The sequence below is a fragment of the Nuphar pumila genome, chromosome 4 (assembly GCF_984573655.1).
Source record: "Nuphar pumila chromosome 4, dmNupPumi1.hap1.1, whole genome shotgun sequence".
Lineage (NCBI taxonomy): Eukaryota > Viridiplantae > Streptophyta > Magnoliopsida > Nymphaeales > Nymphaeaceae > Nuphar > Nuphar pumila.
The window spans coordinates 15,387,735-15,442,827 of NC_143252.1; the positions used below are offsets into that span (position 1 = coordinate 15,387,735).

Here is a 55,093-nt window from a genome sequence, read left to right on the forward strand (position 1 = left end):
ATATGTGGCCATCATTGATGTGATCAGGTGTTTGTCCTTTGCCGCAAGATTGAAGCTGGGTGTACTACCCGATGGGTAAGGGGACTTCAAGGGTTTACCAACCAGAGGCCTGCCAAAAGTGAGGACAGTGATTTGGGGGTTGGTTTCCCTTATCCTAGCGAAAAAAAAATAGTGGACATCTTTATCTAGACATGAATACTAGTAACTAATCAAAGTGACAATAAGAGCTTTTTCTGTCCTCTTATTAATGATTTATGTAATAAACTCCTTTTGCCCCACACTTGGAACTAGTGATTGGTTCATTCTTCAGAGATTTTGGATTTGTCCAAAATGAGAAAATTAAATCCAGTCTCGTTTCTGCTTTTTTGGTCATTCTATATGCAATTTTAAAAGGGAAATTATAAGGTGGTTTTGTACCATGATATCATACAGTAAGAGAGCAGATCAGGTGATATGCCAAATCACTTTTAGGCAGCTATGGTACCCAGACACTCCATTTTGCCCTCCTTACCCGTGTCGACCTGTGTATCTTCGCGACTGTATTTAATTTATAATTTATAATTATATTTTCAGTTTATAACTTTATATTTTTAGTATATAATATATATTTTAGATATAGCATATATATTTAAATTATGTTCAATTTATTTTGTATTTATGTGATATATTTATGTTATATATATATATATATATATATATATATATATATATATATATAGCCGTGTTCCCATATGCATATTTTTTGGAATTGTCATGTCATACCTCCATACCCGTACCCGCTCCGCACCTGTACTCAGGTGACCGCTGTTTGAAAAGTGATTTGGCATTGTCATCATCTACAATATGCACAAAGACCATGAGGTCCATGTGAGATGAATCAATTGATGATGAAGATGTCAAATCACTTTCTCCTTAAAGTGATTTGAAAGATCACCTAATTTGCTTTCATAAGGTAGTACATACTGTTGTTTGTATGGATGTAGCCACCAAATGATACATCTAACCATATAGATGTGTTTTAACATGGTTTATTTACTATGTTAGAAAGTTTTATCATGACTGATACATCATAAGATCATATTTTTAAGACCGTGAAAATCAACGGCTCACAGTTCATGAAAATAAGGGTGGTCTAGAAATGATAGAAAACATCATATTTTAGTCAACTTTAACCTATGAAAATAGTAAATAGAACATCTTAAACATGATCCAAATGCTAGATTTTGCATTTGGAGCTTAGATCTATGTAAATCAAATGTGTACCTTACCACCATAGAAGCACCCATTTTAAAAACATTTTATTGTTTAAACTGTAATTGCAGTGATTTATATTTAGCTGCTCCTAAAACATTGAGCCAGTGCCACCAAGGAAGTGAAAAGGATCCCATCCTTCTGTCCAGCTATGTATTTGGATGGCTAGGATCAGTCTACACCCAGGTGAGAATGTGGACTAATCCTAGCTGTTGGTTGATGGGGAGGATCTAATGTAGGATGGAACCCATCCAATCTCAAATGACGGGATCCCTACTCTAAAGGAACTGAGGGTGACTGCTGCTTATTTTTCTGATTGTTATTTATGGAATGACCATATTTTTGGAAGCATTAAATCATAAACTTGTCCTCCAAACTTTGGCTCTGGTAGCTGGGTTTAGAGTTGATGCATTTAGCAAAAACTTGGTCTGACTACCTTAGTGATGGATGTTTGGAAACTAGTAGCTGGGATGGGTGTTTATGCATTTAAGATGTGAAGTTAGGTCTTCTTCCCTTTGCATTTGTACTAATGAATGTATTTTCCAATGCATAAACTGCATCCGACTACCAGTTTCCAAACATTTGCTTAGGAGGTCCATTATTGTTTCTTAAAACTGACAAGCATCCATATAGTTGTACCTTGCATATATATAAATAAAATCACTCCTTGTATGAAAACTGCCTCTTGTGGATGAAAAAGTATATTCCATAAAATGGCAAGCTTTAGGCTCTATTAGAAGAGGTGAATATGGCTCCTTTAGCGAAGATGGGTTTTTATGTGGCAGCTAAGATGACTAATCCATGGGCTGATCTTGTGAGCCATAAATACCTTGCTCCCAACTCGATTTGGTATGAATGGAGAAAGCAACTTTGGGTCTTGGGGTGAAAGTCGTTTAAAGCAAGTTTTTTCATCATTGAAGAGGGCTTTAGGTGGAAGGTAGGGGATGACAGTCTAGTGGAGTTCTGGTTTGACCCATGGACAGGTTATTCTCCTCTTATCAGTTTTCTTGAAGGTCAGGTGGATAAGTGTATGTATTTGGCTCTAAGAGGAATTCCATTTAAAGATGTTATTGGGGCCCATGATAATGCTCTGCAATATCTCTCTTGTTTCATTGGCCAGGTTCCTGAGTCTCTTATAGATGTAAACGCAGGTAGGATGGGGGGGCTGGGAAGGACCAGCTATTGTGGTTTCAAGCAGAGAGAGGGTTGACACCAAGGTAGCCTGGGAGAAATCAAGAAAGAAAGGAAGGGCAAGTCCCACTTACAATGCAATTTTGGACTAAAAGTCACATCTCAAGAGCAGCAATCACTCTTCGGTGGGCGGTGAAAGACAAATTGCTGACCCAAAACCAATTACAAATGGTGGGTTTCTACCTAGCCTATTGCTGCCCTGTGTGTATGAAGGACCTTGAGTCGGTGGACCATCTTTTTTGTGAAATGTAGTTTGGCCAGAAAAAAATATAAGGTATAACTCGTTGGAGCAAGCACTCACTAGGTGGAATTCCTACAGTTATAGTGACAATGTTATCAAGAGGGGGCTGGTTAGTGGTGTTTGAGCTGTTGGTGAGAAAGATTTGGGATGTCCAGAACCGCATCATATTTGACCAAGAAAGTAAGTCTGTTGAAAGAATGATAGCGGACATTTTGAATAGCATACACGAGCACTTACTACCCATTTTAAGCAAGACTGACCATCCCATTAAATCAAATTGGATTTTTGCCAATCGATGTAGGCAGCCTCAGGATGGACTACACTGCCCATTTACAGTGTGGTCAATGTCAAGTGGTGTATCGGTTTTGCTGTCTGGGATAACATGGGCAGGTTTCATCGGATGGGCTGGATTGTGAGACGCCATTCAGCAGGAGAAAGAGAATGGCTGTGGTGGAAAATTTTGCTTGGCGACGAGGTGGAAGCGCAATAGCTGATCATTGAGTCCTCACTGCAGGATGTAGTGACTGTTTTCAATCAGGCAATTGAAGGGAATTGACATGTTGATCGTTCAACTTTTTTGCCTAAAGACAAAGATGTCGATGCATTTGGATTTCAAAGGAGTATAATACGGTTCCTAGGAACCTCGCCATCTATGGAGTCGTTGGTTATGGTAGAATTTGGAAGGACAAACCACCAGACTGTTTTCCTTCCTGTAATGATGTTTGAACAGTTTTGATCAATTGTAACTGGTAGGGGTCTGCCTAACCCCAGCTTGTCAATCCAAAATAAAATGCTTTAGGCTCTATTTCCAAACAGCCTCTTGGGATGAAAAAGTGGATCCCATACTAGTCATGGATTTAGCAAATTCTTGTTTAGAATTTATTAAGGTCTCTCCACTTCCATGGGCGCGATGTTTAAAATGCAGTTTACCCTCCTAAATAAACTGACAAGGTCACCGGTGTGACCATCCGAAGTGTGTCACTGGTATAACATTTGGTAATTACCACCTTATCCTGGTGGTAGCTGAAATGAGAAATTGGAGCTGGCAAAGGTCGTGCCAGTTACTACTTTTCCATCTTTCTTTTTTTGGCTTTCAAACAGTTTTGGAAGTGGGGATTTTGCACTTACCACTCCAGTGACTTTCGATGGTCGCTTTCCAAACAGAGCCTTAGTGAAAAAAGAGTAGTTTGATAGCAATTAATTCCAAATTACTGCATGGTAATGAAAGCCTATTCACATCCTTAATTCAATTCCATATTCATGTTGCGGTGTTAGGCATGTGTTGCTTCCTTTCTGTCATTGACCAAATATAGTGATCAAACCATTCAAAACAACCTTTATACATAAGAAGCTCATAAGTAACAAAAGTTTAGGAAAACAAAAAAAATGTAGAAATGAAAGCAAATTGCCCATTTGGATGGAACATGTTCTCACAGTGTTGTGAGAGGCGTACGCCTCAGTACTTGAAGCGTACACCTCACAGGCAAGGCGCACGCTCAAGGTACTGAGGCGCACACTCAGTACCTGAAGCTCTGCCTCCTCAACGGGGATTTTGAGATTTTCTTTTTTTAACATTCATGGTCAGGTAAAAAATGATGAAGATATCAAAGCATTAAATTCAATCCATTAACATCCCTACAAAAATGCCACATATTTTTACGATATTTTAGATATACCAAGGATACTTGAGAGTCTCACGTTGTGAGAGGCGTACGCCTCAGTACCTGAGGCATATGCCTCAGAGGCGAAGCGCAGGCTCAATGCCTCGCTTCGCCTCATCACATTTAACAACCTTGTGTTCTCATGTTGATCATATGCTCTCTCTCTCTCTCTCGTTAGGCTCCTTCAAAAATCATAGTTTTTAATATTTTTTTCTTACATCTAACACCATAGATGTGATCTATAGGTTTTGTTTAGTGAAAACCCACTTTTGAATCGTTGGAATCTCACATGTATGTATACAGGTTTTTTCTGGTGATCCAAAAATCAATGGCTATAAGGGCATCAAATTTTCTCGGCTCATAAAAATACATTTTTTTAAAAAAACATGATCCAAGAGTCAATTCCTACTAAATCCAGCATGATAGTTCAGATCTATCATAAAGCACTTCAAACTACGGGGCCTAACGAAAAAAGGGAGGCCTAATATGTTCAGTTCTTTCGATATATATATATATATATATATATATATATATATATATATATATATATATATATAGAGAGAGAGAGAGAGAGAGAGAGAGAGAGAGAGAGAGATGCTCAGACGTTGGGTGCTCAATGGGTTTTTCGGCTTCTCCAATGCTTTTTATGTGGTTCCGGCCCTATAAATGTGTTGGGCATGATTGATTTACTAAGAATTCACGCCTGGATCATGTGTTTTCGATGAAAAAAATGATGTTTGGAGCCTCAAAAATTTATAAAGATTTTTTACTGTTGATTTTTCGAACCTTATAAAAACCCGATCGGAGATCCAGACCAGGATTCAAAATATATTATTCCTAGTATTTTGGTCCTAGCTAAGGCTGTCAACAGATGGGGTATACAACCCATCATAGTGTACCCAAACCCTCCCAAATAGCTAGTTGGCGGATCTGTATTCAAGTTAGATTTTGCCGAGTCAAGAAACTGAAATCTCAAACCTGGATCCATATAACTTAAGGAGATTATTTTACCAAAGATACTTGCAAAATACTCAGGTCAGGCCGGGTCAGGTCGGATATCTGACAAAAAATCATAACCCTTGCATACTACTCTGTCTGGGTTGGGTCGCCATCTTTTATGCCGGGTTCTGTTTAGGTCGGTTAACCAGTACAAACCCAACCAATTGACAGCTTGGTCCAGGTAAAAATGCATCGTTTCCTAAGGAAATTGGTGTCTCACAAGGTCCCATATTTGCCACTACCAGTTTTTCAGTACAAAACATGGGGCAATGGCGAGACAGTGGGGCAATGGATTCATTGTTGCTTTGGAGGATAGCAGCTGCTCAACCTAAGTCAAATACACATAGATAAATAATTTCACATCAAAGGCCAAATTAGCTACGAGGAATGAGATCATATATAGACTTCAAATCAGTGAAATACATTATTATTGCACAAATATAAAGATTCTGAGCAGGTTTCTATACTTATGAAAGGGTAGATCTCCAAACACCAAAGCATTTCCTCCAAAATCCTTTAAAATGTGTTGATTAACAAGCAAGAACTCATCTAAAAAGTACATTTAAGTCTTTACACTTTAATATCATTTGGTTAGTTGAGTGTTGTTGCATATGAGAGAGAGAGAGAGAGAGAGAGAGAGAGAGAGAGAGAGAGAGAGAGAGAGAGAGATGTGGGTGGTTGAGGGGTTAACCAGTCCAGACAGCAAGGCAGAATCACCATAATGTCTTTAATGAAAAAGGAGTGGAGCCAACCTATTCATAACCCCAAACTGTCCTTCTTTTCTTGTCAATTGTAGCACACATGGTCCTCTTTTACTGGACATCGTTTGTCAAACTCAACCTCCCCAATCAATGCAGCTATTATCAACAAATGTGACAAATAGCGTGCAATTTGTGAAAAAATCGTGAAAATATCATGAAAAATTACTTGAAAGTTTAAATGATAACTTCTAGGGATATTTTTGAATATCACAATTTTTTAATAAAAACATAAATATCATATTTTAAACATGATATTTATGTTTTTAATGGTTATTTATCATGAAAAACATGTATTTTTATTTTTAAATAAATTTATATTTTTTTCATATATATGTATATAGGATTAATCTAATATTAAACTAGTTATATTTAACATTAAATGAATTTAATCTTATTAAAATGATTATAATACTCTCAAAAGAATGACATTTTTTAAAATATATGACCTTGTTTTAAAATAAAGAAAAAACAATGGTCAGTAAATAAATAGAGTACCCTTCTGACCTTGTTTTCGTTAGGCCAACCACTCACATCCCATTTAACCCCAACCTCTGGCCCATTTCTATGTAAGTATATCGCCATGCTGTTGCAAACGCCCAACCCCCCACTTCATAAGTGCTGCACATGATTACCCCACAACCCATCGAAGGCCGTTTATCCCATGTCAGGAAGAGGGAGTAAATGTGCCACCCTACTCTCTCTCTCTCTCAAAAAAAAAAAAAAACTATAGAAAAAAGTGTGACACCCTTCTCTCTCAATGCAAAACTCTCTAAAAACGGTGTGCCACCTTCCAGGATAAGAGTCTTTTCTTTTCTTTTCTTTTTTTAACAAGGGGACAAGTAGGGCGAAAGAAGCCTAGCCACTTGTGGCTAGGCTTATAAAAAGCTCGACAATATGTACTCGGCTCGGCTCAATTCACATAAGCTTGTCAGGTATTAAAAAATATATTTTAGATATATTTTACATGTATTTATTTATTTTTGATAGTCAAGCTGGGGTTAGGCAGACCCCTGCCAGATATCTCTTAAACTCCATGTCGCAGAGAGATTCGAACTTGGGCCTTCAGCTTGGCACAGGACTCCGCTTACCCCCATGGGATACCACCTCGGTAGTGTTAATGTATTTTTTTGTAATCTTATTGCTTTCAACTCTAAACTAATGTATTTTTTTTATAAACAAGTCAGCTCAAACTTGGCTCCTTTAATTAACTCGGGCTTATTATGAGCTCGAACTTGGCTTGGTTCACCACAAGAATAGGCCAAGCTCGAACCGAAGTTGTCAGTATCAGCCTGTATGGACCGATACATATCATATCGGCAGAAAATTGATACAATATTAATACTATTTTTAATACATATAAATAAATGCTTAAAATTATTTTTAAATATTATTTTAATGGTTTTAACACGTGTCAAGTTCTGATTGATACAAAATATTTTTTAATTATTTTTTAGCTGATTCAGAACGATTCACTTGAGAATTAGTATGGGCCGATTCACCTGAATCATTGGCCAAACGAATCAAGGCCGATACCAATACTCAAAACATTGTCTTGAACACTTCAAGCGCTACTTCAACTCTTTTACCCGCCCTAGGGACAAGAGGCTAGCTTTTTATAGTAAGGAATAGGTTAAGAGCAATGTTTTCAGTATTGATGCTTATCGGCATTGTATCAGCGGCCGATACACATCGTATCAGCAGAAAATTCATATGCTGCAAGCTTGAATCGGTTATTTTTAGTAAATACAAAAAATACCAAAAATTATTTTAATAGTTTGAACATGTGTCACACTATAATTGACATCTAATAATTTATTATTATTTTTGAGCCGATATAGAACAATTCACTTTAGTATCGGTATAGATATAGAACAATTCACTTTATTTTTATATTTTTTCACTAGGGGTTTCTTTCTCACGAGGGTAGCAAACATCGCCCCATATATATATATATATATATATATATATATATATATATATATATATATATATATATATATATATATATATATATATATATATATATATATATATATATATATATATATATATATATATATATATATATATATATATTCAATCATTTGTATTTACAAATACTTTTTTTCTATTTTTTTAAAATTTTGTAGTTCCTTACAGAACTAACCTTACATATTTGTCAAAAAAAAATCATATTTGTCATGAAAAAACAGTATTCAAAAGTCAATCCATACCATTTTGAATATGCTGAATCCATCTATAAGACGTGATTAGTTAAAAACAAATTTCCCCATGGCTATCTAAAGGCATTTGTACATACAAACAGTTATGGCAAACATTTTAAATAAATAAATAAATATATATATTATATTATATTATATTTGGTCTGTCGTCCTCCCTAACTAGAGTATAAACTACTTCAAAACGTCATAACTGCAGGTTTTTGCATTAATTTGAGATAGTAGTTGTGCTTAACATCACTTCTTTATTAAAAAATATGCTTTGGATTGAATTAAAATTTTCAATAAAAAAACTGATTGTTCTCATTACAAAACTTTTAAAATTTGTCTTAACGTTAGAAATTTCCCATCTGATAAATGTCCTCTACTAAATAAACTTTAGAGAAGTTTGGTTTACACAACATGCAATAAAACATCAAATGACTATGGTCCACACAGAATTCTTACCCAAATTGGTGAGGACAGACTCTCTCTCTCTCTCTCTCTCTCTCTCTCTCGTGTGTGTGTATATAGTAAATCTGTTAATATAGACGGCCTTGTTGCCTACCTCGTTTATAAAATTCATGCATGGTGCCCCAATTCCTTGTCACGTCCATATTAATAACCAATTTAATGTGAGAGACATCGATGAAGATAGATGGAGAGAATCCCTGGTGCGGCCCAGGTGGGCAACGTCGTTATTTCTTGCACAAAGTATGTGCTATTACCCAACAAACCAACTATATATGGATGTGCATCTCTTTGGGAAATGAAGTCAGCCTGTAGCCCAATAGAACAGAACCAAACCTCTTAACAGAAGAGAAAAATGTCATCCCTGGTGGTGGATGGGAACCTCAAGGCCAAGGCCGAGATCTACTACGGGGACGAGACGTGCAGGCAGAAGTCCTTAGAGCTGCTCAAGGAGATGGAACTTCCCAACGGTCTGCTTCCTTTAGAAGACATGATAGAGGTGGGCATGGTGAGGGAGACGGGGTTCGTGTGGCTGAAGCAGAAGAAGAAGAAGGAGCACTGCTTCAAGAAGATCGGAAGGTTGGTGTCCTACGCCCCGGAGGTCACGGCCTACGTCGAGAAGGGCAGGTTCAAGAAGATGACGGGGATTAAGACCAAGGAGCTCTTCATGTGGGTCAACCTCACTGAGCTGTCTGTGGATGACCCACCTACCGGTAAGATCACCTTCATTGGTCCTGGAGGCATAAGCAGGAGCTTCCCTGTGTCTGCTTTCCTGCTTGAGGAGTAGGTGACAGTTTCTGTCATGTGTAGGTGTGCGGTGGGGATTGTGTGATGAGGAAGCTCTACTATGCTTTTTCTAAGTACTTTTATTTGGGATGCCCCAAAAGAAATGCAATAAATGATCAACAACCCCTTTGTTTTGTTTCTTTCTCTATCTAAGTCTGATCAGTGATCATCATTTCCCATATGCTGAAATGTTATTGTTGTCTGTTTGCTTTTGCTCCTTTCCTTTTCGAGCAAGTGACACTAGCTGGAAGTCTAAGCTTATTGGAATCTTGGAGATAGCCCTTGGTGGGGGTTGAACTCAGTATCCATGAGATTCTACGCCTTGGAATTGGGCCGAATTGCAGGAGAGTCGATCAGGTTCAAGATTCCTTGAAACAAAAAACAATCTATGGAACCTTGGAGACCATCCACCCTCAAGATGAGCTGCACCCAAAACCATATACGTATGAATACTGCTTCCATTGACAGCCCCAACGTCTTTTTATGCCATTCACACATTTGATTAGGGATGTAACTAGATCGGGTATACCTGACCTGGCCCAATGTCCTGAACCGATTATCTCTGACCCAAACCGAACCCATATTGGTTTTTGAGATGGATCCAAATAAGTTGTAGGAGACGTGGAATCCCTGCCTGCAAGTCAAGTGTTTTTCCTTCTCCATTGAGAAGTGATCTACCTTGTCAGGAACTTTGGCTCTCCTCGAATCAAGATTTAGCATGCAACATCATGTACCGTTCATTTGTTAATCTTAAAAAAAAATATGAGCTTGATGGTGTAAGAACGCCACCAAGGCTCGAAAAAGATCCAAAGACGAACAATATATGAACCACTAAACAAATTCACACTTAATTCAATGAAATAGAAGAAGAAAAGGTGTAGGAATTGAGTCTCACATCGAGCATAGGTAGTCTTTTCTACAATGACAAGGATGAGCATGATGACAGGCGAAGCCTCGACTAGGCAGAGGCTCTAGGATGGGTGAGACAAGGATCCAGATCTAGACTAGGAGGGTTCAGGCTCTGGCAGTGTATGGGTATGTATGCTCTAGGCTAGAGTGAGCCTGACAGAGTCTAGGTATGAAGGCTGAAAGATCGTAGATGTTAGACTAGGGGATACATTTCACTCATTTATAGGTGAGATTGGGTCCTAGACCTAGATGTAGTGGATTCTATGCCACAGAAACCAAATCTAGGTGTTATGCAAGTGCGTCAATCTGCTTGGCTCAAGTTATTGGATTTGATCTAGATTGAGTCACAACTCATCTTATATAGGTTTCAACTCATATTGGATTTGATCCAGATCCAAATAGTAAGAACAAAACTTGGCTTGGATCTGATCCAGATCCAAATCATAAGGGCATCATGAACTGGATATGATCCAGAGCCATTCAGTTCAAACAAGTAGAGTCAAAATCCAAACTTGAAATGACAAGTAGGGTCCAGATCCAAAATAGTTAGAACAACAAGTGGGTTTGGACAACAATGTATGTACCACAAATGGGTTTGGGTGATAAGCTAGAATCAGTCTAGATCAAATCCAGTTAAATTGATGTCTTGCTATTTGGATTTGGATCAGATTCAAGCTCACTTGTCATTCATGTTAACATAAGACCGTACATGACTTGCTTAGGTGACCAACTTTGTGAGCTTAAAATCCTGCCAAAGTCACCTTTCGCTTGACCTTGCTTCTCATTTTCATTGGTTAGTCCCAGGTAAACTATAGTCAATAGCTTTAGCTGGACTTTATCAATAGCTAAGCCAAAATGAGAGATGAACAGAGCAAAAAAAAAAAAGGCAACGGGTAAAATGCGAATAAAGCCCTGTCATACTCCTACAGTTGGTAGTTGCTATAGAGAATATCACAAGGTCTTAGGTTCAGGTGGCAATGGTTTGAGAAGTTTGGCATATCATTGCATAGTGTGAAGGAGTAGGGTTTTGACCTTACCCTTTTTCAGCTTTCATTCCCTTCTCTTCCTCTCAGTGTCTCCCTCAAGTGTTTAACCTCTCATGGCATGGTTGCATCATATAGTTCTCGGAGAATGGGAGTAGCTTATGTCTTTTAGTGATCCTTCAAAACATTTTCGGTAGAACATGAATCAAATTCATATCTACTTAAAAGAGGTCTCGTAGTCCGAAATCGACTCACTCTAAGCCAAAAGAAATTGGTTTCTCTTCAGCATCTCTTATATGAGCCTTGATGCACGTAACTGCCAAATAATGATTTTTCAAAAGGCTTGTATTGGTAAGTCTATCTCTTGTAGAATCCACGACACTGTCTTTTCGGCCAGAAGAAGGCTTTCACTGGTTGTCTCAGTTCTTGCTCTGGATCGAGATTCATCCTGATCATGTGCTCTCAACACCATCCCAACATTTCCAAATAGGCAACATAGGGATTTATGGGTTCAGAAAGTTGCTCTTTAGTCCATGAATTCTCAAAATTAGGAGCATGGAGATGGATTTCCCTGTTTTCCTCATTCATCTAATACAGTTCTCTTTGGATGTGTTCTTGAGCTTCGGTTTCTGTGGCGAATTGTGGCTTTTGTTCTTTAATAAATTCTTAATATTTTATCTGGATTTTGGCAGTTGTATATATGTAGCAGGTCAATTCATAGGACTGGCATTTGTAAATTCCCTAGATAATTGCCTCATTGGAATGCGAGTTGTGCTTGAACGGGAGCTCTTCAAAATTTTCATGTTCAAATTCTTCTGGATCTTTATCTCTTTTTTAAATTCCAATACCCCAAGGGTAGGGTTCTTCTGTGAAGAGATATGGATAATTGTCAGATTGGTAGGATTGGATCTACCTTTTCTGGCTATACAGATCTTAACAGAACAATTCAAGTGATCGATACCATTGTTGTTCAAAACGAATCCCATTGAGAGCTTGGTCTAAGAACCTTTTTCAATTGTTATTCATTCTACCTTAGGCCCAACATGCTCTTTGTTGGTCTTCTCATTCCTGATAGTCCTGATTGACTATCTTTTTCTATTCAGGGTCATCTTCCTAGTGAGTGTAGCTGAGATAATTGGCGAAGGCTCTGACACTTGGCCTAATCTCCTCTGATTTGTCGAAGTTCATTGGTAGAAGTGGCTCTGATTCAAACCATCTAATATCTATAGTTTGGTCTTCTGGATAGGTTATATCTTTTTCAGGATTTTCAGACAGATTTGGCACATCATGCTTCTCAAACTCTAGACCTCTGTGTGCACAGTCCAGGTAAGACTCTCATTCTAGGAACATGAGGTCTCTATTGAACTAGGCTTAGATTTCTTTCTCCCACTGATCATAGTCTTCCTTCACCAAGGCCCGACGTCATGGGTGATTGGTCCAGTAAAGATATCCTAATGCATCTGTGAACCTTTTGATTTTAGATATTTCTTTTTTTTTTAGGAGTCATCTGTGGATCTTCCTCTAGGACCAATTGGTCGAGGCACTGATAGAAGTATTCTTACCATGTTATCTATGGAGGTTCAGACTAGAAGTCTTCCATGACCTGGTTGGTCCATCTGTGGAACTACATTTTTACTTCGCTTTCCAAGTGGGGTTATCTAATACACAGATGGTATCTAAGGGCATTTTCGAAGAAGATCTTCTCTTGAGTTGATGGGGTGAAAAATCTTGGTCCATCACATTGACTCAATTCCTCATCTGATTCTTGACTTTCTTTTGGACTAGATGGTTCTGGCATTGGTAATAGCAAGGCCAAGACATATTCCACTGGACATGGTTCATCGTCTATTGTATCATTCTCCTCTAAGTTACATGGTTTCAGCATTGGCTTGATCAAGGCTACAACATGTTCTATAGGGAGATAGTGATCTTGTAACGAGATTTTTCACTTCAACTCCCAATTGGTAGAGTGCTTCTCATAGAAAGAATTCTCAACAACTATCAGTAGGTTTGGACCAATATTTTTATTTTAGATCCTCTTCTTGACACCAATTCCATCTCTTGTTTCAAGTCAGGATCATCCTATCACTTGTGACATCCTCTCCAAAAGGCATAGATCTGGATGGCTGCTTTGAGATATTATCGCTCGATGTATGGTGGTGATACCTTTCCATGGAACTCAACCAAGATGAATAGTTATAGTCTTTGTTGGTAGTAATGGTCCCAAGATTGTTGGGATTTGTTTTCCTCAAAATTCTCTCTGACAGAGGCGCACCATGTCAGATATGCAAACTCAAACTTTTTATCGGCCACTGGATTTTGGTCCCATTTTTCTAGTTTAGCTCTTTTTGTAAATAGAGGCATCTAAAAATGTGTCGGGTTGGGCTTAACTTCTCTGGATCTGGAACCTTTTGCATTGGATCCTTTTCTGATTTCAGGTGACCCAAGGTGGTCACAATAACGTCGTGCAAACTGGTGTTTTGAAATAATGATGCCAGGCGTTCAAGGTCTGACTCCTCTTTTGACCTTTTTTAGACTACTCTGGGATTCAATATCTCTCCTAAGATAAAATGAGGCAGTTCCAACCATTTTCTAGTCATCAAGTTTTTTAAATTTTTATCGTACCTTAAGTCTTGTCCAGAGTTGGTGTTTGAGACTAGGATAGGAGTTTGAATTTCTTTCTCATCCTTCCTCAAACCTTTGAAAGGCATACATCCTATTCTTAGCATCATAGGTCATCCTTTAGTGAATTGGGTGAATCGAGGGTCTTCTTCATATTTTTTAAATTCTGAGTCATCTATTCTTCCAGCCAACTTTAGAAATTTAGGCCTTTTTTAGCAATCTATTGTTACTACCATGGATGCTTTTCTTGTGGCCAACTCAATAGCTAACAATAAAGTTTCTCTCTTTTTTAGATAGAGAAAATATCTATTAATATATCTAGTCAAGGGATCATGGGTTGTGCCACTCTAATGGTTGGATCATTGATAGATATTGCAATGATCTGATCTTTCCATTGTATCTTGACACACTAGTGATAAGTAGATGAGACTGCCTTAACTAATGGATCCAAGGTCGCCCCAAAAGCAGGTTATAGGAAGCAGAGATATCCACCAAATAAAACAGAGTCTAGTAGGATATTGGTCTAATTTTGATATCCAATATTATTGTTCCCAGTGATATTGTGGTGTTCTCATCATAACCATTGAATTGGATGTAGTGATCCCTGAATTCAGATCTGGTAATGTTCAACTTTCTGGTGATTATGTAAAGACAAATGTTGAGGCCTCCACCACCATCCATCAGGCAATTAGGGATTAAGAAACCCTTGATCTAGACAGTATTATGCAATGCTTTGTTATGTGGGAATACAACTCTTGGCAAATCATCTTCCAAAAATGTGATTGGCACTTGGGTCATGACTTGAGATACCAATATTGCTAGACTTTCTGGTTTTGTGATTGGAGAGATTCTGACTTTATTTAGGATGCCTTCTAGTGCTAGCAGATGGTCTTCTAACACTCTGTTATGGTCTAAATTCAAAGAAAATGACTAATTCATTGCTTTAGGATCTAATTTCCACATCATTCAGTCAAAAGGGTTTTTTCAAATCAAAGTGGGGCCCAAGGGATGATGTGGCTTCTGGCATGGCTCATCTCCTAAAGAAAAAGTCAATGGACACATGTCCATATCAAAATGAAGGAGAAAGAGGTGAGTGAGGCCCATAGGAAAGCCAACTTGGAAGAGAAAAGGTAAACAAGTGGGGGCCCATGGAGGGGCACCAATTTGGAAAAAGGAAACAAGGAAAAGAAAAGTAGGGGTGCCCCTATTTTCCAAAAACAAGGGGAGACATCTCCTCCTCTTTCCCTGTTTTTCAAATACAAGAGTGGGACACCCAACCCACTCTTATCATATTTCCTATTTTGAAGTCAAGGGTCCAACCTAGGTAGGTTTTATATTTTTCGATTATGCTTTTTAGTGAGTTTTAGATCTACTTAAGATCTGGTTAGGGAGGAACTCTAGTCAATCCAACTGACCCCTTCTAGTTAGGTCTTATTTCGACAGTTAGAGGGTGTATGGGTTTTATGGTTTGGATTTTATATTTTGGATTAGAGTTTGACCCATACCCAGGCCAACTTATTTTGGTTTATGCTATGCAACTAACGAATAAAACTTATGACTCTCCCTCTTCTCTTTCCCTCTCTCTAGATGTTTCTCTTTGTGTGTATGTCTCTCTCTCCTTTTCCCTCTGACATTACCACCCACTAACATTTTCTTTTCTTCTCCTCTTTCTCCTAGGCTCTTCCCTATGCAATGCATGAGGTCCAAGCTCAAGCTGGTCTAGGTCATCCCTCAACTAGGCTCTCCTTGGTGCCGCCTAGTCCTCTATGAAAGTCCACTGTAGTGTTAATCCTCCCGCATGATTCTGTTGGTCTATCCTCTCATGGTGCTTCTAGAGAACCCTGATTCTAGCCTTAGACTAGCTTTTGCTAATTTTTTAGAACTAGAACCCGAAACCCAAAATTATGTCCTGTCGAGAACCCATCATACCTGATTTGACATAACCAACATATCTGGACTCTCCACAACTTTTCCCACATACCAGCCATTTTCTAGACCTTTACTCACATCCTATACTCTATCAGCTAACCCCGAGAAGCTCCCCCGGTGACATCCCTTAGAACCAATCTCCAAAAAATGGGCTTACTAATTAGGAAACCTCGTGCAATTTTTTACTGTTTGGCTTCTTCAGCCCTCTCCAAAACCTAATATGATATCCCAAACTTCTAAAATGTGTATCAGACCCTTGTACATGTCTCAAGGCAGATCTAGGTACCGTAGGCCATACCCTACCTGTTCATAATCTAAACTTTTTCCCTAACCACTCACTGAGCCCAATCTGCCCTTACCCGGCTACCCAATTTGTCCTAAACTCACAAGTACCGATTTTCTCATAATGTCCAGAATCCCTCAGCCTCCTACCCACCGTACCTAATAGGGTGCATACACATATCAAATTGTTAGATTATGTACATAACCATAACAAAATCATTTGTATGGTCAGATCAATTGAACAAAGCTAGCATCGCGATATCTGATAAGAAGTTATGACTCATAACAAAAACGAAGTTGATCACTACCTCATTGCACCCGGGCTCAACCTTGGTGGGGCAACTGTTGCTTTTAAGAAAGCGCCTCTGTTGCATGCCTCCAAGCGTCAGTCCCATCAATTACAGCAGAAAAAGTTCTGAATTACCAATAGTGGCTACATGGGCCAAAGTGGTGGATATGATCAATGTCTCTTGTGTGAATGTATACTAATGAATTTTCCCTTCTAGACACTTTATATGCAAATTTCAACCAAGTCAAGAATCTGGTGAAATGCCCAACCTAGAAATGGTGGATTTCATGATCAACTACAAGCACTTTTCTTGGGAATTTCACGTACGATCATAACAGCTTGAGAAACTTAGTGGAAAGGTTAGTTCTCTCTCCATAGGATCTGGCTTTCTAAGCATATGCATAGAGAAGCCCTCACACTGAGATTTCCTATTGGAAATCACCTTCTTACACAAGGTTTGCTACATCAAAGAGGCATTAATTTGGTTGACTAATGCTTCTTTTGCACAAACTGAATCAGCCTTGCATTTGTTCACTCAATGCCAAGTGTCACTTCTACGATTTGAGAAAAAAATCATTTAGTACTTTGGCCATTAAAAACTTCTTCAATGGAGCCTCCCTAACTTTAAGTTGGTTGGGCCGGCATGGATTTAAAGAAAATCAGATTGTGCCTGGGTTGTCCCATTACAAAACTATTGGTAAGAAATTGAGGGAATTTAGAAATATGATTATTTTTTAGAATGCTGAGCTTAATGGATCACAGATCTACAATGTTAATAAAATCAGACATGTAATGTGTATACGCGAGAGTTGGGAACACCAAATCGATAGTACATGGTTGTATTCCGGCAGATGGTTACCACATCAGTAGAATGGCTCAAAATCAATGTCTCTAGAATATTTTATGGAAAATAGCTTGTAGGTTTTACCATCCGAGACCTAAAGGCAAAAACCTGGTTGTAGGATGGCTACTGCACAACAAAGATGAGCAAGAAAGGAAATGGATTGTATGGAAGGAAATTCTTGATCAGATTCCCAAGAACAATAAGATTATCTTAGATTTCATGTAGAAAAGATGTTATTGCTGCCACCAAACAACTTCATAAAGGATGATGTGTCCCAACTAGGGCTGTCAACAGGCTGGGTTTGTACCGGCTACTTGACACGACCGAACCCGAATTCCCGGGTATGGGCATGAAAAGTGTTGACCCAGATAATTTTCATGTCGAATCGAACTCGACCCAAGCAATATGCAAGCTGGGTTTGAGTTATAATTTTTGTCGGGTACCCGACTCGACTAAGGTTTTTTGCCAGATACCCAAACCGACCTGACTATTTTATATGTATTTTCAGTAAAAATAAGTTACCAAAATTATGCGGGTCCAGTTTGTTATTTGGGCGGGTTTGGATATATGTACCCTGATGGGTCACGTTGACACAGCCCTAGGCCCAACAAAAATGAACTATGAAATAGCCCATGTCTTCTTTGAGTTTTACTTCCTTGCAAGACTCAATTAACAAAAATTGAAACTATATTGCTTATAGTCTTATTCGCATAGCTTTTCCTCATGAGGACAGAGAATGGAGAGAAAAAACCTTCATGTTAGTTTCACAAACCAATTAATATGTATTCTATGGTAATCGGTAGGGGTTTGCCTAATTAACCCCAGCCTGCTTTTTTTGACAGAACAAATATAGAAGAAGAAGAAAGAAAGATTTAGAAAAAGGCAACTAGATTATATGGTTTCGAGGTCTGATATGATTCATGAACAACAAAAAAGGAGCATATATTCGAGAAATGAAAATTTACCAGAGCTGGATAATTACCTTCCAATTAATTGTCCAGAAAATTTCAGAGGTGAAAAATAAATTGACAAATAACCAGAAGATCAAGTGGGTTAAGCTGATTATTAATGTTCTTAATCACACAAGTGAACAAATACTCTTAGAATTCTACAGGGATCTAATCACTTTATTAAGCTGAATTGGTTACATGGGCTGCTATATCAAACAAATGACACATGATTTACGATTAGGAATCATAGAAAAATTAATACAAATTTGTCAAATTACAAAAGAAAAAGCTTTGCAAGAGGAGTGAGATTGATGGAACTATTTTTTAGAAGACATTATTAGACCAGCAACTCATCTTGGAGTTTCCTTGGTGAGATCTGTCAAGATTGGTTAATATGGGTTTAGAGGGTAAAGGTGGAATTGTTGGACAATTGAATAGTTTTAATCATTTCAAGTGCAAGAGAATGTGCATGTAAAAGAAGTAGCATTGCTATGAACCCTTGTTAGACTAGACACGTATCGGCCAAAGATCGCATTTGAAGGTAAAGTATCAACACATTAGTCTATTAAAAAAAAAGATCAGGGTCTGCCTGACCCCAGCTTCATTATGAAAAAACAAGGTTTTTATATTTAAGCCCATGTACTTCAAACCTGGGCTCAAGATCAAAGCTTGGTCTGCTTACTGCCTCATTCCTGCTACTACTTTAGTCAGTTTGTGCAGAGAAAGACTGAAGAAGCTTACTCTTCTTTTTGAGGTACGCATTTCTGTTTTCTCTTTGGGACTTTCTGCATTTTCGGTTCTTCTTTTGACTGCTTCTGACTCTATCTTTTCCGGCACTCTCATTTGTCGGTATATATATATATATATATATATATATATATATGTGGATCCCTGTTAGCAGGGTGGTTGTTTCGCCTGCTTCTGATCGCCCTATATTGGCTTGGTGGTCAGCTAGGCCCAACATTTTGATGATCAGCTCCAGAAGTATGCTATGTGGGAGTTAATTTGAGAATCTGAGGGAGTTCGTGACTTTAGAAAAGCACCAACCAATCTTGGAAGCTGGTACGCCACCATTGTAGGTTTACTAAATTCAAACATCAATCTCAGCTCAATGATGATGTAAAACGAATGTTGTCAGAATTGACTTTTGAGACCAAATTTGTTTCCAAAAAGATTCAAAAAATAAGCCTGAAATGAGTTGAATCTTTTAAATTGGTTTAATTTATTTTTTAAAATTCGAACATCACAAAAATAAAAACTTCTATCTGAAATAGAAAATGAATTAAATCAAGAGTTACAAGGTTCAATCTAATTAAAAAATATGCATTCAATGCACAAAAAAGATAGTAATGATCAAATATCACAATTATCACAAGAAAAAAGCATTAACAAAGAAAAAAACTATTCAGATCGAAACAGTGGATTCAAATGAAAATCGGGCAACACTAAGCTTCCCTTAAGTCACCCCTTTATGGAACCGATGAGTTTAGGCTCGATTCAAAGCAAATTAATTCAAATAACATTGGGGGTATGAGGGGACTTGGATTTACAAGGCTCGGAAAATCTTACCAGTCCCTAATGATATCTGATTCTTCCATTGGTAATGTTTTGATTGGGGTTTTGTTATATATTGAGATTATGAAAATTTTCAAATGCACACCCAACTTTTGGGTCTAATTCATATATTCCACAAAACTTTTATAGGTTTTCAATTATGCACCAAAGGATTCTTATTGTTAATCAAATTCCCCCGTTCATACACTGTCATTAGCTTGTCTTTGAGTCGGCATCAACCATTGTTTTAAAGTTACAATTTTGCCCTTGCAACAATCAAACTGCACGTTTGGGCTTTTCTTCATGCTTGATAAAAATACTTTTTTTTTGCCTTTATTCATCTATGTTTTTTATTACGACAAGATTATAGTTTTATCTTATAATATTCCATATTTGAGTCTTCAATTCATTATTTTGCAATTATCAAGAAAACATTTTTCTTTAAAAATATTAGTATGTCAATGTGTATATCTTTGCCATCAAACTTCACCAAAATTGGGTATTCGACATTGTCAATACAAAAAGTGAGATGGCATCGATGACACACTCGGCGCTAGGAGTGAATAATAGCAGCTTGTAGTGGAAAACAATGTCCTTTAATCAGGCCCATTGATACACCCCAAATGATGAAGGATGTGCGTGGATTCTATCTTTGAAGACTTGCTACCTGCAAGTGTATCTGCTGACGCCACAGAGTGTGCGCGCAAGTGTTCGGCATTCTCCTCATCCGGTCGACGCCCACGATGAGCCCAGGCCTTAGGTCGACGGTGAGCAGGATCCTATACCACGTAAACCTGAATGTGGAATTTGGGTAGGCTATTGCCATAAATCTCTCATCATCTTCGTAGCAGCCAAACCCCTTATATAATGGAGAAAGAGGCAGTTACGTACGTAACTTCCACCTACTATCTTCCCATTATGTGGTCCACAAATGTGGCCCACTAATGGTGTCAAACCGGGTCACCCAAATGGGTTAGACTCAGATCCGTTATGTCCAACATTCTCCTACTTGACCCATTGACACCAAAAGTGTACTAAATCGAGGTTTATATCGTTATCTCGATTTAATTCTTCACGTGGGTTCACATGCTACCCTTTATCACAAGGTTGAATCATATGAGTCATAGAGATGAACACTCCTTTATGAAATGTCATATTCTCATGTACTACACTATAATTCACCTTCAGTGCTTAAGCATATTGAAATTACCTTTATGAATAGATTGGTTTCTTACCTATCTTATTGGTCCTTTAATATTGCTATTATGTTATTCTCTCTAACTCATATGAGAGATCCCTTATGCAAAATCAACAATTTATAAAGTGATAGAGAATCAAAAGTAATCATATAATGTATTGTCATACGTAAAAAGGAATAAAAAAGACTCATCCCCTTTACATGTTGGAAATATAATCCCGGTGCTAGCTCTTTAGTAAGAGGATCTAGAGTCTTTTCTTTCATCCCAATTGTATCAATACATACCAGATGATTCTCAGTCCTTTCTTTAACAATAAATATTTTAACTCTATGTGTCGACACAATGTTGAGCTCTTGTTGTTCTTTGAAAAGAACACAGCTACTTCATTATCATAAAAGATCTTTAGTGGTCTCTCAAAAAAATTCACAATCTCAAGATCTATAATGAAGCTTCTTATCCAAATGGTCTGAGATAAAACCTCGTATAAAATCAATAATTTCTATCTTAATGGATTTTAAAAATTTTTTCACTGTCCTACAATGAGAGATGATACCTCAAATATTCTGAGCTACTCACGATTACAAAAAGCAATATGATAAGAATATTTGAATACCCCCACTTCTCATGGACATCATTTTCTGCACTCTCACTTCACATAGACAACCTTCAAAATGGTTGTTCTATTCTCTGTATGAGTGGGAGGTAAATCGTTCTATATAAGGTTCATATTGAAAAAGGCAAATGTGAGACCCCTTATTATTCATCTTTTATGAGACAAGCATAGTTGAACCATTATTGTTCCACTTTGGTGAAAACAATAATACTGCTAGTTGTTTCGTCTCTTCAATTCTCAAGGAATTGATTTCAGTTGGTGAAACTAGCCGATCATGTAACCAGAGGCAATTCAGCACTATACCTTTGGGTTTAAACATGTTTCATGGACTGAAAAACATATCTACTATAACACCCTGTGTGAATTTGGCACACAATGACCTACCTTTGGGTAGAATCGATGTTTCATAAACTCACATACAATTATAATAACGAATCTTAATACAGTCCAAAAAATCTTTAATTAATACGACTCATATCACTTTGGTGATAACATGAATCGGTCAATCAAGATCTTTTACTGAAAACATAATTGTATTATGAAGCATGCCCATGCACACAATAAAATGCTTGTATATTCAAGACAATATACACTTTATATCAAAAAATACAAGTTTATGCTTTCACTTATATGTATAAACTAATTTTGATGAAAAAATATCATGAATTTAGTCATAATTCATGCTTAATACTTAAAACCATCATGCATGACTTAACCAACATGAAACACATAAATTAATATGTATAACACTTTATAAAGCATGAAAAATAACAAAGACAAGTTTATGTGGATAAAACTCAAAATCCTCAAGCAAAAACAGGTCTTATAAGACCCTGAACCAGTCTGAAAACACCATGAAGCAGTCTGAAAACACCATGAACCGAACCAAACCCGAATGTATTACTATCTTCACTTACATCCCACCATAAGAAATCTCTAAGTTTCTTTTTTATTTCTTTTTCGATCTTCCTGAGCATGAGAAACACTAACATAAAATAAAACGGGATGGTCACGAGGACATGAAGCATCTTAATAACATGTCCTGGTCAGTGGTAGAAAATGACCCCACCAAGCTTGCAACGAGTAATCCTATCAACAATCGGGTTCCACAAGCTTGAACCCACACGGTGTGTATTCAGCGACAAGCCCAAGTACGAAAATGGCAACCTCCCAATTGAACAACCAAAGATAAACAAGGCTGCATTCATTGTGATACAATCAGAGTTAAAGTTTGATACCGAGCATTTGGCTTTATTAATACCCAGTTCTGAGATCTTCGCAAAACATTGGTTAATGAAGGTTACCTGTGGTATAGTGTCCTGGCCAAATACGGGAAGATCATTTGCGTATTAAAGAAGAGAGGTCTGCAGTCTGTGAAGGGTAACCAAGTTATTGAAACCAACTGTATCAGAGCGCTGAAACAGGGCAGCCAACCCCTCAACCACAAGGTTAAATAAGAGAGGTGAGAGAGGACAACCCTGCTTAACCCCGCATCAGATGGGAAAAAATTCACCAATGTGTCCCTCCATTTACACAATGATAAGTTCCTTAATCCAAGCCATCCATGGTTTGCCCCCATGGACTCAAGAGTACAGGACAAGAACTCATGAGACATCCAAATCAAAGGTTTTCGAAAAATCGACCTTGAGCATGAAAAACTTCCTCCCTGCTAGTATAGAGCACTCTTTGGATCCTCCTCCCGAACAGGAATGCCCTCTGCGGTCATCAATAAATTTGGGCATTACTGTTTTCAAGGCTAAAATCCTACACTGATCCCATGAGAGATATTGATCAAAAGTCAGCCAAATCCGCAACACACAATTTCTTGAGGATAAGAACAAAAATTGATTTGTTTGGTGCAGCTAATAGTCTACAATTTCTATCAAATTAGAGTTTTAGACTACTCTTCAAATACCAGAAAAACCCTTGTTGAATAAGAAAACTTTCATAGGAATCCAACCCATTAACAGATAAATTTGCCGTCCGTGCAAGGAAATCTGTGTAATAAGCAAAACGATCTTGGGCGTTGAATACTAAACAAAATCAACTAAAATGACTAAAATATCCATACAATGGTAGTAGGATATACAAAAAAATTCTGTAGAATTTTACTGTCATTGTCATTTTAAAGTTGCCCTTCACGAACCGAACAGAAGAAGGTGAAGAACCCCTCGGTGGACCTTTGGGACTGTCGTGCTCCATGAATTTACGAAAAAGCCCCTTATCTTTCCATAAATGTCGGACTAAATTAATCAAACACTTACTCTCGTTTGATTGGCTTCCATTTTGCTTGGAGAGAGATAGAGAGAGAGAGAGAGACAATGGGGGAGGTGAGCTTCAGCGTGGGGGAAGTTGTGGAGATCAGCAGCGACGATGAGGGGTTCAGGGGCGCTCTCTACACTGCAAAGATTGTGAAGGTGATGATCCGGAAGAAGTTCTTGGTGGAATACGAGACGTTGGTGTCTGATGAAGTTGAGAAAAAGCCATTGCAGGAGAAGATCGATCACTGCCATGTGAGGCCATGCCCGCCGGAGATCCCGAGGTACGGTGGGTTCGACCTCCACGAGGAGGTCGATGCATTCCACAATGATGGGTGGTGGGTAGGTGTGGTCTCGAAGGTGGTCGGAGGAGGGAAACACAAGGTGTATTTTAGGGACTCCGAGGAGGAGATAGAGTTTGAGCAATCCCAATTGAGGGTGCACCAGGAATGGATCAAGCGAAGATGGGTTATAGCTCCCAAGGTGAAGAAGCCGTACTAGTGTTTGGTTTAAGGGTTTTGGTTCCAAGATATTTGCATCATGAGATGATGGTGTTGGTTTGTTTTCCAGCGGATTCTTTTAATCATTGATTTTTTTTTTGCCTTTTTTGGTTGTGTGGGTCTTGATGTTTGGGGTTTGTTGGTTTGGTCCTTGCTTGCATGAAGTTGTCTGTTGGGCTTTGACGTTCAAGCTGTGCTTTTTTTTTTGTGATTGTGATTTTTGTTTTTGGGGATCATTTTCCTTGTTAGAAGTGATGCATTCGTGATTGATATGGAAAGGGTTTTGGCGTTTTGTTTTCGTTTATACGTCTGTTATGGTTGCTTCTATTGGGCTCTTCTTCTGTAGGATTTTGGGGTTTTGTTCTGTTTTCATCTGTTTTGTTTTTTATTTCGATCTATAGGTGGTTTTGGATTTTTTTTATTCGTTTATTTCTGTTTATTGTTTGATCTGTGTCTCCTCTGTTTTCTTCTTTTACTGACAGTCTGATATAAAGAGGGTTTTGATGGTTTATAAAAGTTTCCTTGTGAGTATACAGTACGATTGGTGGTGATGGTTGATGTTTTCTTTGTGATAACTTCTTTTTCTGCCTCTATGTTCTGTGCACCTGCTGTGTGTGTGTGTGTGTGTGTGTGTGTGTGTGTGTGTGTGTGTGTGTGTGTGTGTGTGTGTGTGTGTGTGTGTGAGGAGCCATGGGTAATGCATGATGTGAGCATGCATGAGGAGCCATGGGTAATGCATGTGACTGTCTATAATTGTGCTAATCTTTCAGCATATAACAGGCTAAGGCAACAATCCTGTTTCTATAAAACAGTCAAGCTCATGGGATGCCACTCTTAATTTTGAGATTCTGAGAGCACTATGCAGATTGTTTACTTGATTACCTTTTTGTGTCCTTGGGACTTCTTTTCTTCCACATGGGGTGGCCCTTTTATTGTGTCTATGATGGTGCCTTCTTGCCCCGGGGGGGTGGGGGGGGGGTGGGCAACCATTAAGGTCAAAATTGTTGTTTACATAGTGTCATTGATTTCTTTGCTTTGAGTCTTTCCTTCACATCCTTAGTTGTGCATCACTAAGACGTAAGTTATGCTATTTGTATGCATGCTTTCTTCTACTAACGTGTAAATACTAGATATTTCTTCTTGTTGATTCCTTTATTCATATATCTCTTCTGGTTGATTCCTTCTGAGTTTGTCGTTAAATATTTTTCTATTAACATGTATGGAACCTGGTAGAAGCATAAATTCTATTGACTCCAAGAAATGGAATTTTTCTTTGTTTTACAGTAAGATGAGTTATTTTTCATTCTCAATCGTCATGAGACGTTTTTCGAAATTTTTGGTTTGGGTTCCCATTGACATGTCATAACTTCATAAGTGGGAGACCAGAGTTGATTTTCTAAATTGAAGGTGACTTGTAGTCTCATCATCTGTGGTCTGTAGCATGATTCAAGTTGAAAATTGGTTGTTAGTTTAATCACAAATTTCATCCTCTGTGTTTTTCATTGTTTATTGCTTCTTTGTATTTTCTTATTAGCTGATCCAGGTATATCAGTTATTCTCAAGTACAAGTTTTCCTTTTTATAAAAAGATTGCAAATTTCAATGCTTATTTCAAGTATAAGTTTTTCTTTTTATAAAAAGATTGCAAATTGCAATGCTTATTTCAATCAAATCGGAATCTTTTTAAGGTTTTATTTTCAGGTCTACCAAGTTAAATACCATCTGTTACAGTGGTCTTCTCTTAATATGGCATTACTGTATAAGTAGGCAATCAACAGTAGATGTGGGCAATGGTCCCAGCCCGATGGACCAAGCTGACCTGGCCCATCACGGGCTGGGTGTGGGTCAAGTTTTTAGGCCCTGGCCCATTAGCTACCTGGCCAAAAACCCAGCCCGTTATATACATGGGCCGGGGCCGGGTCGGCCCATGGGCTGCTGGGCCGGACCGACGGGCCTCAGCTATTTAATTAATTTTTTAGTTATATGAAAATTAAAGAAATTAGTTTGTTACATAGTAACTTGGTAACTATTGCTATTTACTTAATTGGTTGCATTAATTTTATGAAAACTAGAAAGATAATTAGTTGGGTACATGGGAAGTTGTTAATTATTAGTATTTACCTAATTAGTTGCACTAATTTTATGAAAAATACAAAGATAATTTTATGGGAATGCAAGATCATGCTTTATGTTATTTTGGAAAATTGATGTTGATTTATTTGTTCAAATGCTATGCCATGGACGAAATATTTTGCTATGAACTTTTCATTTGAATACTTTGAAGATTATTAGATGTGGAATTCGTAAACTTATGTTTTTTTTCATTTAATTCATTTTTTGGTATTCTAGGAATTAATTTATGAACTTTTTTCAAAAATAACCTACAAATGAGTGTGGGCCAAGCTGGACTGACCCACTAAACTTTGTCCTATTGGGCGAATGGCCCATCAAGAACTGGGCCAAAACACGGCCTGTTAATAAATGGGCCTGGCCATCTCCAGGCTGGGCCACACTTGAAACCTGATGGGCCGAGCTTTAAACGAGCTTGGGCCGGGCCCTAATCAACAGTTGCTATTCTAAAATGAGGACACAACTAGTAGTCTTATCATCATGGCATGTATCATGCTTCAAGTTGCATTGTGTTATTAATTTAATCATAAAAGTCAGGTCATTGTGTTTGCCATTGTTTATTGCCTTTTTGGCTTTTCTTATCAGCAGATGCAGATACATCGGCCATTGTCAATGTGTCACAATTACTAAGTAATTAAGATTATTGATTTAGAAAAAACGATAAACTTCAATTCCCATTAAATTTTGAAATATTTCTGGATATTTTCATAAAAATAACCAAGTATATAGTTGTTGTCATTGGATTGCACTACCCCTTCTTCCAAGGGACAAGAGGAGGTTAGGTTAGCTGAAATATGGTTATTTTTTCAAGGACACAAGCTGACTATTTGGTAGATCAGTTCTCGTACATTTTATTGTCATATTCTAAGATATGGACTGTTTCTTACTTTCTTTTTATTTAGTTTTCTCTTCATTATTCTCCAATTCTCCCGAAACAACATGCCCAGTACTATGCTGTTTTGGCATATTGCACAAAGCCACTGTGGCTGGTTGATCTGGGAATACTTTTTTTGTCCTGTAAAAGAGAGTGGTCCTCCTTCACTCTGACTGCAGAAACATAAGATCTCATGAGAGACTGAAGAGATGCAGACTGCACCACCTCAAAATTCATTCATCTAAGAGTTTCCCAGCGATATTTCTTCTTGGCTATAATGTTATCGTACCAATTTTTTTCTATTATCTTCTTATTTTGCTGTGGCTGAGAAGAAAAGCATTCATTTTCTATCACCTGTTATCTTAGACCCTCCAAACTATGTCGGGGGGGGGGGGCGGGGGGGGGGGGGGGGGATTCATTAATAGAACCAGAAAGATGCTTGAGAAGGGAATTATGTATACCCAAATATTTTTGGATGGCTCTCTAGTTGCAAGCGAATCAGAATAAATTTAATTAGCAATTCTTAAATTTGTGACAGCTTGAGGCTTCCTAGTCTCAAGCCAAAATTAATATTAACTCTCTTAAAATTGTTCACTGACTTGGATGGCAATCACAACCATGCAATTATATGAAGTCTCCAATGTTTCTGGCTTGCTCTAAATTCCAGGTTTTAATTACTTGTCGTATGAGTAGAGGCTATCTGTATGTAGGCAAGAATGCATGTTTCATGTTGGAAGTTGGAAACCACTGCTACAGCTTGTAACAAGCTTTGACATTTGAATATAAAAAATGAAAACAAACAATTTGGCTTTTGTATGCTTATGTTGATTATTTTACTTGTTCCCTTGGTATGTTGTTTTTTATTTATGTATGATGGAAATTATTAAGCATTGGATAATTAGAATTTCTGCAGGTAAGCTTATTAATTGCTGATTTGGTTCTTCATGTTCATCATTTCTGCAATTTTCTTTGTTTGCTTTAATGTGTGTAAAAGATGTTGATAATCTAATAAAGCTGAAACAACCAACAGTTTGATACAAAAGTTTTATTGAAATCTTCCAATCACATTGGATCTTGCAAGGCCTTGATAATGAAGAAGCCTCCAACTAATGTGGATTTTAGTCCAGCATCTGATTTCTGTGGGATCCAAAGCACATCTGCGGAACATCAGAGTCTGATCAATTCAATGACACAGACCAAGAGAAAACCAAAGTTACCTATAGTCAAAGTGTCAAAAAGTTCTTCCTTAGAGAGACAAACTGCAATCGTAGAGCCAGTTGTAAACTTGGAAAAAGAGGCCCCAAAACCCTTTGAAGTACATCCGGAGAATACACAAAGTTTGACCAATGAGAAGGGGATACTAGCTGAGAGTCCTTTTCTTGAGCTGCAGGCAGTGACAACAGAAACCAACGGTCTCTTGGATGAGGAAGACATTGATCAAATGATAGCAGTAACAGCAGCGAGTTCTCAATCATACAGAAGGAAACGCAGACTTATAAGCCATTCAGAAGTGATAGCCGATAAGACAACCTATGAGCCGAGGTCAGAGAATTATGTGCATGAGTCCGAGGTCATGACTGATAAAATCAAGCCATATAGGATACAATCTCATAAGGATGAAATGGAGATGAGAGCTGCACTTTTCTTACCTAAACTGAAAGCCAAGTTCATGCTTGAAGAGACATCAAACAACCCAACCAATCTGACCAACTTGCCTGATGGGAGCCACCCTGATGATATTCGCTTTATTAGAGTTCCTCATCTGAATTCTTCAAAGAATGGAGTTGGAAAAGGTGATTCAGGAGAGGTGGCTGGATATGGTTCTGAGTGCGATGTTAATAGGATTGCATATCATTTTGTTCTCCAAGCTCTTTATCTTCAAGGTGAACACGAGTGGAAGCAGGAGCTTTGGTTGACTGAACTCCGAGGTGCTCTGGGAATAAGCAACGATGATCACTTTAAGGAATTGAAGTGTGTTACCTCGGGGAAGTATATTTCTGAACCTTTGTAGAGTCTTAAAGTTTTCCTGATGAAACTCAGTTGGTGGGAAAGGCTGTTTTTCTGTGAAGCATTTACTGTGAGAGGTCCTTTTCCATTTTTGGGGTAAAAGATGCAATTTTGGGTAGAAATCATTGTGATCTTTTAGTGCAATCGGATGCAAGCTGTCTGCGTCAGTTTTTTTTTCCCATTTAGTTCAGATTACTTCTGCCACTTCTTCATGTAGAAATTGTTAATTAAACTCTAACCCATTTTGTGAAGCTTGTATATGCACTGATGGAGACTTGCAGATGAAATTGATGTTTCGATTTACTGCATTGTTTGTCTTGGGTGTAAATTTTATTTGGGGGATTGATGGTTTAGGACTCAATTTTGTGAATCAATGAGTGACAAAGAGATCCTTTGCACATTTGGTACACGGAAAATGATTGTAAGGTTCGACAAAAATGATGTGTAAAAACCCTACTATTTGCCAAAATCTGCAGCAAATGTTGAGCGGCAAAATAACTATTTTAACCTTTGCATTTGGGTCTCCAAAGGATATGCAAATTTCTCATGTGATAGACTTTACTATTGATTTTTTACCAAAAAATTGAAGGATTTTGAAAAAATACATAAAAATAAAAAAACTATAGAGATACTTTTTCAACGACATTTGAATTGCTGAAAAATGATTCTACAAGTGCTTGGATATATCCTCGACAATGTTCTCAAAAAAGAAAATAAATAGGTAGGGTTGTGCTAAACCCGGTTATTCTATGTTATTTTTTGGTCACCTATATCAAAAATTAAGAAAAACAACAAAAATATAAGCAAAAAAAGGTATTAAAATCGCCTTGATTGATATTTTAGTTTTTCAATGCTATTAAGATTGCCTTTATTGATGAGTGGTTTGGAAGACTTTTTGATTGGATTGCACCCTTTAATTAAAAGGTAGATCTACATATTTTTTTATAGATTTCAAGAAGTTTGCATAAATATAAACAAAAAAAAATTGTAAGAATGAAGAAGTTGAAATATATTTTATTAAAAATAACTGATCTTGGTGGCGTTGAAAAACTAAAGCGTCTATATATATATATATATATCATTTTTACTGTTTTCTAGATTTTTGGCACAGGTGATCAAAAAATAATATAGAATAATTGAGTTTGATGCAATCACACCTTTTTTCAGAACAATGACGAGGATATATCTTAACACTCGTTCATCGTTTTTCAATGATTTAGATGTTGCTGGAAAGATATTTTTATCTAGTTTCTTTATTCTTTTTTGTATTGTGGATTTCTTCATTTTTTGGGTTGAAACGTCTTCTGAAAAATAGATTGATCGATTGTTTTAGTCTGCAAAGCATGCTTTTATTTCAATCTTAAAACTTAGAAACGAGAACCTTAGAGAGGTTTTCAGTTCTAACTCAAAACAGAAAAGTTGCAGGCTTGTGTCTCAATTTTTCAATGATTGTAAAAGCATAGGTTTTTTTATGTCGGATCGAAGATACAAATCTAAGAATAAAGACGGTTATACAAAAAAAAATCACATATTTGAGAAAAAATTCGCATATATTTAAAAAGTCGAAGGGTAAAAAGAACTTTTGAAAACCATACGAGACATTTCAAAAAATGTGATTTTGGACATGAAAAGAATAGTGAAAATTGTGTGGCATTTCAAAAAATGCTACATTTTCTGTTTGGTATACTCACCTTTGCACGTAAGTTGTCTATATGACATGTTTGAAACCATATGAGAGATGTTTGTTTTTTTACGGCATAGAAGCATACTTTCTGTTTGGTCAGCATACTTTCAGTTTGGTTAAATGAGGTGACGAGGTTACACTATGATTGACCTGAATCAGACATTGGTTGAGATGGCACAGCCAGGCCCCATGAGTGATCACATTGATTCAGATGGCACTACCGTGCCCTCACCTGCTTTTCATCCATTAAACATTTTACGGTAAAAAGATGCGAGGTATCACACTCCCCTTATCTCCTCCCGCCCCCCCCCCCCCCCCCCCCAAAAAAAAGGGTGAATTTAAATGGTGATTGAACTCCCAACATAAATGGAAGTGGATTAAAGTGTGTTATGATTTAGGCTTTTTACTTGTGTTCACGTTATATGCAGCGCTGTTGACAGCCACACATCTTGGCATTTCTCAAGATGGGCATGGTCTCCACCACGAAAAATGTTGAGATGTGTGGCTGTCAGCAGCAGTGACGGTGCTGTATAAAAAAATGCCCTCCTACTCATCTGAAAATTATGGGTATCAAGAATCAAAGCTATCACAAGGATCGCAGCTCTTCAACCCATAGAATCAAGCAAGAGATATGGACTTGTTTGCAAGTTAACTAAAATTAGATGTGATGTTTACTGTTGGAAATACTCAATCCGGAATTTGCTAGGCATGCATCCATGTGTTATCTTTTAGAGTGATTGATGAATCTCTAATACCAACTCTTTGGTACAAAAGAGCGTTCGCTGCAACTTTGCTTTCAGGATGCAAGCAAGTCAAACCTCACAATATAACCCAATGGGAACTTAAAAGGAAGACTACCACGTCCTTGCCACTTTTGAGTGGCTCAGGATGGGAGACTTGAAAGAAATAAAAGAATGTTCGTGCATGTTTGGCTGTGCCCTATGAGAATCATCTCTCATTTGAACGAGAGAGATTCACATGGCCCCAAATCTCATGCCCAACCAAACAAGAGATTTGGGACTGATGTGATTTCAATCTCATGTGATTCGAAATCACTTCACTTGTGAGGTTTAAAACTTCACAAGTGAGGCTATGATTTCAAATCACATGATTCAAAATCACATTTCCTGTGGTTCATGGGTTCTGCCAAAACGTACGAGCTGAACGTTGGGGTTCATCTCTCTCCTCTTCTCCTCGCTCCCTTATGTGAAAGAGATTTCTGACCCACCATCTATTTTTTTTCAGGTGGCACAACGGTTGAGGCAAGGTGGTGCTCGCCAGCAAGCTACACCCCCTATTTTCTTGGGTGAGTTGAGGCAGGATGGAGCTTGCCGGAAACCACCGGCAGCAAACTCCACCCTCCCTGCTTTTTTTTTGTCCTTGATGGCGAGATGGAGCTTGACAGCCACCAAGCTCCACTACCCTCCCTCTCCTGTTCTTTTGGGTGAGTGGAGGTGGGGAGGAGCTCGCTGGAAACCACCATCAGCAAGCTCCCCCCCCATGCTCTTCCTTCCTTGATGGTGAGATGGAGCTCGCGCCACTCTCCTCCCTCTCCTGTTCTTTTGGGTGAGCTGAGGTGGTGTGGAGCCCGCCTACTGTGAGCTCCACTCTCCTCCCCTGTTTCTTTAGTGAGCTGAAGAGGGGTGGAGCAGAGGTGGGATTCTTTTCTTCTTCACACTAAACAAACATGAAAAACAGAATCACATGAGAATTGAGATCATATGTGATTTTGAGTCTCAAGAGATTTCAATTCTCATGTGATTCCATTTCATTTTTGAAAAACACAGCCAAACACACCGAAAGGGTTGAGAGAAGGTGAAAATATTCCCTTCTCAAGATGCGTATAAGTTTAGGCGCAACGGTCAAGAATAAACATCCAATGGTTATATTTTCAGCAACAATGAATGTTCAATGATGGATCTTGAATTGCTAGTCTTAACGGTCATATAAGAGCTAACTCCATTGAATATCAAACTGTCAAATAACACTTCGTTATTGGCTAATCACCAGTCAAAAATAATTATCTTTGATGGCTATTCTTTTCTTAATTTAGAAGAAATATGTGCTTAAAAAGCCAAATTGAACATGTGGTTTAGTTGAAATCAAATCAAACATAATCATGTCAACATAAAGTCAAGTTTAGTCCATGTACATAATTTTGAGGCCATCCCAACATTAACTTGTTAAATCCAAAACAATATCGAAAGAATGGAACAAATCAGGGTTTTAACGTTCCAATTGCAGCTGTAAAGCAAAGTAGTTATACAAAAAGAGTGCATACCATAAGGTCATGGCCAACATCTTGCTGCAGCCGCTCCTCTTATGCTCGATGACTTTACCTGAACAGACATTCTAGTGGTCATTCACTATCACCTGCTTCCTTCTATTCCAACAACCATAGATGGTGCTGGTACCTGGTGGAGTAGTGTGATGATTAACAGAAGTTGTATATGTCCAACATAAAGGTATCTTTTAAAGCATTCTTGTTCTTCAGTGTATCTCTTGTGAAACTGGTTGTCATTATCAATCCTGATGTAAATTTTGAAGTAGAGGAATACAGAGGAAGCCTTGCTCTCCAACCTTCTCATTGTTGGGGGAAAAAATAAAAAATTTAATTATTCTATCTTCATTCTTCAAAAGATCTCTTTAATCCTTTATTGTTTAAGCAATTAGTCGGGGAAAAAACCATGGACTATGGATGAAATTTTCTCAAATTCTCTACTTATACAAGAGATTCCTCAAGGAAAAAAAAGTAATTATAGTTATGGAAACAACTACGGGTCGAATGTACAAATAAAATCTAAATATCCAAAACAGATTCCCAATTCAAGTTAGTTTTGTTCCTAATATGCATCAATAATCCAAACCAACTTGATAGTTAAGTGCTCAAAGTCATTAATGATAATGCTCTTTGGTATAACAGTCACATAAAAACTTTTAAAAAAGAAAAAAAGGTAAAATGGTTCAGGCAAAACCTGATTCCAATATAACTCAAATGTCAAACCATTGTGTAGTCCTATACCGATTCCATTATAACCTACCAAAATATTTTGGATCCAACCTAAATTCCAAGATTCAAAGACGAATTACCTGTATCCAGCAATACAAGACCAGATATGGTTAACCCCAAAAATTGCATCTCTATCATCCAAACAACTTTTTATAACATTTAAAACAAAGAAAAGAAGGAATATATATATATATATATATATATATATATATATATATATATATATATATATATATATACTCAGAATAGCGTTCACAACACTATTACACCTCTATAACTGTCTACAAGGAATATTCATATACAATATTATATTCTGTTCTAGTGCGTAAATCACTAATATATATTTTACAATCCTTTGTACCATCATCATGTTGATCGTAAAAATCCTACAGAATGGAAGCTCATAACACCTGCAGAAAAAAGAGGTAACACAAGACATAAGTATTAAAACGCCAAAGAGAATAATACATCTCACACACACACAATCATCATTCTTACAAAAGCAATGTTGGGCTCAACACCGAACAGGCTAGATAAAACAGTTTTGGCAACAACTTTTATCACTCGTAAAATAATATAATCAACTCTCATCCAAAATGCACTATGAGGCACAAAAATCACCCCAAAGCCCATTGGAAAGCGTAGTATTCTTGGCTCCAAAAGTAGCAAATAGCAAAGATTAGTAGTCAAAAAATCCTTCCTATCAAAGTTCTGAGTCAATCATATGCCCCTACAGAGATCAACTGATTTGCCAATAGCGATACCAATACTTCCCTTTCCTCAAATTCTACGACAGTGGGGTTTCTCCCCTAAATGATATCCCAGCATCCATTCCCCAATGGGCAATGAGATACAACAGCCACTTTTTTCTATATAGTGAAAATTCTGATATTAATCCTTCCTCTAAATTCCTTCAAGACCCACAGCCACCCTTTCCAAATTCCTGAAACTTTCATCCATTCAGTAATCACTCTCATGCCCAAAGAAGGGCCCAACATCAAGTTTATGAGGGGAGCCCAGAACCTATTTTTCCTTCACAAAATACCGTCGAACACCCCATGATCCCAACATCAAAAATTGTATTTCAATGATCATAGAAGGGCGAAAAGGCTTCTCCTATAAATACAATACCTATTATAGATATCCTCTCTTTTTTTGTGCTATGAGCATCTATTTTTTAGGACCTTCCATGGCAAACAATCTCTCCTCTAAATAAAAACTATAAAATAGGATGATTCAAGATCTCGAGCTTCTTGGAGTATATCTATAACCTATATCCCACATTATCATCAAATATTCAAACATTCCTCATAACTTTTTCATATCCACCTTTTAAATATGAATTTTGGCGATAACACTGGAGTATACCATAGAATAAGGAGCATTTATATAAAAATAAACATTTCTTATGCATCGCTGGAATCATCTCGATCAATTTCCCTGTTATCTATAGCAGACTTGAAACACAATAAAAAAAATTACAATTTTTATGAAATTAACAATTCAAAATTGATAGAGTAGAAAGTTTAGCCACTTAAGTACTCCCTGCTCCAACTTGAGGACAGGGGACTCGATCTTCTTCTTTTTTCTTTTGCATATATCCAAACCACGTAATTCAAGGACAATTTAAACATCTAAATGCTTTGACATAAACCTATGCCATCACCTATGCTAACACTTGATGAAATGATTAATATGAAACACATGAACAAGCCAATATGTCTCTTTTGCATCTGGTAAAACATCATCATAGTGCAGATATGGTGGGCATATTTCAAAATTTAATAATTATGCATCATTGACATAGATAAATAAAAAATCTGCCACAAATATATGGGATATATACAACTGTCAGAATCTCCCAAAGATTTCGCATGGGACGTACACAACTTTCAGAAACTCTCAAAGATTTCCAAGCACCCTATACTAAAGAACTACAATTCTCGTGAAGGATTGGGCAATTAAGAAACCTGCAGCAACGTAAGACTACATCCACATGGAAGTCGGCACATCTTCTACTTTTAGAAATTATTAAGTCATTTACCTCCCGTATAAGTCCAGCATTGGGGGGTTCAAGCAGCACAACTAATTAAAGCTCAAAAACGTTTTGGAGTTGACATATAAGCTAATCTCTCATATCACCTTTAAGTGGTTCTTCAATATCGAATTCCATTTATACGAGATTCACATATCGATCTTTGATTCTTTAAAACTTCGACCTGATTGAAAACAGAAGCAGAAGTACAAGAAAAAGATTAACTCTAGCTCATCCCTCTGTGTTGGCATTATTGCAGACTTTCGATATCAACAAAAAATGAAAATAAAATGACCTGGGCTGGCCATGTTTTCGAGCCTTCCATACCATTAATTTCTATCCAAAATCCACAAAGACCAACTCCATTAGACACAAGCCAATTAGACAAACACTGCCTTGGTTTTGATGTTGCTTGAATTTGTTTTTCCTTTGAAAGGAGGCTAGAAAGAAGTTCACCCACCCTAGTTTCATGCTCACCACATAAGCGCTCTTGCCATTTCCTTGTTCTACAATCTCAGCCACAAAATTTTGAGAAAATTTGTGAGTCACTAATCATATTGGAAAGAGACAGAACTTACCCTTGAAGCCCTGAAAGCATAAAATTGCAAGTTCCCCACCCTGCCCTTGATAAAACTAGAAAACAAGAAAATGAAATTGAACTTAAGGCACGATAAAAGGAGATAACGTGACGATACATGCAGTCCAAAACATGATCTGAATAGATAAAACCAAAAAAAACTCTCGATTTAATTTTTATCTTATTCAATTACCTTGCAGAAGAAGATTGATTGTTAGAAGACAAATTCTGTATAATCATTAACCAAACATCCAAATAAGAAAATTAACATAATTAGAAATGGCAAAAGGAAATAAATAGCAAAACAAGAATTTTTCAGCAGCAATCCAACACTACAAACTCCACAACCCATCAACCGCACAAAAATCGAATTCAAACGATCACATAAGCACGAAAAAGGGTCACAAAAAACCAAGAACAATTAAAGAATCTATACGACACTCGAAAGAGAGAGAAAGAGATCCATCCATCGTTATCTACATCAAGACTTTGAGCAGCAGCTTCGTACCATTGATTCAGCTGTAGTAGAGTTCGAGACCCATGCCGTCGTGGATCTCGTAGTCGCTCTTAGGGACGTACACAAGGAGACAGACAGGAAGGAGGACTGAAGCAGAAGAAAACCACCAGCGATTCAGAAACCATAAGAAGGAAGAAGGCCTCTATCCCTTACAATGAAACCTTAGAAATCACTCGAGGCTACCACGAAAAAACCAAGAAGAGAGAAACGTACCTCTCAAGCGCGGATTCTTGATGGTATTCCCGCACAGAATGGAAGGTGTGTGTGTGGTGGTGGTGGTGGTGGGGGGGGGGGGGGGCACGCTTATTTATAGAGGACACGATGGATCCCGGACCGGTCCGTTTTTAGTTGGATTTTGGGTATAAAGACTTGAATACCGAACCAGACGACCAGGTCAGATCTTTGACTTGGGGCCTGTTTGGGTATGAAAATGGGCATTTTCCTGCGTCGAGTGAAACAAACAACCTCCATGAGGCTCAGTGGGAGTGTGAGACATGTTTTTCTAAGTAAGGAAACCTTTCCTAGGAAAACTCCTTCACGCACGTGTATTTGATGCAGACTTAGCAACTCCAACTGAATTGGAATGCATATGGGTCCATGGCAAGATTCCAAAGTACTGTGAAGGTGAGGTTTTATGAGTAGTAACTTGGGAGACCAGAAATGGCTTTGAAGAGCACGGTAACCTAAAGAGATTTAAATCTTGTAACAGCGCACAATGAGTTGGACACTAATAATGCAAGGACTTATACTTCCCCACCCAAGGGCACGTTTGAAAGCAAGAAAAATTCTCTCATAAGATAAGAAAACTTTGCCAATCAGAAGTTTTGATAAGATAACTTTTTCAAATGCAAAATTTTCTCTTGTTTGTGTAGCATGAGAATGCAAAATTTTCTCTTGTTTGTGTAGCATGAGAATAACGGAATGGAAAAAAGTAAGAAAATGTGAGAGAGGGAGAGCGAGACCTAAAAATGGTGGTAGGTGGGAGAAAGATGAAGATGGTGAAAGCTCTTGTTACGAAAGCCTTTGAAATGAGATGTGTTGTGGGTGAACGGTTGCCTTAATGCAAAAAGAAATTTTGATAGAAAAAATTTCTTTACCCTCCAAGTGGAATTTTTTTTTTTTTATCAAAAGTCATACTTTTTAGAAAGACTTTTCTTTAAAAAAAAAATCTTATTTGAAATGATCAAAAAAGATGTAATTTTTTCTTTCCTACCTTCATTTTTTCTACTATTTTCTCACTTTCAAACATTAAAGAAGCTGTTTTTCCTTGAAAGGAAGGCTCATGAAGGAAAATGCTTTCTCATAAGGAGTGTGAACCCATTTTCATAGAAAATATGCTTTTTTATGATTATTATGTGACCCCCACCATATAATTATCACAGGAATGTTCATTCCACTCTTGTTAAGAAAGTGGCTCTCTTTTCAATGAAAGAAGGCCTCTTTATAAGAAAGGGCATAAAACGAGATGAGTGGACAGAAGGCTCATTGCCCCCTTTCTTTGATCCAGCATTTTGTTCTCAATGTCAATCAATTACAAAGTCCACTAGTTTGTGGAATGGCATATGTTGAACACTTTGGTTCTTCTTCATTTTCATAAAACTACTCCCTAAGCAAAGCAGTCGACAAGTCATTAAAGTGTTACATTCATAAACTATTTTCTAGAAAACAATGCAAATAGGATTAAAAAATAAAAAAATTTATTTATATACGAAATTATTAATTAAAATAAGCAAATGTCTCCAAACAAAAATGTTTGCTAAATGAAATATCCGTCATAAATTTAGAGAGCGTAATTCTCCATGAAAAACAAAGTCGTACTCTTGTTTTGAAACAGCATCACCTCCTTTACCGTTATGCAGTTTTATCATAGTTGGAAATCAGGGGATAAGAAGGAAGATAATATGCCTAAGGCACTCGACTCAACTTAGATTGCAATTAACAAATTGTAGCCACCAAAGATCTTGATATTTGGGATCATCAGTGAACTATAAACTTTCTTCAGAAGGTTTAAATAGTCCTCACAATTAAGCATGATGCACGATAATTTTGTTGTCAAGTGGAGGGTATTTGTATGGACTTTACCTATCTTAAACACGTTTTAAACATTTATATCAATTTAAGCATTAGTATTATTGATAAGTAGTAATTCTAATGTAAAATCATCATGTTTTAGCTCATATAGAAGATAACAATACTATGAGATGCCCATATTCTAGTGGAACATGATTCTCTATGGTTAGAGGAACATAAAACGGGATTTGTCATGTGTAATTTAGTGCAATTTTCTATAATTAGTTTGTTTAAAGTAGTTGGATTAGTTTTTATTTTATCCAATTTATATGTATTTTGGCCATGTATTTGCAAGGTTTCTATTTTTTTCTTTATTTTGAAATGTTTAAAAGTGTTATTTCTATCAAAAGATGTGATGAACTCTCTCGTGAAGTAAAACAAAGAGATAGTTGTTAATTTTTATGTTTTTCAATTTTTGTTGTCATGTTAACAAATAAACTATTAGGTTACTATATGGTTTATCATTTTTTTATTGACCTTTATTATTTTCTTCATAAATTCAATCCACATGTATTATGTTTGTTTTCTACTATATCTATTATTTGTTTTCTATTTTCTATATTTTTTAGGATTTCCACCTTGTCGCAAAGTGAAAGCTATTCTTCAATGATGATGTTAGATTATTTGATATTGCACATTCTCCCGTCAAAGATATTATTTATGCCAATAGTAGTTGTATGCCAAAATATTGGTATGGAATGATGAATATATTGCATACTACTTTTACAATTTGCATAGTGTTTAAATTTGTTGTTAAAATAAGAATTCTACATAAATGGTGATACATACTTTAAATAATATTATTATAGACCAAATAAGAGTGGTATAATCAAGAAAAGGTGAGATAACAAACATAAATGTTATGCATGATTAGTAGTGAGAAGAGGGGCTAATGATAAATTGTGTTTAAATTCAAGCATATATGCAATCAACTACAGATTCAGCCCAACTAAAATTCATACTTTGAGGTCACATTGAAAAATTAGAATTGTAGACATGGTAGATATCTTGGGCAAACCCCCCTAAAAAATGCATTCACATTCTTTGGAAAACAAGCAAGAGAAGAAAATTTAACATTTATGTCAATAGATCATAAGAACTACTCGACGACAATGTGCACATCATTAACGCAAGATGATATTAGTGACATTATTATAACTAGGTATTAGGCCCGCCCATATGGTAGGCCCCTATAAGATAAATCAAATGGCAAAATCAAATTATATCATCTAAATTTATCAAGATTGAAAGTAAAAATGATGAGAATCATAAATATATTGATAATTATAAATTATTTTCATTTTATACCTATTAATAAAGGAGAGAATGATGTTTTAGTGAGTGTGTTTCTTCATTTTATGCCTATTAACAAGGGGGAAAACGACAATTTGGAGACAGAGAGAGTTATAAATGATAACTCATTAATTTTTTAAACAATTACAGATTTGTGGGGTTTTTTTAATGTGTTGTAACTTAGGTAACTTATTTTATGCAAATTTGATAAATTTTTAATGTGCAGTAACTTAGGTATTTGTGAAGTTTCGAGGTTTGAGTTTCTATCAGAAAACTCATGCCATTCTCCGCTGCTAGGGGATCCACGGGAGACTGATTTTTGACAAGGTGATAAAGATAAAGCGTCGGCTGATGTGGCTGCCGACAATGGCAGTGGCTAAGGCATTTTCAGTGGAGATGGAGGAAATTCGCATACGGAGGAAATTCACATCGAAAACGAGATAGGTGCAAAGGCTAAAAGGTCCTAAAAATATTAGTATTTGTGATTTTGCACTTCAGCATACAGATTTTTGAAATCTTAAGGTCTTTCAGAAACGTGTCATTTTTGTCGAACTGTACTGTATATATACATATATACATCACCTCCCTTTTTACTCTCTCTCACTCTTTGGACAAGTAGACCAATTTTTTTCAAAAGTTTATTTTTTGTATGCAATGTCTAATACACATAGATGCGAGAGAATCGTTTACGGTGGTTTGGACATATTCGGCGAAGGCCTAATGATGCTCCAGTTAGAAGGTTGGAGAAATGGGAAAATATATTAGTTAAAAGAGGTCGGGGTAGGCCTAGGAAGACTTGGATGGAGATGATAGGAAAGGATATGAATGCTTTGAACCTCACCGAGGACATGGCATTGGATAGAAATGATTGGAGGAAAAGGATTCATGTGGAAGACCCAAAATGAATTTCTTTTTTTGGTTCATATCGCTGACCCCAATTGTTTTGGGATGAAGGCGTAGTTGTTGTTGTAATGTCTAATACACATAGTCCGACACGTTTTGGTGCATGTCATCAGCGTGTTACATGCTTACAGACTTTGTGTCCAAGCGTGTCATCCATGACATGGGCTCATTTGGGCATGTCACGTGACTTAGGGCTAAGTATAGTTTTGTCCATGTTCAACCTATTTTAAATTTTGATTTAAACAAATATATGTTTTTAAATTGTGTATAAGAACAAATTCAACAAAACTAAAAGCAATGAGTTGATGACATTGTAAGTGTATTATTATTTTTTTGTGCCATATTTATTTTAAACAACAATGTTTTGAAAATTCTGAGTTTTTCTTATACTTAAGTTACATTGTTCTTTATACATATTGGGGTTTAATATCAGATGAATGAAATTGTAAAAAGTTGATTGTTTGGGAATCATAGGTGCCTAGCCTGCTTCACAGGCTTCTTGAATTGTCTTCATGACATCTAGGATTTTGTTTGGTTAGATGAATTTGATAATAGGTCAGTTTCAGCAAAACTTTCTGTTAATGATGGTGATCTGCTTCTAGATCCTGCCCAGTTACAAGTTAAAGGTAGGTGAACAAGAAATAACCTGAGCTATTTCTTAAAAAATGAGGCATTTATCATAAATATTTGAAAGTTGAAACCTCAAACATGAATTTAAACTCACCATAAATTAGGCGCCTAAATATAAATTACCTATAAAAATTAAAAAGTAATATAAGTCTAATGTATCCTACATACAACTAAACCAAACCCTTAACTGAATAAGCTCTAGCAAACCAAGCTCAGCATCAAGGGTGGTTATTCGTTTTTTTTCCCTTACAGAACTCCAAACAGGCAATTACCTACTTCTAAAATACAACATAAACTAATGACATGCTGTACAAACTCAATTTTTTGAATGAGATGATTTAGGCCCACTAACGTTAATGGACCTGTGCAGACCTCGGTCGTCATTGAAGTTGGTCAAGTCGAGCTCTAATTAACCAACCATGCTACAAGAAATTCCACCTTTACTGGCACCATTTTCGCGCCAGTAAAGACAGGATGAGCGCCAGTAAAAGCCTTTATTGGTATTGTCGATACGCCAGTAAGTGCACAGTAATAGATCTGGTCGGTAAATCCTTTACTGGCGCTACATAGTAGCGTCAATAAACAATATCTTTATTGGTGCTAAATTAGCTCCAATAAAAATTTCTTTATTGGCGCTAATAATGTGCTAGTAAAGAGATTTTCTCGCATTTTTTTTTATCAGAAAAATAAATTTTTAGCACAGAATATGTGCCAATAAAGATGATATTTCTGGCGCATTTTTTGTGCCAGTAAATCCAACTTTACTGGCGCAAAAAAAATAGCGCCAGTAAAGAATTATATTTTTTTTAAAACTAAAACGAAGTTTAATGCTCCGATGTTTGGGTGAGATTACCTGCACTTGTTAGGGTTCTTAGAAAAAAATGAAAAAAGAAGTTTTCCAAGTCATTTATGTGTACAAACAAATTGTAGCAAACTTTACCCATTAAAGTACTTATAAAGAACATGATCTAGTTAGCAAAAATAACTAGACTTTATGGTGTTTGTCAACATTATTTTAAAAACTTGCAAAAAATACATGAATGTGCAATACTAGATGTATGCCACTTTTCCAGCACTTAGTGGATTAAGTTTTTCTTTTTCTTTTATTTTTTGGTAGCCGCACTAGGAGACCCCGTGACATTTTGTTCCCCAACTGCTTTCGACCACATTTGCTATTGTGGTAGCATATATATTCAGACCTTCTAGCAGAAGACCCTAAAAAATACTCTTAGATTCACAAGCTTCAAGGTAAAACACCTTAAAGAAGAACAAAGCAGCATGAGTCAAAAGCACAGACTAGCAATCCAAAACTTACATTAAAACACTTAGATGTCTGAAAAATTGCCTCAGTACCAAGCTTCTATATGTGCCAAAAGCATGTTTTTTCTTCAAGACATTAACAAGATCATTAGCATAAAGTTAAGGATAAGTGGGCATTAACTTAACCAAAAATATATAAATACCTCTAGTACAAAGTGATGAAGATCAGTGCCAGGTGGCAAGACATCTGCTTCGACTCCCAAGTGGATGGACGGTAAGGATGGTGCCTTAGCATAGACCTCTTGGAAGTTTTGGGAAGTTCGATAGTCTTTAAAAGTTTTCCTATAGCATCTCACAAAAAAGTTTTCTCGACTATGTTATATGGAGGAGATATAAATTACGCCCATGACTATCTTTAGTAATATTGAGGGCACGTTTGGAAGAGAAAGATGCAGGAAAAGTGATGCAAAATGACAATTTTGGATTTTTCGATTCTTCTAAACGATAGACTTTTTAGCTGAGTTTTTTCTAAAAGGTACATTTTTTGAGAGAACATTCCTCCATGAGAGTGGTGGAGGCATGTTTCCTGCTAAGAGAAAATTTATTTTACACTCCCCACCACCACCCTCTTCCTCTTCTCTCTCATTTTTTCACATTTTTCCACTCTGTTTTTCTCATGCTACACAAATAAATGAAAAACTTTCTTTTCCTATGAGAGTTGTTCTCTCTTTCAAACATGCCCTGAGTTTCACCTACCACCGAGGTGGTATGTGATAAGTGGGGTACTGTGCCAAGCTGAAGGCCCAGGTTCAATCCCTCTACCACATGGGGCTTAAGAGATATCAGGTAGGGGTCTGCCTAACCCTAGCTTGACTTTCAAAAAAAACATTTGAGTTTCTCCGCACGTTTTCAGTATTCATATCCATGATAATTGAAAACAAGGCATAATGACTAAAAATAAAGAAAACAGAAGGAAATTAAACGTGAACATCCCCGAAACAACATAAAAGCATGTTCTGTAAGAAAAATAACCAACAATTATACCAGACACCAGTGGGTATGAGTCCTTAAATGACAGCAACAGATGAAATAGATGAATGCTACAAAGAAAATGGTTTTAATTTTTAAGATACATTAATGTTTAGTCTACTGGTGTTATCTCAGCCTTCACATTTTCAAATAATTCACAATGGGTGCAAGATCTGCAAAAGGATAAAAGAGGTGAGCAACAAACAATAATCTAAACAGTTGCAAGCTTCGTATGTTGGACATTTTGAGTCTGGGTCCAACTCATTAGATGACCCAGATTGACACTATTAGTGGGATGGTTAGCGGGGAGTTAAAGGAGTTAGTGGATGAAGGTTAAGTGGAGAGGCCACATTCACGTAACCACCCATATCTCCCATTATAAAAGGAGAGGGGTGGGGTTGTGCGTATGATGAGAGTCTTCAGCCACCAACACCTCATATTGCCCACATTCTGGTATTATCATTGGGTTCAGGGTACTGCTAGGCTGAGGAGAATGTTGAGCACCCGCACATCATTTTAATGGCGTCTACAGGTACACATTTAGAATTCGATTCTGTTTATGCGAATACTCCAACATTGGGTCATGGGCCCACTGATCACGCAATTTCACTGCACGTGTGGGTGCGTTGAGAGCATTTTATTTACACTCATCAATGTTGGTGCATCTTATTATCGTTGTTGACGCAGACTCGTGCCTGCTGTCATCTTTCTCGACGCCGGCAGGTGGCAAAACGGGGCCGGCATGATGGGATGCCCATCTGCTACAGTTGTCTCTCCGCTTAGGTTGCCGATGATTTTGGTGTCGCTCCCCTGCTACTGTTCGTTTTCCGAACAGCAGGGAAAGATTCGTCATTCCCCCTTCGCAGAAAGGGCGTTCGTCGAGAAGGAAGGGACCAAACAGCCTTCGGCATCCGGAAAGACTTTCCGATGATGTGCGGTTTATAGGGCTCCCTACTGTTTCACTGGCACCCATGAGGTTGACACGTTGGCGCCAAGCAGTCGTCATGGTGTGACCTTCACCGACGGATTCACTGGATCCATGAGGCCGACGGCCTTGCCGTTTGGTCGTCGGTGTCGACAACCATCCCCGGTAGCAGATTAAAAAAAAACAGAGTCGAGTGCCTTTACCTTTCGTGGCATTCGCCAGGGAGGTGAGGAGCGCCAACGGTTGTTGGCGGCCTCGCCGGTGCCGCTGGCAGATGCACGGTCACCGGAACACCGCCCTCATTTCCGCTGCACCGGCTGACCTCTGGATTGAATGGTCGGGTGATGGAACCCCTTCGTTGGAAGGGGGTTTTCGTCTGGGTCATCGTCGGGGGTCACCGCCTCACCGGCAGCATCACCGACGACGCCCCCTGTCACCAGATGTTCCTAAAAGGGGTTCTCTGCTGAGGCCGGTCATCCGACTATCGTCGCCAAAAATCGCCGGAGTACTGGTGGAGTCGCTGCCGGGGAGCCGATACCCATCTCCGGTGGCCTAGCTAGTCGCCTTCCCCGGCGGGCTTGCCAGTGCCGTCCTCTGAAAGGGGGCGGCGACAGATGATTTCATATCTATCGGGCGCAGTGGGGGACGCCGTTGCTGGAGACAATAGGGAACGGTGGTGGCCGCCATCATAGGCAGGCCTTTCGACCGGTCGCCAAGGGGCAACGGCAGTTGACGACGTGGGTCGCCGTGAGGCCAGGTGCGGAGCCATTCATTTTCTGTGAAAACCGAAAGGGCTTTCAGTTTTCTCAGAAATCTAATGCCCTTTTTGGGTTTTTGGATCGGGTTGGATCGGAAATACCTAACCCATGGCAGACCGATACAAACACTTTTGGGTGGATTGGGTCTGCTGGTTCATCGGGTTGGTCCCGATCCTGGATCAGATCCGGACCCACACGGGTTCCGGGTCTGGTTCTGATCCGAAAGGCCCAAATCATGCTGAGATGACCCAGACCCATCTAGATTTTGGGTATGGGTCTGATCCGAACATCGGGTTGGATTCAACCCAGCTGGATCGAAACCAGACCCATTTGAATTATGGGTCTGGTCTGACCCAACTTTATTGGGTCTCAATCCAGTTTTAGAGATCCAGATCCTATTTAGATTGGATTTGTCCCGGATCTTGTTTAGATCAGATCAGACCCGGATCTTATTTGGACCCGATAGGATCCATAATAGGGTTTGTTTAAACTTAAATCGAATCAATAACCGATATGGCCCTTTTCGGAACTGGTTTAGAGCCATTTTTTACCGGTTCCTTACAGGTTTTCACTGATTTCGAGATATAGAGACCCTGTTTTCATGAATCCATGAAAAGACAGGGATTTTCTCATTCTGTTACGGAATTTTATGAGCTTTTGTTCATATTTTTGCACTGGTTCATCAGGTTTAGAACCTTCGATGACCGGTTTAAGGCCGTTTCAGACTGGTTTAGGGTATTTTCAAATCGGTTCTAGCTTGAGGACCCCAGGTTTTACTCATATGAGCTTGCTTTTGTTATTTTTCATGCTTTGTAAGTGTTCATTGTTAAGAAAACATAACTTATGCATATTAATTTATGTGTTTTATATTGGTTAAGTTATGCATGATGTTTTAAGCATGAATTATGACTACATTCATTATATTTTATCATTAAAATTAGTTTATACATATAAGCTGAAGCATGAACTTGTATTTTGACGATATAAAGTATATTTTGTCATAGATATACATGTATTAACATGTGTACATGGGCATGCTCTATAATATGAATATATTTTTGGTAAAAGATCTTGATTGACCGATTCATGCAATCACCAAAGTGATCTGAGTTTTGTTGATTGAGGATTCTTTGAACCATATTAAGCATGCATTCACTAAATAATATATTAAAATGCAAAACTCTTAAAATCTAAATAATATATTAAAAAAATAAATTTAGCATGCATTCATTAAATAAATTATATAATTACGAATTAAAATGTAAAACCCCTAAAATCTAAAACATATATGAAAAAAGTAAATTTGTTACACATTTACTAAATAAATTACAATATTAGAAATTAAGATATAAAAGCTCTAAAATCTAAAACATATATGAGAAAAAGCAACAAAACAAAAAATTTAGCATTCACTCACTGAATAATTTATAAGATATGCCATTAAAATACACAAACCCTAAATAAAAATAAAAAATAAAAATGTTACCTAACGCAGTGTGAGGGATAGATAGGGCTGACAGTCGGTGAACGCAACATGAGGGAGACAGAACGCAGCATGAGAGGTAGAGATGGAGAAAGAAAATGACAGAGAGAGAGAGAGAGGGATGCCAGTACAAAAAGAGGGCGAGAAAGAGACTGTCAGTTGGCGGTGGTCAATGATCGGTGATTATATATATATACATAGAGAGAGAGAGAGAGAGAGAGAGAGAGAGAGAGAGAGTAGTCGTCGATTGGGATAGAGAGACTGAGGGAAAGTGAGAGCACGAGAGAAGGGTAGAGAATGTAAAGTTTGCGCATTTTTTGAATATTTTAAAAAATAATAAGGGATTATCCTGATATTTTTATGAGTAATTCATCAACACTAAAATTATTGATGAGATTTTTAGATTTTCTATCATTTTTTTTACAATTTTTCAAAATACTTAGCCAATTTTTCAGAAATTTCAGAATTTAAAATTATAGAAAAGCACACGATATTACACTTCTTGTTGTCGGAAGTTTGGGCATGAGAGTTAATTTGCTTGCATATGATAATTAGATAAGCGTCTTTTCTTTTCCAGTATCGAGTATTTCATTTTTTTTTTCAATATACCTAGCCATTTCAAGTAGCCCAAACAAGATTGTTGATTATAGAAGGAATCTATTTAAAATCTAAGTTCCATGTTTCACCATTTCAGTTGGCGTAACTGAATGTTTTATTTCATTGGTCTGACTACTGAAACTGTAGAGTTAAGAGTTTTATCTGTGATCTTGTGCGGGCCCTACTGATGTGGTTGATGATGTTACTGGTGGTTTGAAGCTTTTATAGTATCAATATGAATGAATAGGCGCTCGTCTTAGAATCAAAGGTCTTATGGTTGCTATATATGTGGAATATTCTTCTTCATACTATTTCACCCAGTTTGCAGTTCCTTGCAATATCTACTCGAATTTTCTTTTGCATATGACGTGTTCCAGCCACCTTTGAGCCATTTAAATTTGGTAATAGCTTATTGTTTGTTATGTCTACACCATCCCTTCTACGATCACAGAAGATTTTGCTTATCGAACATGGACAATTATCTCCTGCTAACATGCATGTGTTAAAGAGCTCGTGTTTTGTGGGCATATGTGCTGTCTGCAGTTGTGTGACGGTCTAATGCATAACTTACAATGCCATGGCTCATAACCTTAGATTCAAGATTAGGGGAAGTCACAGGCAGGTTCTTGTTCAGGTAAAGGAGCAACTCTTGATCATACAGATACAAGGACTCCCTTTCAATTTAATGGGTTCATTTTAATTGGAGGTCATTTCCTTGTTCAGAAATCATAAAACATTTGCTTCTCTTTGCGTCTTTTTTGTTGAACTAATGACTATGATTCACATGGTAAGTTATTAGGTTGATCTCTTTGTGGTTGGTTCCGCTTTGTTTGATCATCGTAGACCAATGGTGAGAGGTGGGAAAGTTATCCTAGTAGGAAAATTTTGAAAGCTCTTACTGTACCTTTGGGTTGTTACCTTAATTAAGAACATGCCAACTTGTTGAATAATGCTGAGATTAGAAGACCACTTAAATAACGAGAACGCAAGCCCTTCTTTGTTTTTTATATGATCTATCGAAATAATATCCGCTATTATGCACCTTTTGAATTTTAATGAGGGCTATATATTTTTTACATTCTTTTGATTACATCAGTGTCAAGATGTAATATTCATAAGAAAAACGGTGTGAAAATCAGAGTCAAACTTGTTTGTTTGTTTTTTATTTAGTACTCTTGGGATGGAAAGATTCTACCGTGGAATTAAAAAAATATTTAAGGTTTTGGTAGGGTTTTAGTTGGAGACATGCGTGCATGAAAAAAATGATGGTTTTAAGTAATGTTGTCAGTATTGTTGTGAATCGTCGTATTGACAGAAGATCAATACGAAAATGACCTGAACCGGCTTATTTTCAAATTTAAGAAAACGGTCAAAATATGTTTAATATTATTTTAATATTTCTATGACGTCTTCCTGTGGTTGAAAGTTGGCTGATTCAGTCCTGAGTCGGAATCGCCCTATTACCTGAATCGATTTGAAGGTCTGATATGATTCTTACAACAATGGTTTTAAGCTTAAGAATGAGATAACTGGATGGTTAGGTCACACTATCTTAACTGGCTCTCCAGCCGTGTATCCCACTGGATTTATTCCACAGCTTGTCTATAAATAAAAAATCCTAGTTGCAGTTGCATGGTGCATTGGTAGATTCTGGTATATCGTCTATTAGACATTAGTTTTAGATGCTAGGATGAAACTCATTTAAGAAGCTACAATAGTAGAAGTGTCAGATTTTCAAGTTATTCATCCCAATCGCTTGGGAAATTTTGCATCTCTCTCCATCCGGAAGGTATTTCTATTACATTATAGATGAGTATCAGACTTGCTTCTATCAATATTTTTACATACAAATAACAATGTATAAAGAAGTAAAGGTTGGTGCATGCTGGAAGCAGGGGTGGGATCGGTAGAAAAGAGCTTCACGCTGTTTTTCAGGACATGCAAGTTCTCCTGGGGAATTTGGGCAACGAGAGAGAGAGAGAGAGAGAGAGAGAGCCGAAAGTAATTCAACATTACCACTCATGAAGATCAACAAAATGTTGAACCCATGAACTGAACAAGAACAAAAGCCAAAACAAATAAAGAAAGCACAAGAGAAAAGAACATTAGACAGATAAAATGGGCTCACGCCATAGCCGCGTGCCCAGATTGTGACAAAGGATAGGTAGCATCAGCAGGAGGGAGTGGAAGATCACTAAGATGCATACGCAAGATCGCATAAACATCTACCAAAATTTTATGCACCAGGTTTTGAATGTTAACTCGAATATGACGAAAATGAGCATCGTTACGCGCCATCCAAACAAACCACCAAGAGGTAAGCAACCACGTCCGCCAGATGAACCTCCACCTCTTGCTGCGCCTAATACAAACCGGCCCCAATATCAGATCTAGCGCAAATGACTCCTCCTTAACAAATACTTCCGGATGCCTCCAGGTTCTACTAAAGATTTCCATAAATATTGGGCAAGACCAGAACAAGTGAAACGTAGATTCTTCTGCAGCTTGACAAAGCACGCACCAACTCGGTAGTTGAATGCCCCACTTCTTTAAATTACTGTGGGTCTGGATCCTATCGTGCAAAATTAACCAAGCCAGGACTCGCGAACGGGGGGAAGGACCCTTCGCCCAAAGCACATCCTCGGGCAACCAATCAGCCCCTGGCGGTAGCAACGATCTATAGACTTTCTTGGTGAGAAACTCTCCGCTTGGAGCCAACGCCCACTGCAACCACTGACCAAAATTTCCGGAGACCTCAAAATGGTCTCTAAAGCAGGCTAAAGCCCTCAACCACGATTTACGCAAGTGTGAGAGCGCCAAACCTCGGGTTCCCAGACGAACCAGAATAAGAGTTGGATCCCCATATTTAGCAAGAAGAAAACTAGCACAAGGGTTATCCGGTTGGTGGGCCAACCAACATTGCTTGGCGACAAGAACAATGCTTCGCAGTCTGGGCACCGGGATGCCTAAACCACCCATACGCCGAGGTAGAACCACCGAACGCCAACCAATCAAGTGACGCTTACCTGTGAGTTTACACCCAGACCAAAGAAAGTCTGCCAGCAAGCGCGCCAGCTGCTTCTCTACTCCCACAGGCATCACAAACAGAGACATGAAAAATTTTGGAATAGTTGAAAGAACATGTCTGACTAAGGTTAGACGTCCAGCGCTAGAGAGATAAGACGACTGCCACGAAAGCAATTTGCGCTTCACTTTTTGAAGCGTCGGAGCCCAAGCCGCTGAAGATAGAGGCTTCACTTGTAACGGCAAGCCAAGGTACATAATAGGCAAGTTAGAAGTAGTGCAATTAAAAATTCTCTTTCCAGCTGCAAGCATATTGGCATTAACATTGAACATGGTAATAGAGCATTTGGTCTCATTTAGAGAAAGCCCAGACATGGAGAGAAAGAACTGAATGATAAGCTTGAACCTGAGCATCTGTTGAACATTTGCACGACCAAAAATGATCATATCATCAGCATAAGTAAGAATATGACCCAGGAAGTCGGAAACCTGCAAAGGATCAATGAAACCCGATACAACAGCCCGCTTAAGCAAGACCACAAGACCCTCAGCAACTGCATTGAACAACAAAGGTGATAGGGGGCACCCTTGCCGCAAACCCCGCCCTAGCTTGAACCGGTCTCCTCTAATACCATTGATATTTAACATGGCCTGGGCATTTGAGACCAACTCTCTCACCCAACCAGAAAAACGACGACCAATACCGAAATTTGCTAACATTTGAAATAAGAATGGCCAATGCATAGAGTCAAAAGCTTTATGAAAGTCTAATTTAAGGACAAAGTAAGGTTGACCGCTATGCTGCAAGGAATGGACCACCTCGGACGCCATGATGAACGAGTGCTGGACCCTCTTATTACGGATAAAGGCGAACTGAGAGTCTGAAAAAATCTGGTTAGCCACCGATTTCAACCTATTCGCCAAAACTTTGGCAAACATCCGATAGAGAGCACTCATAACTGAGATAGGTCGGAATCGAGAAATATCATTGGCCTCATCATCTTTCGGAATGAGCGAAATAATAGCAACATGCAAATGATAAGGCAGTCTGGAGTTACGATGAAACTCATCGAACATACTCACCACGTCTGATTTAACACAGTCCCAAAAGATTCTAAAAAAGTCGACATGAAACCCGTCAATGCCAGGCGCTTTCCAACCCGACAGATCCTTAATGGCCGAAAAAATCTCATCTTCAGAGAACCTTCTTTGCATATATCTGGCTTGCTCAAGCTGAATTGAGCCAACTAGGAAATTACCAAAGACACCCTCCGCAGTTAACGAAGCAGAATATAAGTCCTTAAAGTATAGCGAGACTGCTGGATTAACGTGCTGATTGAGATAAGAAACACCCTCAATGGAGATAGAAGGAACAACCTTCCTCCTATGACGATGGGAAGCATATGAGTGAAAAAATTTAGTGTTGCCATCACCAGCCGCAAGCCATTTCACCCTAGACCTTTGCTTCCAACGAATTTCCTCTTTGATCCTCCAGTTTTTCAAGAGCATGGTTAATTCTAAGGACCTGGCCTGAAGATTGAGAAGTTGCAAATCAGAAAGAGAGTCAGGAGAAGACATAGACTGATACAACTGAGAAATCTCTTGATCCCATGCGGCTATTTGCTGAAATTTCTCCACCTTACGACTATGAAGCCAAGCTTTGATATCCTTAGCTAGACGAGAAAGCTTATTTTGAACACGTAGCGCGGCCCAATGCACATCAACAGTTTTGTTCCAAGAATTAGTAACAACCGTGAGAAAATCTGGCTCCTGAAGCCACCATTCTTCGAACGCAAAGCTCCTAGTGGGTTGAAAGCCATCTCCCCAATGAGTGATGATCTGCCCATGATCCGAGATAGAGGGAGCAAACAACACACACTTAACGTCGGGAATGAGGTCCAAAAAATTAGGTGTGACAAAGACCCTATCAAGGACCCTACAGCACGGACGGGACCGCATATTCGACCAAGAGAAACACTCCCCGGTTAAAGGAATAGGGTAGAGAGAATGACGGTGAACAAAGTCTTGGAAACCTCGCATAGAGGGATTGGGAATTACGAGGTTATTAGAGTCATGGATAGATAACAAACAATTGAAATCCCCCATAAGAAGGTGACAATCCGCGCTGGAAACGACAACCCTATCCAAATCATCCCAAAAAGCGGGCCTCATGGCGGCGAGATTAGGACCATAAACAACAGAAACCACTACTCTTCTATCAACTGCCTGCAAATTGAAAGCAACAGACAAAGAGAAAAGACCCACATCCAGCTGTGATAAATTTAAAGACTGCTTTCCCAAGATAAGGATACCGCCTGCATGATTTACCGCTGGCTTATAGAAATAGTCAGCTCCCTGCCAGATGCTAGAAACGACCACGAGCGAGATGACCTCCATTTTAGTTTCACATAAAGCAAGAAGGTCGGGCTTTTGCTCCCTAACCCAATTAGCCAGAAACAGGCGTTTAGTGGGACAATTTAAGCCCCTAACATTCCAACAAACAGTCTTCATGGAACAAAATCTGGAAAAACCCGTGGTTGGTGGCACCGAGATGACCTTCTTGGGGACCTAGCATCGGTAGCCGAAACAATTAATGAAGGCCTCCTTCTTCGCTGACCACCAGCACTGACAGACGACCTCAAGTGACCATCGAAAATGCCCAACTGCTCGCAATCTGCTCCACCAGAGTTGCAGAGAGAGTCCCCAATAATCGCAGAAATATCTGAAATCATAGAATCCATATCAACAGCTATCGCTTGCAGCTGTGAAGATGAGAGAGAGATATCCAGCAACTTAGCTGCATCGACAACTGTGACACCCAGGGGTTGTGGACTAGGATGCTGCTGACCCTGTGCTGGACTAATAAAGGAGACCGCGTCTGGCGGAATACCAAAAGATTTGGTAGAAGAAAAAACCTCAGAGCCATAATGCGATACAGGGAAAGGACGAGGAACCGAGGAGCCAAGCACCATGCATCTGATTGCCATGTTGGTTCTAACATTAAACGCAATAAGATTGATAACCAGATAGTCATAGCGTCTGGAGGGAAAAATAATAAAGGACGATAGCAAATTCGTCCTTTGTCCATCACGCGCAAGCCTGCCCAACCGCGCCTCCAAGCTGAAATGGCAATTGGTACAAAGAGAAGCAGATACCAGGCCTCGAGCTTGAGAAAAAGCTGACGACTGAACTCCATTAGAGAAAGCATTGCTATCATGGTCAAATATTTGTGGGCTCACCCTAGACAAAGCTCGTGATGACGAGGATGGCAAAAAATTTCTCTGCTTCCCACGAGCATACCTACCCAACCGCGCCATCAGTCCGCCACGAGAATTAGCGCTAAAAGAATCAGACGTCGAGCTCTGAGCATTATAAATAGTGAGCGGCAAATCTCCAAGAGATGAAGCATTGATGGCAGACCCAAATGCTTTGGGGCCCACCCCTGGCAGAACTTGCAAAGGTTGGGAGATGCCATCAAAAGCTGGCGAAGAGTCTAACATAGATGGAGCAATAGACGGAAAAGATAGCCCAAAGTGCTGCGGCTCGACTGGGACCCAGATAGACCCAATCTTGACAGCATTAAATGAAATCGCCGGGTTGTGGAGATTGCCAATCTGCACCCATGGCGAGAAGCATAATTTTTGGGAAGGCCGTTCAGGATTCCGATTTGCCGGATGACGCACCACCCCAGAAAAATCTTTAGAGACTAGATTCATCCCCGATGAATGAGAATGAGAGGGGTTAGATCGTCTTCGCTTCCAGACTGGGTGCCGACGAGAGAGAAAAGATAAGCCGCA

General features: G+C 38.2%; 2 protein-coding genes and 1 long non-coding RNA gene across 4 annotated transcripts; 2 read left to right on the forward strand and 1 right to left on the reverse strand.

Moving 5' to 3' along the window:
• Positions 1 to 9,128: 9,128 nt before the first annotated feature.
• On the forward strand, positions 9,129 to 9,649 carry LOC149839481 (uncharacterized). Its single transcript, XM_090004140.1, has one exon. It carries the CDS (start codon positions 9,129 to 9,131, stop codon positions 9,558 to 9,560), a length of 432 nt encoding a protein of 143 aa, XP_089860266.1. The 3' UTR covers positions 9,561 to 9,649.
• Positions 9,650 to 24,001: 14,352 nt separating this feature from the next.
• Positions 24,002 to 29,804, forward strand: LOC149839482 (uncharacterized). Of its 2 annotated transcripts, none has more exons than XM_090002570.1 (2): positions 24,002 to 24,474; positions 28,576 to 29,804. In XM_090002570.1, exons 1-2 carry the CDS (start codon positions 24,055 to 24,057, stop codon positions 29,503 to 29,505), a joined length of 1,350 nt encoding a protein of 449 aa, XP_089858696.1. In that variant the 5' UTR covers positions 24,002 to 24,054; the 3' UTR covers positions 29,506 to 29,804. The 2 variants fall into 2 exon arrangements, with proteins under 2 accessions (XP_089858696.1, XP_089858695.1); XM_090002569.1 differs by having other exon boundaries at positions 24,053 to 24,474; positions 28,525 to 29,804.
• Positions 29,805 to 34,490: 4,686 nt separating this feature from the next.
• LOC149839483 (uncharacterized) lies at positions 34,491 to 37,588 on the reverse strand. Its single transcript, XR_016431491.1, has 5 exons — positions 37,538 to 37,588; positions 37,316 to 37,411; positions 36,526 to 36,736; positions 36,338 to 36,414; positions 34,491 to 34,605 (listed from the first exon to the last, which is right to left on the reverse strand). It is a non-coding gene; the product is annotated as an uncharacterized LOC149839483 (long non-coding RNA).
• Positions 37,589 to 55,093: the final 17,505 nt, after the last annotated feature.

Bases quoted from the DNA above. Each gene is read 5' to 3' on its own strand.
- LOC149839481 (XM_090004140.1), top strand. From the start codon at position 9,129: ATGTCATCCCTGGTGGTGGATGGGAACCTCAAGGCCAAGGCCGAGATC.
- LOC149839482 (XM_090002569.1), top strand. From the start codon at position 24,055: ATGGGGGAGGTGAGCTTCAGCGTGGGGGAAGTTGTGGAGATCAGCAGC. The intron at 24,475-28,524 runs GTGAAGAAGCCG...AACAACCAACAG, and splicing joins GATGGGTTATAGCTCCCAAG to TTTGATACAAAAGTTTTATT.